The 72089-nt window shown below is 48.0% G+C and overlaps 1 protein-coding gene and 1 pseudogene across 1 annotated transcript; both read left to right on the top strand.

Annotated features, from left to right (window-relative positions):
• The first annotated feature begins 27238 nt into the window (after positions 1-27238).
• LOC144143265 (uncharacterized) lies at positions 27239-47514 on the top strand. The gene is made up of 2 exons (XM_077675040.1): positions 27239-27877; positions 47452-47514. Exons 1-2 carry the CDS (start codon positions 27239-27241, stop codon positions 47512-47514), a joined length of 702 nt encoding a protein of 233 aa, XP_077531166.1.
• Positions 47515-53849: 6335 nt separating this feature from the next.
• Positions 53850-55642, top strand: LOC144141958 (uncharacterized; annotated as a pseudogene).
• The last annotated feature ends 16447 nt before the right edge of the window (positions 55643-72089 follow it).

Genomic DNA, 72089 nt, shown 5'->3' with positions numbered 1-72089 from the left:
GGGTTATTTTAGAATAGACAGAAAAACGCTCATACCCACTTTGCCTCCGAGGGCTTCCCTTTCTCCTCACCCTCGTCAATGAGAGTTCTCGGGGAGAGTAAAAGAGGGGGAGAGTAATAATAACATGTCGTGTTATTCTTACTCTACGACATGTTATTCTTACTCTCCCCGTGTTTTACTCACCCCGAGAGCTCTCATTGACGAGGGTGAGGAGAAAGGGAAGCCCTCGGAGGCAAAGTGTGTATGAGGGTTTCTCTGTCTATTCTAAAATAACCTATGAAGAAGAAGGGTTCTCCTTTCGAAACTGCTGGAACAATAAAACCCTTGTTCAGTGTTTTCCAAGTGTCTGCACCCAAGTTTTGATATATATATATATATATATAAATATATATATATATATATATATATATATATATATATATATATATATATAGATATATATATATATATATATATATATTGCCGCGAAGCGCGTGTTCCATTCTTTATTTTTATGCCGCATGGCTATCTCATTCAGATAGAGTGTTTCGCCCTAACGCCGCTAGCCCAGAATAATATTCTGTGATCTACAATGTTCTGGATATGAATCTACGGTTCCAGAAACACTCGCGCCGAAAGATAAAAGCCTGCAAAGCAGACGCCGCGGCATTCGATTCTGCTACGCTCGCCGACGCAAGTCACTTTGTTGACCGCTGCTTCGCCGGCTGTGCATTCTTCTTAGTTGTTAGGGGAGCACAAGTTCGCTCCAATAAACTTGTTTCTCCTTCAAGACAACTGCGTCTTCCTTGGCTTCGTGACATCTGGTGACGGTGCGGGGTACTCACCCTTTATGCTCTCTACGAAATCTGGAAGCCGCCAAGCCAGCCCAACCAGAGAAAGCCGCCGACTGCAAGGATTGCTACCCGAGTTCGGTCTCATGCCAGAAGGGCCAAAGAGAAGGAACGCTGCAATCAACACCATGGTGCAAGAAACAACGTCCCGAATCGTCCTGCAGCAGCCCCGGGAACCGCCATCGTTCCGGGGAGCCCCTGCTGAACACCCCGAAGAATGGTTGGAGAAGCTGGAGCGCGTCCGCATTTTCAAAAGGTGGGACGACGAAGAAACTTTCCGGCATGTCTTCTTTTACTTAGAAGATGCTGCTCGAACTTGGTTCGAGAACCATGAGAGTTCTTTGACCGACTGGACTCAATTCAAAAGGGAGTTCTTTAAGACCTTCACTACCGTTGTGAGAAAACAGCGAGCTGCGCTTTTACTTGAAACTCGAACGCAGCACCCCAACGAAGGTGTCGTGATCTTCGTTGAGGAGATGAAGCGACTTTTTCGCCGTACGGACCCCGAAATGACCGAAGAAAAGAAGCTAAGGTTTCTAATGCAAGAAGTGAAGCAATAGCTTTTTGTTTGTCTAGTTCGTAGCCCTCCGAAGACGGTTGCTGAATTCGCGTCTGAGGCGGCCGCAATGGAGAAGACGCTAAAAATTCGAACGAGGCAGTACGACCGCCCTGTCAACGCGCGTTTCTCGGAGACCATTGGTGCCGCAACTGGAAGCTCAGATACATTGCGCGAGACAATTCGAGCAGTGGTCAAGGAGGCGCTTCAGAAGCTTTTTCCAAAAACGCCGCAACCTTAAGTGGCTTCTCTGACTGACTTCATCCGTGAATGGTTCAACAGGCGCTGGGAACTTCTATGCCTTCAGAAGCACCCCGTCAGCCACAAGCGATGACCTACTCCGCAGCTCTTCGTCAACCCCGCCCTGCTCCAACCCTTCGTCAATAGGCCCAGCCATACCGCCGTCCACATCCGCCCGCCCGACGCCCTGTAGACCAATACCAGACGCCAAGGAAGACCGACGTGTGGCGACCGCCCGATAATCGCCCCCTGTGCTATCACTGCGGAGAGGCCGACCATATCTACCGTCGCTGCCCTTACAAGAAGCTAGGTCTGTCAGGATTTTCCGTCGATGCACCACGCCCCCGACCCCGCCAGCGCCCTACTGAGATCGATGAATACCTGTCCAACACGAACCGATGACCTGCCCGCTTCAAGCGTTCGCGATAACCCTACCATAACACCGCTGACGTCTCACGTGGACGGTCCCCCAGCCCACGCGGGGGAAACTAAAAGCAGCAACTTCTGGAGGTGAAGTTGCAGAACAGCGAAAAAACGAAAACCCTTCAACGACGCAAGGCCGCACAGAACACCGTACATGCAGCCCAACGACTCGATCTAACCCGGACCTGACTTCCGAACACGACGATGACACGACGCGACGCGTACCGGAAACGACAGAGCCTGCCGCTGAGAAGATCACGAAAATGACGACGCATGGTGCCGACCATCAACACGCACAAGCCAAGATACAACACCGCGACGCACCAGAAACTCGAGAAAAGCGGCGTCCGACGTCCAGTTGTCCATCGCCGGCTTTGACGTAGTCGCCCTCATCGACACAGGAGCCGACTACTCGGTAATGAGCGGCTCATTCGCGTTGAAGCTGAAGAAAGTCACAACATGGGACGGTCCACACATACGCACAGCAGGAGACCATCTCGTAAGACCAAGTGCAACGTGCACATCACGAGTCGCCGTAGGCGGCATAACGTACCCTGCTGAGTTCGTTATTTTGCCTAACTGCTCCCGCGACGTAATTCTCGGAATGGACTTTTTGACGGACAACGGCGCAATAATTGATCTGCAGACCAAGCCGATAACTTTTTCCTCCGATCACTTCACGACGCCGCAGCCTAACCCCGATCCCCGTGCTGCTGTCAGGATCGCTGACAGCAGCTAGCACCCGCTGACAGCACCCTACCACCCCGCGCAAGCTTGATGGTCGCCGTCTACTGTGAGAATGCTACTTATGACATCGACGCTATCGTAGAGAGTGATCGAAGGTTGTTTCTCGACCGCAGTATCTCCGTCGCAAGAGCCATTGCGCACTTTGGGCAACGCCAATCTCACGTTTTGGTCACTAATTTCACCGAAGAGTACCAGTATTTAAACAAGGGAGCTGCAATTACGTTCCTCGAAGAAACGCAAGAAGCAAGTGAAGTGATCGCGGTCACCGACTTTGAACGCACACCCGATGACACCTTCAAGCTTCCGCAGCTCTTCGACGTGAATCCGGTGCTACCGCAAGAACAACGGAACAAATTATTGGTTTTGCTGCGTCGCTACAGCGAGTGTTTTACGTCGAGTTCAAAATTACGTCAGGCACCCCTAGCGAAGCACCGTATTATAACTGAAGATCGAGCCCGACCTACCCGACAGTCACCATACCGCGTATCTTCCCACGAACAGGAAGCCATCCGGACTCATGTCGACGACATGCTCAGCGACGACATTATACAGCCATCGAAAAGCCCCTGGGCTGCGCCGGTCGTACTCGTAAAGAAAAAAGACGGCACATTAAGGTTCTGCATTGACTACCGGCTACTCAACAAAATCACCAAAACGGATGTGTACCCCATGCCACGAATCGGCGACACCCTCGACCACCTCTGCCATGCGAAGTACTTCTTATCGATGGATCTGACAACCGGCTACTGGCAAATTCCAGTGGAGGAGAGAGACCGAGAGAAGACGGCATTTATAATCCCGGATGCTCTATACGTGTTCAAGGTGATGCCTGAAGTGGCGCACCTGTCTCGTATACCTCGACGACGTTGTGGTATTCGCCCGTAATCTTGAAGAACACCTCGTAAGATTGGAGTCTGTACTCGAGGCTATTCGCATGTCGGGGTTAACGCTGAAGATTGAAGAGTGGCAATTCGCTTACGAGGAACTCAGGTTTTTGGGACACGTCGTCAACACCGCAGGCGTCCTGCCAGACCCGGCGAAAACATCAGCCATAGCGAACTTCCTTAGAGAGAAAATCAAAAAGGCCGTGCGAAGATTTTTCAGACTGTGCGCATACTACCGGCGCTTCCTCCTTAACTTCGCACACATTGCAGAGCCAGCAACGGCGCCAGCAACGTTTCGGAGAGTCATGAACACCGTGCTAGCTGGCCTGAAGTGGCACACATGCTTTGCATATCTAGACTACGTTGTGTTATTCGCCCGCACTTTCGACGAACAGCTTGCAAGGTTGGGGTCTGTTCTCGCGGGCATTCGTACGTAAAGCTTAACGATTAAGCCTGAAAACTACCGCTTCGGGTACGAGGAACTTAAGTTTTTGGAACATGCCTTCAACGCCACGGGAGTCCTACCTGACCCGGCGAACACATCACCCATTCTAAACTTCCCAAGACAGAAAGACAAGAAGGGTATGCGTAGATTTCTCGTACTTTGCGTGTACTACCGGCGGTTCGTCGGAAACATCGAACGCATTGCAGAGACACTCACACCCTTGACCAAAGTTAGCACGCCTTTCAGTACATAGGGGTTAACGCTAAAGCCTGAAAAGTGTCGTTTCGCATATGAGGAGCTGAAGTTCTTGGCCACGTCGTCAACGCCGCGGGAGCCCTACCTGACCCGGCAAAAAAACTTGGGCCATTGCGGACTTCTCAAGGCCGAGAGACAAGAAGGGCGTGCGAAAATTTCTCGGACTGTGCGCATACTACCGGCGCTTCGGCGCAAACTTAGCCCACATTGCAGAGCCACTCACACGGTTGACGAAAGATAGCACACCTTTTAGCTAGAAAAACGACCAAGAAAAGGCCTTCTGCGAGCTGCAAAAACGCCTGCAAAGCCCTCCCGTGCTCGCTTATTTCGATGAAAACGCCGAAACAAAAATGTACACCGACGCCAGCAATATAGGCTTCGGTGCCGTCCTCGTCCAAAAGCAAACCGGTTGCGACAAAGTAATCGCCTTTGCCATCCGTGGTCTGTCGAAGGAGGAGACAATTTATTCTGCCTCTGAAAAAGAGTGCATCACAATTATATGAACCATTTCATAATTTCGCCCATACGTATATGGTAGACCATTAAGGTTGTCACAGACCACCATGCGCTGTGTTGGCTCGACAATTTGAAGGACCCCTCTGGCCGTCTTGGGTGGTGGAGCTTGCGTCTGCAAGAGTTCGACGTTGCAATCGTCGACAAATCCTGCAGTTAACATTCCGACGCCGACTGTTTCTCCCGCGCCCCCGTAGACCCGCCACCACTAGAATGCGATAAAGACAGCGCGTTCTTCGGATTCGTTACAGAGAGCGACCTAGCTGACCACCAGCATGCCGACCCCGGCTTTCGCGTCATGATCGACTACCTCGAAGGACGAAATGTCGCCGTGCCTGGGGCGTTCAAGCGGAACTTGCCAGCATTCTGCCTCAAAAACTCCGTCCTCATGAAGAATTTCAGGCCCGGAACGAGAACGCATTGCCTACTTGTCATCCCTGCAGAACTCCGTGACGAAATTTTGGAAGCGTGCCACGACGACCCGTCTTCCGGACATCTCGGCACAGCTCCCACTATTGCAAAAATCAAGGCGAAGTACTTCTGGCCCCGCCTTACATCCGACGTCACCCACTACGTTCGGAGTTGCCGTGACTGCCAGCGACGAAAAACGCCGCCGACAAGACCCGCCGGATTTCTGCAACCGATCGCCATTCCGTCGAGGCCCTATCAACAGATTGGAAAGGACCTTCTAGGCCTGGTCCCTATGTCACAATCACAGAAAAAGTGGATTGTCGTGGCGACAGGCTACATGACGCGCTACGCAGAGACCGCCGCTCTTCCAAAGGGCACTGCACAGGAAGTCGCCACGTTCTTCATAAGCCACGTTTTGCTGCGACATGGAGCCCCGGAAGTCCTAATCACGGACTGCAGAACGGCCTTTACGGCGGAGCTGATGCAAGGAATATTATGCTACAGCAACACGGATCACAGAAGAACGACGGCGTACCACCCCTAACGAACGGACTAACAGAACGTCTGCACAAGACAATCGCAGATATGCTGTCAATGTACGTTGATGTTGAACATAAGACTTGGGACGAAGTGCTCCTGTATGTCACGTTTGTGTACAACACGGCTATCAAGGAGACACCGCAGCTGACGCCGTTCGAGCTTGTCTACGAAAGACGACCAACTACGATGCTCGACGCCATGCTTCCGCACATAGAAGACGACGACCTCAACACCGATGTCCAAGGATACCTTAAGCGTGCGGAGGATGCCCACCAGCTGGCTCGAGTTCGTACAACGCGCCAGCAGCTCGTGGATGCTGGGCGCTACAACCTCCGACGCCGAGACGCCGAGTACCTCCCAGGGCACCGTGTTTAGGTTTCGACTCCCATCCGACGACGCGGACTAAGTGAAAAGCTTCTGCGACGATATTTCGGACCCTACCAAAGTGTACGACGTGTCGGCCAACTTACCTACGAGGTGATCCCCGATGGTGATTCCGGAACATCACGACGACGCACGCGGCCCGAATTCATCCACGTGGTTCGCTTGAAACCTTACTATGCACGATGAAGAAGAAGAAGAAAGTACTTTATTTTATCGAAAAACATCACAAAAACATGTTGATAAGGCACCTGGATACATAGCCTATACGGCTAGTATTGGATCCATTACAGAAATATTCTCAAAAATACAATCCTGGGCAAAAATGGTTGATTGTCGCACTCAAGTAAAATAATTGGCAACAAGTTACATTGTACATTTGTGTTTCCTACATTCAAGTTAACGATTCTGGTTTATTGTACTTGAATTCGGAAGTAATGTTTTAGGGACGGCAACATATTTGGTATTGTTTTGATGGAGTTTGGTATGCTATTCCATATTTTTGCTCCCATGAAGGACAAGAGGCGCTGACCATATACATTATGCACTATTGGTAGGTGAAGATTTTTGTGATCAGCATGCCTTGTATCTCGCTTGGGTGTAATTAGCGTTGACGAGTGGTACGGATTGTTTGTGACAAGTATTTTGTGGATAATAACAGCAGTATTATAGTCCCTGACTCTATCAAATGGTAATATGTTAAACTCAGCGAAGAGCGTAGCTGATGGCTGATTCCTAGGCGCTCCGGCCAATATTCTACTGGCTCTTTTTTGAATTACACACAGTGATTTGCAGTACGACGCGTACGTGAACCCCATGACTCTATGCAATACGTCATATGGCTGTGAAACACGGCAAAGTAAATGAGGCGTAAAACGTGCGGAGAAAAATGTTTGCGTGCCTTAACCATTGTGAAACAGCCAAATGCTAATTTCTTTGTTAGTTGTTCTATATGTGGGGCCCAGTGCAAAGACGAGTCTAGAGTTATACCTAAGTATTAATGGGTTGTAACCTGTTCTATTGTTGCTTCTCCGAGGTTTAAGCTGCATAGGCCGGTCTGTACTTTTCGGTTCGATGCGAATACTATAAACTTGGTTTTTTTTAGTGTTTAATTCGAGCTTATTAGCTTTAAACCAGCTTTAAACCAGCTTTAAACCAGCTGACGGACTTTTTGTTGTTGTTGTTGTTTGTTAACTCTCCTTTATTTTAGCATCGGGTCGATGCACTCTTAGAGTGGGGGTAATGCCGCGAACCATGTATGCGCTTGCTTATTTATTGTTTGTTTTTACTGTCGCGCCACGCCCAGCTGTGATATCTGCATTCCAAGCAAAGCGCGTCTTCCATTCTTCATTTTTATGCCACACGGGCTATCACATTCAGATAAGCTGACTGTTTTGCCCTACCATCGCTAGCCCAGAATAATCGTCTTGATCTACAATGTTCTGGATGTGAATCGACGGTTCCAGAAACACTCGCGGCGAAAGATAAAAAGCCTGTAGAACAGACGCCTCGGCATTCGATTCTGTGACGCTCGCCGACGCAAGTCACTTTGTTGACCGCTGCTTCGAAGCCTCTGTATTCATTTGAGTGGTTAGGGGAGCACAAGTTCCCTTCAATAAACTTGATTGATTGTAGGGTTTAACGCGCCGACGCAACGCAGGCGATGATGCGCGCCGTAGTGGAGGGCTCCGGATTAATTTTGACCACCTGGGGATCTTTAACGTGCGCCGAAATCTCGTACACACGGGCGTTTTTGCTTTTCGCCTCCATCAGAAAAGCGGCCACCACGGCCGGGAATCGAACCCACGACCTCGTGCTCAGCAGCGCAACGCCTTAGCCACTGAGCCACCGCGGCGGGTTCTCTCCAGTAAACTTGTTTCTCCGTCAAAACAACTGCGTCGTCCTTGGTTTCGTGATAATATATATATATAAATATAAATACAAGTATATATATATATATATATATATATATATATATATAGCGAATCATAAAATGGGAAATGAGGGGCTCCGTGAAATAAGACAGAAAATAAGGGTTGGCAGTCAAGAAAACCCCGGAAAGCAAAGGGGAGGTTGTGGTGGGTCATAGAAAGAGATGAAGAATTTTTTAAGTCGAAAAGAAAGTGGTGAAAAAATGCCCGCCGGGTGGGGTCCCAACCCACGACCTCCACAATACCGGGCTGGAGGGATAACCACTACGCTACCGGCGGGGCTGTTTCCCCAGCACATTCTCGGGCATTTATGTTAAGGTATTTTTGTTTCCTGCACTTGGGGGTGGTAGCCAGCGCCACTCGGACTACTAGGGGTGAAGGAGACCTTCTTTTTAACCTCCGGGCCGTGACTCGAGTGTCTATGACATGTCGAGAGTGGTCGACCAGCGTTGAACCCTCTTAAGCTCCCTTTGGCACCAAGACTGCCAGAACAGAGGCCCTCGCTATGTATGTAGCGAATCAGAAAATGGGAAATGAGGGGCTCCGTGAAATAAGACCGAAAATAAGCGTTGGCAGTCAAGAAAACCTCGGAAAGCAAAGGGGAGGTTATGGTGGGTCAAAGAAAGAGATGGAGAATTTTTTTAGTCGAAAAGAAAGTGGTGGAAAAATACCCGCCGGGTGGGATCCGTACCCACGACCTCCAGAATACATGTATATATATATATATATATATATATATATATATATATATATATATAGTGTTACGCACATCATAAATACGCGCCGAGGCTCTTGGTGTCGTAGCGATTCTCCCGGACTATGCGGCGGATTGTTTCAGCAAACTCCAGTGGTGCCGTCACAACAACGCTTGCCACAGTAGTTAAACTAGCCAAGCGACGGAACTTTGGTGTAATAGGGAACTTCTTCATGCGTCCAAGGTTCGACAATGCTGGACAACGTCTGACGTCGAATCCAACTTTTCACGTCCCATTAAAAAGTTGTGGACATCTTGAGTGATCCCCTTTAATAAGTTTCCCACTTGATCATCCTGAGACATGCGGGTCGACGGGCCTGCAGAGCTTTAACAACTCTTCGATGTAGGTGGAGCACGTCTCTTCTGGGACTTGGGAGCGATGTAGCGGCGTCTGTTCAGCCCTCTTCTTCTTTCCGATGGAGTTGCGAAAGCGTGATGAAATGCCTTCGACCAAACGGTCCCAGGTGTTGAGCTTGCTTTCATTGTTCTCAAAGCCGGTCAAAGAGGTCACTCTCATCTAGAGATAACTCGACCTTCGAGAGTTGTACAGCGGTATCCCACTGGCTGTACCGGCTCACCAGTCGATAATGCGTCAGCCATTCGTCAACGTCTTAATCGACGCTCCCAGTGAACCTTTGGGGCTCTCGCAGGAGATGCCAGCCAGGCGTGGGGGCGGCACAGTGTTCCCACATTGACACATCGTCGGAGACAGCGGTGGCAGACCTGCGATACGTCGGCTACGGCGGGAATCCTGGAGGTCCGGCGTGGTGTACCCAGCTCCGTCACCAAACGTTTACGACATGGGTTTATTTACAGTGAGGTTGGAAGATTTAGCGCGAGCGTAGATGGTAAAGCGGTCTGTGATGGTGGTGCCAAGACGAAGCGCAATGTCGTTCTCTTCTTTTTCCATTACACTTGATCATTAGGTTGACCGTTTAAATGTTGTAAACGCACCGGCGAATATACGGCGCCTATGGTGTTCGTATCATACTGACGCTATACTGACGGCTCGCGCTTTCACGAAAGTTATGTGCTGCATGATGTGCAACCCAATATCCTCTCGCCCTCGATTTCTCAGTCCCGTGATCCGAGCTTTACGCCTCACAATGAAAGTCCACAGCGCCTCAACAATTCAGACGCACCACGCTACAGTCACGATGTCCAGCAGTTCTCTCAGCGCCCTCGACGTCCAACATTTGACCAGAGTCCTCAGCGTTCGGCTTATAATTGCCGTATTAATGGCGTCTACGAAAGAACTTTCCCTCCGTGTGAGCGTGACCTTTCCGTCTGCTACAATTGGGGTTTTCAGGGCCACAATTCTCGCTACTGCCGTCATCGCCGCCAAGCGCCACGATACCAGCAACCTCCTATATGGAACCGCCCGAACGCTCGAAATGCCCCCTACGACATTTGCCTGCCACCAGCTTTGTTCTGCGAGACACCACCGCGCCGCGATTCACCGGCTTCTGACCGCAGCTTAACCCTATCCGCTTCAGGACAGCGGCGTTCGTCATCACCCCGGCGTCGGTCACCACGCCCGCACAACTAGCCAGCGCGGCCAATAGGGGTGAGGCCGGGGCACAACTGTCACGTGAAATGCCTCTTACCGGACAGCCTAACAGGGAAGGATTAGTCGATGGCACCCGAACAATGGCTTCGATCGATATGGGTGCAACACTGTCGGTAATGCGTTCTGCATTTAAATCCCGCCTCGGCCGCAAATAAAAGCTTCACTGCGACAAAATGGTAACATTTCGAGATGGTGGTGGTGGGTCCCTGTGCCCACTTATAATCTGCTCAGTGAATGTTTTGTTGGGCGGCCGCACATTCAGGGCGAAGTTTGCAGTATTTCCGCGGTAGATTCACGATTTTATGTTAGGTATGGACTTCTTCAAGCAGTGTGGTGCCACAGTGGACTGTAGTAACGAGGAGATATATGTGGACGGTACCGCCCTATCTGCCCTTATTGAGGATTCTTATCGCGATACCACCCGCACACTCTGCGTGTTGAGCGACACCATCATGACGGCGCGGGCAGCCGCATTCGTGTCAGTCCTTTGCACGGGAACTGATCTGGACAAAATTGAAGCTTTGCTGGAGCCGGGTACCCTAAACTGTGCAAAGAAAGATGTATTGGTGCCTTTATTAGATGTTACGGTAATCAGGCGACAAACCTCTGTGTGGACTATCAAGTCTTTGGCCGAACCCACGGCAATTCCACGTGGACTGAAACTTGCCAAAGTCACCGAATATGCTTCAACTTCAGTAGCAGTTTGGTCCGCAACCATAAATCCGTCCCCTGATCCTTGCCTGCCGCACCCTGCCAAAGCTCGAAGTATGATCGACGAATACCTTCATCCAGAAAAGCGCCGTGCGTTGGTTGTCGTGCTTGCACGATACTCACTCGTATTCTACTTCGGGCGAACTCATCGATGCTCGTAAATACCGCCCACATGAACCCACCATTCAATCCATACTGGGGAAGCCCAGCCTATACGGCAAAAACCCTACGCGTTTCACCATCCGAGCGCAGGAATATCAATGAACAAGTGCGAGACATGTTGCACAATGGCGTGATTCAAGAGTCTTCAAGTCCCTGGCCAGCGCCGGTGATATTGGCCAGAAAGAAAGACTGGTCATGGCGCTTCTGCGTTGACTATCGGTGCCTCAACGAAATTGCTAAAACAGACGTCTACCCTCTTCCGCGCATAGATGATGCCATAGATTGTCTTCATTCGGCTTCGTACTTCTCTTCAGTTGATCTGCGATCAGGCTACTGGCAATTCCCGTGAACCCCAATGATAAAGAACAAACAGTGTTTAACCCACCTGATAGACTATTTGAATTTATTTTATCCCGTTTGGACCCTGTAACGCTCCTTCTATGTTTAAGCGTTGCATGAATACAGTACTTCGGGGCCTCAAGTGGGGAGTGTGCATGTGCTACACTGACGATATCGTCATTTTTGGTCGGCCATTTCGTGAACACAACACCCGCTTTGCCACTGTTTTGGAGTGCTTAGAAAAGGCTGGTGTCATCTTGAACTCAAAAAGGTGCTTTTCGGAGAGCGCAAACTGTTGTCTTACGCCTCTTTATCGACACACAAGGCGTCAGACCGGATCCACAGAAGATACGAGCCGTTAGTTGGTTTCAAAAACCCACCTCTGCAAAGGAATTGCGCACCTTCTTGGGACTTTGCTCCTATTTTCGTCGTTTTATCCCTGGCTTTGCTGACATAGCCCAACCTCTGACATGTCTTCTGCGGCCAAACGTTCCATTCTGAATGGAGCACCGACTGTGCCGTCCCTTTTTGTCACTTGAAACATCTTCTAACGTCTGGCCCCATTCTCCGCCATTTCGAATCCCAGGCGCCTACTTAAGTGCACACCACTACCAGTATGGTTGGAGTGGGGGCCGTGCTTGTTCAGCGTTATTCAACGGTGAACATGTTATTGCTTACGTCAGCCGCACTCTCAGCAAGTCGCAGCGGAATTATGCTATCACGGAGCAAGAGTATCCGGCGGTAAGTTTTGCCACACAGCGATTTCGCTCCTTTATTTATGAGCAATATTTTACCATCGTCACAGACCACATTCACTCTGCTGGCTCATCAACCTTCGTGATCCTTGTGGGCGGTTGGGACGCTGGGCTCTCCGTCTGCATGAGTATGATTTCCCCGTATCATACAAAAGCAGCCGCAAGCATGCCGACACTGACTGCCTCTCCCGGCTGCCACTGGAATGATTGGCCTCTGACGAACACAACTTTGAGCAGTATCTCGCCCCCATATCGACATCTTTCCCTGAGCCGGCTATTTTCAAAAGGGAGCAGTGCAAAGACAAACGTTTGGACTCGTTTTTCGCTTTAGCCGATAAATGGAAGCCCACTAGCTGTTTCTGCGTCCGAAATGAAATATTTCACAAGAACTATTCGGGTGTTGGATCTCGTCTCCTCCTTGTTGTGCCACAATGCCTCCGTAGCGCTGTCCTAAGTTTTGTGCACGACGACGTCACATCTGGCCACATGGGGCTCGCGCGCACTCTTCACCGCGCTCAATAATGGTTCTACTGGCCGAACATGCTCAAGACTTTTGAGTGCTATGTAGCAACTTGTACAGAATGCCAAGCGTAGAAAAATGAAACAACTGCTCCAGCAGGGCGACGAAAACCTGCTGACCCGCCACGTCGTCCTTTCCACAAGTTGGGATTGACTTGTTAGGACTTTTCTACCGCTTATTGCATGGAAATCGCCGGATCACTGTATGCATGGACTACCTCTCTCGCTATGCTGAGACGGCTGCTCTACCGTCTGCCACTGTGGGGGTCGCCCTCTTTCTGCTTCGTTACATTTTGCTACGCCATGGACCACCCCAAGTCATAATCAGTGCTCGTGAAGGTCAGTTTACTGCAAACATCGTTGAATAGTTGCTTCGCTTTTATTTTGTCCAATTTCGCCATGCTACGCCGTACCACCCTCAAACAAATGGACTGACGAACGTACGAACAGTACGTTAACAAGCATGATATCTATGTATGTCAGCTCGGACCACAAGAGCTGGGACGATCTTCTCCCATTTATCACATACGCGTACAATACTGGGAAGCACGAAACAACCGGCTACAGCCCCTTCTTCGTCCTTTATGCCCTCCAACCCGGTAGCTGTCTCGACACTATTGTCCCTTTCTTCAAGCATGACGACCCTTCTATACAAAGAATCACGTCGGCTTGCCCGCCTACGAGTCCTGGCCTCCCAGTTGCGCTCCAAGCAGCGTTTCGACAGTCGTCAGCGTGATGTAACATATGCACCGTGTGATTTAGTGCGGCTTTAAATACCGCTGCGTAAGCGTGGCTTGTGTGAGAAGGTTCTGGCCCTTTACGTGGGTCTATTTGTTGTACTACAACGTCTCAGCGATGTCACATACGTTGTCTCGCGACTGACTTCGACTGGCCGACAGAGCAAAAGAACGCAAGTAGCCCATGCTGCCCGGCCAGACGTGGTGAAGACCGCTTTACAAGCTGACTCGCCCTGGGGGCTTCGTCTGCGACGGGGGAAAGGTTATGCACACAATAAGTGACCTGTATTCGCCAACGCGTTTGTGGCATTTAAACGGTTAACCATCGGAGCAAGCTGAACGGAAGAAGCGGTGTACGAGATTGCGCTTCTGCTTGGAACTATCATTCACGGACCGCTCTACCATTTATGCTCGTCTTACACCTTCCAACCTTATTTAATATAAATTCATTTCGTAACAATATATATATATATATATATATATATATATATATATATATATATATATATATATATATATATATATATAGTGAAAGAAGTCGACTGACACGTTTCCCGTTTTTGTTGCCAACAGTTTAGGAGTTAAAAACTCCTTCTTCAGGGCCGTATTTTAATTTCTCACATTGCGCCTTAATACAAAAACTTCTGTGAGGTTTTCCCTCATCCCTGCAGGAGAGGTCGCGGGTGAGGGGTGTTTCAAACAGTTTGAGCAAGTGAGGCATTCCGATTGGCTAGAAAGGTGGAAGGTGAGGAAAGGGGAAATAACACGGAAGAAAAGGCAGCACGAAAACACGATAACAAGAAGCACACAAGCAAACACAAGATCAAAAACAAGAGTGAGTCATGCGCGCTCCGCAAATGGTGTAACAGTAGTCAGCGGGAAGGGAAAATGGGCAAAAAAAGAAAGAATAAAAAATCACGCCATAACCACGGAATGAGTGATGATAAGTGGGGCGAAGCTCGAGAGGGGGAGATCATCGGTAACCGTAACTCTCCCGTGAAAGTTCGCCCATTACATCATTAAGAAAGACGTAAGACTGTGTGCGTACATTGTACAAATCAACTTTTATTTTGTTCTTGTTCGTCTGTTGTTGTTGTAGGGTTCATGAGGCTGCAAGGAAGCGCTCGTATCGGCAGGCAAACCCCGATGCAGTGAGAGCTCGCGAGGCGGCTGCAAAACGCATCAAGCGAGCTCAGCCCGACGCGCGGTTTAAGCGCGAATTTCTAGACGAGATTCTTCGGCCTCTCTTTCGCGCACGGCGGGATCCTGTCGGCGAGCGCGCGCTGCCGCCGCCCTGCACGCCCTCCGCTCCACAGTCTTGTCAACAACGACCTCCTCCACCCGGGGACTTGTTGCGAAAGAGGAAGCGCGTCAACAGCGATTGCCTTTTATAGTGTCAGTCACGTGCGAGTGACGTCATCATGACGTCACTCACACCAGCGCCACCTGCGAGTGAGTCATCGAACTAGGCGGTCACGTACCACGAGACACAAGGGATGGACAGACCCACGGCTTTAGGAGCTTCGCCCCTAAAAAAGGGGGGGGGGGATGAAGGGAGACGGACATAAGACGGCGGCACAGGCATAGATCTTCGATTCGGTCAAACTGCAAGGCCGCATGCATGCACGGCCCGCCCAGTCGACACATGGTCCCCGCGCCGTACTCGGAAGTTCCTGTCCCTTTTTCGGTTTTGTTCTACTACTGGTAAACCTACAGCAGCTCTCGTCTTGGCTCCACTTCGACGAAACCGAGTGGTGCAGCAAAGCTTTGCTACGCGGCAAGCGAGCCGCGGAACATAAGTAACACTGGGATTTGGTTTCGTTTGCGGCGCATTCTTCGGCCGTTTGTCTATCAGTGGTGTGGCGGTTATAATTCAGGCCGCTGTGCGTCGGCGGGCCCGCGGGGCGCGCTCACAGCTGTTCAAGGTCACTGATGAGACGGTGGTGGTTGCCGAACGGGCGGGGAAGGGGGGGGGGCGTTCTAACTGTTTGTTTTGCTTGACTTGGTCTCTAAAGCGGTGTTATCTTTTTTCCTTCTTGCTTTCTTTTTAAGTTGTATGCACGGTCCCGGTTCCGCGCTCACCTCCTCCATTGCCCGCAAGGTCCCGATATTCCCGTCTAAGGCGCAGCTTTTTCTCGCAATAATGAGAGGCGGCCCGGGTCCTCATTGATGCCATGGTGAATGCCTGGAATTTATGTATAAAGTAGGACTCCCTCTGCTCGCGTTCGAGGGAAGAGAGAAAGCCGGACTGCAGGAGAATGATTCTGATATGCTCAATGGAATGGTCCGGCAGGCGCATCTGTTTGGAAAATGGTACATCCGGCTGTGAGGTGACGTGGGATTTGTGGTTGTTGAATCTGAGTCGGAATGCATTCTCGGTCTGGCCAATATAGTCCTCGCCACACATTTCGCAGTGCAGTCTGTTCACGAAGTTACTGGAATCAGAGTCGAGGCTTTCTTTTATTCGGAAGGAAAATTTGGAAAAGTTAGATTTTGACGTGTCGGTTGGGGTGATGAGGGGACAGATTTTGCAGCGCGTTTTCCCGCGTGGCCGGCAGCCTGCGTGTTGTTTTGTGATCCCAATTTTAGCCTTAACAAGCATATCTCTTAAGTTCTTGTCTTTACGATACACTACACGGGGTGGTTCGGGGAAGATAGCTAAAGACAAGAACTTAAAGACAAGAACTGGTGCGATAACCACTGGTGCGATAACCACTGGACCGGTATTTTGGCTGTCGTGGGTTCGGATCCCACCTGGCGGGCATTTTTTCTCCACTATCTTTCTTTCTTTCCAAATTCTTTATCTGTTTCAATGACCTACCACATCCTCCCATTTGCTTTCCGAGGTTTTCTTGACTGCCCACTCACATATATATATATATATATATATATGAGTTGGCTCTCTGTATATATGAGTTGCTCTCTACCATTTTCAAAAGTTCAACTGCTCCTGGGATTTCGTGTACAAAGATGACGGAACAACTTGAGCCCTCTCTCCTCTCTCTGGCACAGGTAGCTCTGATAGGTGATAGCCACTTTAAGTACATTCACGACCACTTCCCTTCTGGAGAACATTCACCATACATCAGCTTTCAAAGCGGCGCCACAACTCATGACTTCAGAAAACTCATTGACGCCACCCCACGCAACATCACTCACTTCATTCTTCACTTTGGCACTAACGACTTAAAGAACAACACCGCTGAAAGCACCATCGAGGCCATGAAATCTCTTGTTCACGACGTTCAGACGAACAGGCCCAAAGCACAGATAACCCTCACAACAGTACTTCCCAGGATCTAAAACAAACACAAACCAGACATACCACAGACACACAGACTCCTAGCTCACTCACAAAGGTCAGCTAAGCTTAAAGACGTCCTCATGTACTTTGTACACAACAAAGAAGACGTTGACATCATCCACCACGCAAAAACTCACCGCGACCCCCTAGGACACATAACCAAGGACGGAAGACACCCTAACCTTCGAGGCGTCCGACTGATTTCAGAAAACATCAAGCGCAGGCTGAGGAACTCATTTATGGTGACGCTCACAACTTCACGCATCAGCCTACCACCTCCGGCCAGCACAGAACAACAGAACCAACCCAACACCCCCAATAGTAGTAAAATGTCATCCACCTAAGAACAGTACATGTGACGCCAGCACACAAACCCTGGACGTGGCCGCAACACCAGCTTTACAGCACCCAGGCGAACAACAACCGGACCTACCAAAGACATCATGCTCATGGTTTACGCAGACCCCAACACTCAGTATAACGCAAACAGGCACCCAAACAGGCATCGATGTAGACCTCACCCCAAGCAGCCCCCCTAAACAACTGACTCCAAGGAAAAAGTGCCACCCCGGAGGTCTGCTCGAAAGAAACACAAACGACTACCACCGAGTTGCCCGGATGCTCCAACCCCTAAATCCAGCTCTTACCTCAAAGCTCGAAAACCAGCCCGCAAACAAACCAACTACACATTTCATCTGAAAACGTACTCGTCGTATCTCCAAAGCAAAAAGATCCCAAAAGGCCTCCGCCTAAAAGGTAGTTGTGCCCTCGGTGAGTTCCCTCCTAAACTAGCTGCCAGGTGGCAAGGTATGCTCAACAATGCTTCGCTTTCCCTCCTAGAAATTCTTAGACACCATTGTACTAGCCATCTCGGCCTCTTCAACGACCAGATTGAAGCTCTTTCCCTGACTGTGCAGGAGAAAATAGATCTCAATATTTTTATAAATCGTAAGGAAAATGATCTTAGTGATAGGCAAGCGGTTAAGTTTCAACGTGACCAGCTTCCCTCGAAAATTACAGCTTGCACTGTACAAAATCAGCCTCTCAATAGCCCGGACTACGGAGTATTAGGTCATGCAATGTTGCCCCTCGATACAGAGATTGGTTTAGCAGCACCTCATCCCCCAGCCAATAATCCTATAGAAAAAACGAGCTCACTTGCTACCGGCCCCAGCAACGTCATTGATATTTCCAAAACACTAACGGCCGACGAAAAAGGCACCCTAAAACGAGGTCTAACTTTCTGTCCCACAAATAACCGCGTGAATTATTACGAGTTACACAAAGATCTCACTGAAATTTCTCGGAGAATGAGACTAAGCGAGTTTTTTTCGGCAAAGCAGGACCAACCTGACAATAACGAATGCACCCTCCACCCTCCTAGCACTTGGACTCCAGATGTAGAGTAATCTCCAGAATTAGATCTGTACTTAAAATCAGTATCAAGAGAAATATTGGCAACAACCAAGCGATCAAAGCGGAACAACCTAACTCCGTCGGGAAAAGTTACCCTGAATAGCCTATCAGCCAGAACCGACATAGTCATAAAGACAGCCGACAAAGGTGTTAGCGTAGTTGTTTTACCTATGGGAAAATACAAAGATGAAGCTTATAGGCAGCTCAATAACACTTGCCACTACAAGCCCTTAGATAGCGATCCGAGCCAGGAATACAGCCTAAAAACCTTTCAGAGCCTCACATATCTGCGATCTAGAGAATTAATAACGACCACTGACTTAAATTCGATGAAATCGAAAAATAAGCATGCAGGCGATTTTTACCTCCTACCAAAAGTACACAAAGTCCCCGTAGAATTATTGCTCACTGCCGACATTCCAGGCAGACCGACAGTTTCGAATAACAGTACCCCACAGAAGCATTATCTCTGTTTCTGAATCATTACCTGTCTGACATTCCGACTCTTCTTCCTTCACTCGTTCAGGACACCCCCTTCCTCCGCATAATAGAAGAGATTGATAAGTGTGAGCGCCTACCCAGTGGAACCCTTCTTGTTAGTCTTGACGTTGCTGCATGATATACAAACATCCCTTTCGTCGAAGGAATTGAAGCTATTTCAAAAGCTCTATCAGGGAACCCGCACCAACATGAGCCAGAGGTGTACATAACTTTGTTAAAACTAGTATTAACTATCAGTTATTTTGAATTCGACTCTTCTTACCTTTTGCAAGTTTTTGGAACCAGCAAGGGTACTCCATTCGCGCAAACCTATGCCAGCATTTTCATGGGGCAACTTGAAGCCTCTTGAAACCTCAGGTTTACCTCCGCTACATAGACGACATCTTCATGATTTGGGAACACGGTCTCCCGACTCTAGAAACATTTATATCTCATCTCAATTCTTCGCATCCGACTATTAAATTCTCCAGCAAGAATTCTGAAAAAGAAGTGAACTTCCTAGATACTACCGTCATTTTAGACAACGGTAAACTTAAAACCATGCTTTTTAGGAAACCAACTGACAGGCAGCAGTACCTAGACTATAAAAGCCATCACCCGAGACACTGCAAGCAAGGGGTCTTTGTAGGACAAGCCACCAGTCTTAAAAGAGTATGCAGTGATGACAGTGACTACGTAGAGCACCTAGATGAACTCAAGTCCACCCTTATTACCAGGAACCACCCCAAAAGCTCGCTCGATTAGGCGTAACAACGTGCATCTAATATCAAAGCGATGACGCGCTCAACAAACAGCGACAAACCAAAGCGCCAGGCCGCCTGCCATAATAACTAAATTTTTAAACGCCCTCCCAAATGTAAACAATATACTGCGCAAGTACTACCCCATTTTAGCCAGTAACGACCGACTTAGAAAGACTTTCCCGGAAGCCCCAAGGGTTACCTACCGGAGAAACAGGAATCTAAAAGATATTTTAGTGCATGCTAAAACAGGGCCTTCCCACCAACCAGTCATAGCCAGCTGCTCCCGCCAGATGCAAGACTTGCAGGCACCTGCAGACCGACGGCATTGTAAAAAGCACAGCCAGTAATTCTGTCCACATGATTAATTCAAGTTTTACGCGCACTTCATCCAACATTGTGTATATGTTGGAATGCTCAATGTGCCACAAACAGTATATAGGCGAAACGAGTCAAACTATGAGCCTACGTCTTAATGGTGACCGGGCAGATACTCTTAGAAAATCCTCCATAGCTGTAGCGCAGCATTTCAACCAACCACGCCACAATTTTGATGACCTTAAGTTGTGTATACTTCAGTCAAAGTTCAGGTCTCCTAGGGACAGGAAATACCGAGAATCCTATTTTATTCACACATTGAACTCCATGGAACCTACTGGAATTAACGCGTCTAGGGGCAACTTGGAATCCTTGCGATATTCACCGGGAATACAGAAATAGGCACTGCCGTGCATATACCTTATCCCTCTGGTCTTTACCTGGTCACCTAATTTTTTTTTATTCCTTAGCTTCTAGCTTAATACTCGCATCCCTCCAACCTTTGTTTTTGGAATTCCATTTTATTAATTTTATTTCTCTTTTTTTTTACTCCGCATGATCTTGTGCTCCATACGTCCCTCTAATTTATCTTTTCGTTTTTAAGTTTCAGGACAGGCCTGTTCCAGGAATGTTCCCGTGGGTTACATGTGCCATTTCAGTTGCCGGGTCATCGCTTTTTCTTTTGTGTTTGGATTCGCGTGGTTTCCCTCCCTGTTTTTTTCTCTTTTTTCTTTTTTCCTTGACCTAGTTATTTCCCCCCTTCTCTACCTTTTCTTTCCACCTGAGGCTTCCAGATAGTGCCTGATAAGGACCCCAATCTCACCGCCTTGTCTCCTTCCGGCGGTTCTGAGAACCTTTCCGTATGCCCCGCCGCGGGTAAGCAAACACCCTCTCATCCCTTCTCTCCACAAATTCCCCGAATATTAATCCCCCCCCTTACTTCCCTGTGACCTACTCCGCGTCTCAAACTACAGAACCGTCTTTGCCCTGTTGCGGATTTATAATTTACCGCCAACATGTACAGTAATGATGATGAGAGAGACGCCGACAACGAAGTGGCACGTTGACGCGCCTGGTGATGCGTGCGGGCACGTTCGCTCGTGATTGGGTTCGGAACGCTGCGTTTGGACTGTGCACGGCCTTGCGTCGCTCTCTTCATGGCGCGAATAAACGCTGAAGAACGGCTTTCCCTTTTCGTATCATGCCCCTCAATATCTCCCCCGACATACTCACAAACCAATCCGCTTTCTCAATTTCACTTCCTTCTTTCCTTCTCCCCTCTCACCTGGGGACCTACCCCTATACAAAGCGTGCCAGCCGGGCGAGAGATCGCTTTGACGAAAGCAAGTATCTTTGCTGAAACGTTGGCAACAATCGTGTTTTTACCGTTCAAAGTTTTCTTTTCTTATATATATATATATATATATATTCTAAGGGTATGTATTGCTCAACGCAAGGTAGCTGACGAAAGGCCTTTAATGACCGTTATCTAAGATGGAGCGAGTTCTTCACAGACGCGCGCCTGTAGTCTTCGTCGTCAGTCGTTTTCGTTTTGTTGTCACTGTCGATGCTGCGTTCGGGGCTGCGGAGACTGGCGCACTATCGTTTTTCGTTCACTTCACTAGCGCCTGTACCATTCATCTCCTTTACAATTTCCCCGGGACGAATATGAGCCAATTTGGCGACGTAGGGGCACGAGACCATGGCGGGATCGAATTATCGCTTCAGGCGTGCTAGGTAAACAGTCTCTCGGCCCCGGCAGCGATTGTTAGAGGAAGGATTCGGAGGCTCGACCACATAATTGACAGGCGACGTCCGTTCGAGTACACGATACGGTCTGTGGTACTCTGAATGGAGCTTGCTCGACAGCCCAGGAGTCATGGCCGGAATTCAGAGCCAAACGAGATCATTCGCACAAAATTCTGGGGTAGGCATCGACGCATCATGGCGGAACTTTTGGCGTTCTTGCTCGTCTGACGTGAACGAGCGAGCCAGTTGGCTACACTCCTCCACACTTCGTGTGACGTCCGAGATTGACGAGGCTTCAGACACGTCGGGACTGTAGGGGAGCATCGTGTCAAGCAGGCACAATGGCTCGCGTTCATACACAACGAAGGAGGCCACCACAACCCGTGGTGGCTTGCTTGGCAGTGTTGTAGGCGTAGGTTACGAATGGAAGGATCATATCCCAGTTGGAATGGTCGGATGATACATATATTGCGAGCATGTCCCCCAAGGTGCGGTTTAAACGTTCGGTTAAGCCGTTTGTCTGCGGCTGATATGCAGTAGAGGTGCGGTGGACGATTCGGCAGGCCATTAAAGGCGGTTCAATGACGTCAGAAATAAAGACACGCCCCCTGTCACTGAGAAGTTCCCGAGGTGCGCCGTGACGTAGGATGATGCGGTAGGTTAGAAATGTTGCAACGGCGTCGGCAGTACAGGCACATAGCGCAGCGGTTCGGCGTACCGTTTCAGATGGTCGACGGCTACGATGACCCACCTATTGCCAGCCGCAGTACAGAAGAGGGGTCCGTAGAGAACGATTCCTACCTGATCAAAAGGTTGAATCGGGCACTTCAAAGGCTGCATCGGGCCAGATGCACGAGGGGGTGGTGGCTTGCATTGTTGACAGTCCGTGCAAGAGCGAACATAACGACGAACGAAGCCGTACATATCATGCCAGTAATATCGCAGTCTAAGGCGTTCGTAGCTCTTTAGCACGCCGGCGAGAGCGCACCGAGGCTCACTGTGAAAATAGTCGAACAGTTCAGAGCGCAGATGGTTAGGAATGACGAGCAGCCATTTGCGCCCATTAGGGTGGTAGTTCCGCCTGTACAGCAAGCCATAACGAATACATACCGAAGTGGGACGCTTGGCGCCGAATTGCTCGAGGCACCGACGCGTTCGACGGGTTCGAAAGGTAGTTGCAAAGGGACATGACCAACGGATCTTTTCGCTCTTCAGATGGCATGAAACGCACGTCTACGAGCAATACAAAGCACTCAGAGGGGAGATTAGTCGTCTCGTAAGGCAACATCGGACAGCGGGAGAGGGCATCAGCGTCGTGGTGCTTGCGGCCACAGCAATACACCACGTGGATGTCAAAGTCCTGAAGGCGGAGTGCCCAATGTGCCAGTCGGCCAGAAGGATCTCTCAGGGACGACAACCAACAAAGCGCATGATGGTCGGTGACAACGTCGGAATGTCGGTCATACAGAAAAGGATGAAACTTCGAGAAGGCCCACACAATTGCCAAGCATTCCCGCTCAGTTACAGAGAAATTCGACTCTGCAAGTGTGAGCGTGCGGCTCGCGCAGGCGACCACGTATTCTTAGAACGCGGCCTACCTTTGAGCCAGATCAGCACCCTGACCAACTCCACTCGCATCGGTGTGGATTTCAGTTGGGACCGACGGGTCCAAATGGCGGAGAATTTGCGGGGACGTGAGGAGGCGACGTGTAAAAGCCTTGTCGCAAGCCGATGACCATGCCAAAAGGCCCCTTTTGTTGCCAAGAAGTTGTGTCAATGGCGCGATGATGGAGGGGAAGTTACGCACAAAGCGGTGGAAATAAAAGCATAGCCCGATGAAGCTACGAAGCTTTTTGATCGTGGTCGGCTTCGAGAATTCAGCCACGGCACGAAGCTTGTCCAGGTCGGGAAGAACGCCATCTCTGCAAACGACGTGGCCAAGGATCGTCAGCAGGCGAGCAGCGAATCGGAACTTGTTTAGGTTTAGTTTGAGGCCTGCGTCCTTTATATCAGCTAAAACTTGCTTGACCCGCCGTAGATGAATGGAAAAGCCGGGTGAGAACACTACGACGTCGCCCAAGTAACACAGGCATATCTTCCATTTGAGGCCGCGAAGAATATTGTCCATCACCCGTTCGAATGTGGCAGGCGCGTTGCACAAGCCGAACGGCATGACGTTAAATTCATAAAAACAGTCAGCATCTGCCACCGGGACTTACCAGTATCCGGATTGTAGCACAAGGGACGAAAAATATTCTGCTCCTTGAAGGCAATCTAGGGCGTCGTCGTTGCGTGGTAGCGGGTAAACATCCTTGCGAGGTTTTTGGTTAGGCGATGGTAGTCGACACAAAAACGAATGGAGACGACCTTTTTCCGCACGAGTGCTACCGGCGACGCCCACGGGCTCTTCGATTGTCGAATGATACCGCGCTGGAGCATGTCAACCACTTGTTCATCAATTATGCTCCTTTCGCAACTGACAACGCGGTAAGGTTGCTGGCGTAAAGGTACGTGGGAGCCGGTGTCGATAGGGTGACTGACCGTCGTGGTCCGACCAAGCCACGTCTGCGCACAGTCAAAGGATGAATGAAATTGACACAACACTTTTATCAGTTGGCCTCGGGGGCGCGGCGTAAGGTCGGCGTCGATGGCACGATCGAAAACGTCCGGGGATACCCGAGATGCAGTGGCAGGAGGTGGACAGAGTGCGGTCACCTCAACGTGCGGCAGGTCGTCTAAAGGGGCTATGAAAACGGCGGACTCCACGGACTCGGCGCGTCCAAGACACTCGCTGCGGAGCAAACAGCGAGGACTTCCTCCAGGATTAGAAACAAACAGGGCGGTTTGGCCATCGCGGATACTGAGCAAGGCGAAAGGAAGCAACAGACATCGGCGTTGGCAGAATAAATGTGGCGGGTTAAAAGTGCATCGACGTCGGAAGGAAGATGGAAGATTAAGGGCACAGGGATGGTGGAGCGTGAAGGAATAGTGGTGTCGTCGGCGACAGAAACTTTCACGGAAAGTGGTGTTGGATAAATTTCAGATGGTATATCAAGCGGCCAAAACAACTCAACTTCGGCTCGGGCGCCGTCAATGATGGCGTTGTGCCGGGAGAGGAAATCCCATTCCAGGATGACGCCATTGGAGCATGAAGGAAGGGCAATGAACTGAACAATGTACAGAACGTTTTCGATGAACACCTGGGCAGTACACGTACCTACTGGTTCGATCGAAAGTGCTGAAGCATCACGTAAGGGTGATCCAAAATGCGGCGTCATAACCTTTTTCAGGCGGCAGCAAAGCTCTAGGCGGATAACTAAAATGGCGCATCCAGTATTGACAAGCGCATGAGTGGCGACTCCGTCTATTACGATGTCGATGACGTTTGTGGGTGAGAAGGTAGGTCTTGAACAGTTCGACGATGACGCAGCTCTTGCCTCTGGAACTGCGGCGCCTAGTTTTCCGCTTCAGGAGGCAAGTATCGGCGAAAGTGAACGGTGTCGTGGGGATGGGTGACGGTTGGTGGTGTCACGCGAGTTGGCGGGCGGAGTCGTCTCGGCAAAACTGGTCGGAGCACAAGGCATCTGCTGCGGCGAGACATACGCCACGTTCCAAGAAGGCTGGCGTGCAGGGATCCCCCCGCGGCGGCAGTAACGCGCCACGTGTCCGGGAGTTAAGCAAACAAAGTGGATTTGGCGATTGTCGGGCGTGCGCGAAGGTGTGGTCGAAAATGACGGGTCAATCGGTATGCGTGGCGGCCTCTGCAACAGAGGCTGCAGCGGCAGGTAGCTGAGATACGTGGTCTTCCTGTGAGCACAGTGAGCTGTTGCGGCATGACCGGGACGATTGGTTGACTTGTGACGGCTTCGGCAAAGGGGCTGGAGATGGCGCCGGCGTAGGTTAGAGGTTCGGCAACAGGTAGCGTTTGCACCGAGGTCACGTACGTGGGCGGAACAGCCGGTGGTGTTGGTTGCGCGATCCCGGCACCGATGAGTGAAGCGGTCACAGGTTCCTGTTGGCGGAAGCATGGTATGGTATTGGCCACCTTCTGCTGGATAGCACTTCTAAGCTAATGGGCAAGGTTGGTGTCAGACGTCGGTGTGAAGGGAACTAGGGAATGCTGACGGGCAACTTCTTTCCAGATGAACTGCTGAATGCGCGGAGAGAGAGTGTTGTCGCTACCCGCCGTTAAACTCGACGCATCCGGACCAACGCATCGCCGTGTGAGACCTCGCTGTCTCTTGAGCTCGTCATAGCTTTGACGCAGTTTGATGACGTCGGTGACCGTTTGGGGATTCTTCGCCAGCAGCATTTGAAAGGCGTCATCGGAAATGTCTTTGAGGATGTGCTTAATTGTGTCCTCGTGACTCATCGTGGCGCTCACCCTCCTGCACAAATCCACAACTTCCTCGATGTAACTGAGGAAGCTCTCACCGGGCTGCTGCGCTCGTTCTCGCAAGCGCTGCTCTGCATGAAGCTTCCGCACTGAAGGGTGACCGAAGTGTTCCGAAAACCTCGATTTGAATTCCGACCACGTGGGGTATCGCTTTGCGTGGTTGCCATACCAAAGCTCGGCCGTACCGGTCAGGCAAAATTCCACGTTGTTCCGCTTCACGTTGTCATCCCAGTTGTTGTGGGCGCTTCCTCTGTCGTACGTGGCGTGCCAGTCTTCCACGTCCTGCTCGTCTGTTCCCCTGAAGAATGGGGGCTTCCGCTCACGAATGGAACGGAACAGATGATGGTCGTCGAAGTAGGTGCTGGCGGGGGCTCAGTCTCCCGAGAACGAGTCATGGCGCTGGGGAGCGTCCGGGAGCGGCGTTCTAGTGTATAGAGATGTCAGGATCACAGCAACCTCCACCAATTCTAAGAAGATGTATTGCTCAGCGCAAGGTAGCTGACGAATGGCCTGTAATGACCGTTATCCAAGATGGGGCGGGTTCACAGACGCGCGCCTGTCGTCTTCGTCATCGGTGATTTTGTTTTTTGTTGTGTCTATCGATGCTGCTTTTGCGGCTGTGGAGTCTGGCGCACTGTCATTTTCGTTCAATAGCGCCTGTACCATTTATCTCCTTACATTGTATAAGGTCTAGTTTTCTAGGATATAAATACGATTATCAATTGTTGATTCTAAACGTTGAATATTTTATGTGAAAACAACAGTCTAGGAACCGGTGAAGATAATGCTCACGGTGATTATATCGGCCAAGCGATGCGTCTGAGGCTCGCAAAAAATAAGTGCCAGTCCACTGTTGAAAGTTGAAAGTTTATTGTGTAATGAGAAATTGGTGCAACCACTGGCCAACCCGCCCGTATGGCTGGTTCACGAATCATCGCCAGCAGCGGCCGCGAGACAGAAGAAGCAGGATCAACAACAACAACAACAACAACAGCCTGGACTGCCCGTTTCTGTGACTGCGCTTCGCTACCAATAAACCTCCTTTCAATTGGTGGAGTGTGCGGGTCCATCGTAAAACCTGGAGCTTCGCAACCGGCGGCTGCCCACCACAATGTCCCACGAACCAGTCCATCAGCCTACTCCGGCGGGCCAGGTGCCACCGATTGTCTGCCCTGGAACCATACGCCCGCGAGACCCCGCTTCGTTCAGCGGGCTAGACGATCGTGACGTGGAAGACTGGCTTTCTACCTTTGAGCGCATCAGCACGCACAACAAGTGGGACGATGCCATGAAATTAAACAACGTGGGCTTCTCTTTTACGCATCTCGCCGAACTTTGGTTCAATAACCATCGTCGAGAGATGAGTACCTGGGCCGAGTTCAAGGAAAGGTTTATGAAAGCTTTCGGGCGACCCGAAGTGCGCAAACTTCAAGCAGAACAGCGTTTACGAGTCCGGGCTCAGAAAACTGGAGAAGACTTCACGAGCTACATAGAAGATGTAGTAGACCTTTGCAAGCGCGTGGACCCCAGCATGTTGGAAACTGAGAAGGTAAAACATATCCTTAAAGGTATCGACGACGACGCATTTCAGATGCTGCTTTCCAAGGATCCCCGGACCGTTAGCGACGTCATCAGACTCTGCCAAAGTTATGACGAGCTGCGCAGGCAAAGGGCCTTCACTCGGCGTCCACTCGCCCAAAATGAGCCGCTTGCGAGTTTAGCCGTTGACCTCGACGATCCATCTGTGTTGGTCCGTATAAAAGAGATTGTCTGCGAAGAGGTTGCTCGACAACTTTGCCATGCCGCTTCAAATACTACTCCGGAGCTGGTCCCTGTTCCTCAGTCTACTCTTCGGCATGTAGTTCAAGAACAGGTGGCGGAAGTGCTGCCTTCTTTTAGCCAGCAGACTCCCGTGGCTGCTCCGATTACTTTCGCCGACGTCGCGGGACGGCTTGCGCAGACGAGAACGCCGTTCCGACTCCCGGCTCCACCAAGACCTCTTCCTCAGGCGCGGGTTCCACCTCAATCCATGAATCCCTGGCGTACTCCGGACAACCGGCCGATTTGCTTTTCGTGTCACTACCCAGGACATGTCGCACGTTACTGTCGCCGCCGCGTACTGCCTGCCAACGGTCCTCCACCGGAATGCCGCTATCCATATTACGGACCCACATACGGTTCCCCCCCGACGCTGCCCCAAACCGCTTCGGACTCGTACGCGCCCTCGGTTTCCGACCGCCAGCCTTTCGCCGACCGTCGTTCTCAGTCCCCGCGCCGCCGCTCGCTTTCGCCGATGCGTCGTCGTTCCACTCCTGCCACAGAGGAAAGCTGACAGCCGCAGTTCCGGAGGCAAGAACTGCGTTGCCGTCAAAAAGTCCAAGCCCTCCACTGTCTCCCGCAAATGTTATTGACGTGTCAGTCGAAGGTGTCGCGACTGCTGCGCTGGTCGATACCGGAGCAGCAATTTCCGTGATTCGAGCCGATCTCTGCCGCAAAATTCGTAAAGTTATGACGCCTCTCTCTGGATTATCCTTACGAACCGCCGACTCCCAACCCGTTCATGCCTTGGCTGCATGTACGGCTCGCGTTTGCGTCCAGGGCGTAGTGTACGTCATTGAATTCATCGTGCTTCCCAACTGCTCTCATGACGTCATTCTGGGATGGGACTTTTTGTCTCGGCACAAGCCCTTATTGACTGTGCGCGTGCCGAAGTTGAATTTTCTGTCCTACCAGACGACGCCTATGACGATAATTCTGCGTCATCTGCCGCTAAACTGGTCGCAGCCGCAGACACGACCATTCCTCCCCAGTCCGCCGTTGTAGTGCCGCTATGTTGTACTTCTTTTGGGGATGCAACTGCCATTTTCATGCCATCCGAGGTCTTCCTCGCCGCAGGTGCATACCGCTGCCTTTCGCTGTGCTGAAAATTCATTCTGGCGAAACTGGCATGATTGTTACCAACCCGTCCGCAAGCCCGTGCTCCTTGCTACGGGCAGAATGCCTTGGCACTGTCGAGCTCGTGGATTCCTGTCGGGTCGTTGACGTCCCAGACAATACGCCTGATCATGACATTTCCGCTCTTACCCCTTCGACGACGACACAGCTTTCCAACGACGTGTTTAATGCTTCAATCGATCACGCTCTCGAGTCAGCGCAGAAATGTCAACTTCTGGAACTCCTGTGCCGTTTCCGTTCGTCGTTCGACTACGCACAACCCTCGCTTGGCCGTACCTCTATCGTCACCCATTCCATCGACACTGGATCGCATGCGCCGCTGCGGCAGCGACCGTATAGGGTGTCTCCTAGCGAGCGTCAAGTGATCGATGAGCAAGTACGTGACATGCTCCAATGGGACATCAATCGCCCATCGAACAGCCCATGGGCCTCCCCCGTTGTTCTCGTAAAGAAGAAGGACGGCTCGATTAGATTTTGTGTGGATTATCGGCGCCTAAACGGCATTACGCGCAAGGACGTCTATCCTCTACCACGCATTCATGATGCCCTCGATTGCTTACAAGGAGCTGAATTATTTTCGTCCCTGGACTTACGCTCTGGATACTGGCAGGTGCCTGTAGCGGATGCTGATCGCCCGAAAACGGCCTTTGTAACCCCGGATGGCCTCTTTGAATTCAAGGTCATGCCGTTCGGGCTCTGTAATGCCCCTGCCACCTTCGAGCGAATGATGGACGGTGTGCTACGAGGTTTGAAGTGGAAGACGTGCCTGTGCTATCTAGACGATATCGTTGTGTTTTCCCCTGACTTTGGAACGCACCTTGCACGTCTCCAGCAAGTGCTTACCTGTATCACCAACGCCCAGCTACAACTCAACCTTAAAAAGTGCCACTTTGCCGCGCGTCAGCTCACCATTTTGGGTCACGTCGTGTCTAAGGATGGAATACTCCCGGACAAGAGCAAGTTGCGTGCTGTGGCCGAATTCCCGAAGCCGACAACTATGAAGGCTTTACGGAGTTTCATCGGCCTCTGCTCTTACTTCCGCCGCTTCGTACGGAACTTCGCGTCGACCATATCCCCGCTTACACGGCTTCTCGCTGACGGCGTTGGTGATCTATCGGCCTGGTCGCCAGCGTGCGATGACGCATTTACGACCTTGCGGCGCCTCCTCACTTCACCGCCTATCCTTCGGCACTTCGATCCGGGCGCTCCCACGGAGATCCACACTGACGCCAGTGGAGTTGGCCTCGGCGCAGTGCTGGCACAACGGAAACCTGGGTTTAGCGAGTACGTTGTCGCATATGCGAGTCGCACGTTGACAAAGGCAGAATTCAACTACTCCGTGACGGAAAAGAAATGTCTGGCCATTGTATGGGCGCTGGGAAAGTTTCGACCCTATTTGTACGGCCGACCTTTCGACGACGTCACGGACCACCATGCGCTCTGCTGGCTGTCCTCCTTAAAAGATCCATGCGGGTGCCTCGGGCGATGGGCTCTTCGGCTTCAAGAGTTCGACATACGCGTCATTTATCGGTCAGGCCGTATACATCAAGACGCTGACGCTCTGTCCCGATCGCCGCTTCCTCCTGAGGTTGCCTGTGTTTTGACTGAGGACAGCATTCTTTCTGCTCTCTCCTTGGAAGATTTATGCACTGAGCAACGCAAGGATCCATGGATCTCTTCCATTATTTCCGTCCTCTCTGGACCGTTCCCACACCGAGGATCCCGTGCCCTTCACAGACAAGCTTCCCACTTCGCACTGCGCGAAGGCCTTCTTTACCGCCGTAACTACCTCGATGAAGGACGCAAATGGCTTCTTGTAATCCCGCGCCATCGCCGTGCCGACATTTGTGCTTCCCTTCACGCCGACCCAACCTGCGGTCACGCGGGCGTCTTGAAGACGTACCATCGGGTCCGTTTGCGCTATTACTGGCGTGGCATGTACAACTTCGTTAGGAAGTACGTCCAGTCATGTGCCACGTGCCAGCGCCGCAAGTCTCCTCCCGCTACTTCAGTCGGTCCCTTACAACCGTTACCATGTCCAGCAAAACCCTTCGACCGTGTTGGCATTGACCTCTATGGACCTCTGCCCTGTACGCCCGCTGGTAACCGGTGGATTATTGTCGGTATCGACCACCTGACGCGCTATGCCGAGACTGCTGCATTGCCAACGGCTACAGCAGGAGACGTCGCTTCTTTTCTTCTCAGTCACTTCATTTTGCGACATGGAGCGCCTCGCGAGCTCCTTAGTGATCGCGGACGCGTGTTCTTTTCCCAAGTTGTTGAAGCACTGCTCAAGGCATGCCGCGTCGTGCATCGAACAACTACTGCCTATCACCCGCAAACAAACGGCTTGACAGAACGCTTCAATCGCACACTAGGGGATATGCTCGCCAAGTACGTCGCCGACGATCTCCAGAACTGGGACCTCGTACTACCCTATGTCACCTACGCATATAAAACCGCCACCCAAGCTACAACGAGTTTCTCCCCCTATTTTCTGCTCTACGGACGTGAGCCCTCGTGCACTCTGGACACCATCCTACCCTACCGACCCGATCCTTCAGAGGGTACGCCCCTTTGTGATGCCACGAAACGCGCGGAAGACTTCCGACAACTGGCGCGACGTTTCACTGCCGAAGAACACTGGAGACAAAAATATCGTCATGATGACGTTGCTGCAGACCCCACCTATTTACCTGGCTCCCTGGTGTGGCTTTGGGTGCCCTCTACTACACCGGGACTATCCAGCAAGCTACTGTCGAAATATCAGGGGCCTTACCGCGTCATTGAACGGGTTTCCCCAGTCAATTACGTTGTACAGCCTACGACCCCTTCTGCGGACCTCCGAAGGCGTGGCCGTGAAACCGTGCACGTGCAGCGTTTGAAGCCTTACCACGAACCGATTGTTTCTTTGGCGCCATGACGCAACAGCCAGGATGGCCCTCTATTCTCCGGGGGGATAATTGTAATGAGAAATTGGTACTACTGGCCAACCCGCCCGTATGGCTGGTTCACGAATCATCGCCAGCAGCGGCCGCGAGACAGAAAAAGCAGAAGACTAGTCCGCCCGACATAGCCTGGACTGCCCGTTTCTGTGACTGCGCTTCGCTACCAATAAACCCCCTTTCAATTGCTTCAACATGTACAGGAGGGACTATACAGTTGTCGAGGGGGACGGCCAAAAAGGCTACAGGAAAAAAAGCCTGACAAGGTGACGTCTCCCTCCCCCTCCCAAGTTCCACGACTCTGCGGGAAATGGCACGTCCTTTGTGACAATAAAAAATAACAGAATAATGCAGACAATTAACACATAGAAAATCAGCTATCAGTTTTCAGAAATACACAATAATTAAAACGAAAATTCGACTAGAAAAAAAACATACATCAGCTCTATATTTCGGGAAACAATGAGTAGAATTGAAGAATTCAGAGCAAGAAACAACAAAAAACAGTTCTCAGTTTTCATAAACAAACAATAATTACTGTACAAGATTTCATAGAACGAAAAAATTACCTCTAAGTTTTCTGAAAGAAACAAAAAGCTAAATTACACGTTTTTTACTGTTTTCCAAAAGGTACATGTATAATTTCTTTTTAAATCCTTGTTCAGATTTAGCATCTTGGGCCATGGTTAAAATTTCGGGGTGACTGTTTAAAACGTTGGTAATCTGGTAGCTCCATTTTGGTGCCCGTAGTTTGTGCGAGTTGCTGGCTTTGTGTATATTACCTGCCTAAACTCGTATTCATGTCTTCGTGACGTGTATTTTCTGTAAATTTCATTAGGGTCAGTCCTTATGTGGTGATAAATAGTTAAAGAGTTTTTTATTTAGAATGTTCATAATTGTCAATACCTGATGTTTCTTGAATAATCAAGAACTGTGATTGATGGAGGGTGTGGTTTCATATATGCGTAAGACCTTTTTTGGAGCCGGTATAGGTTTTCTATATTTCTTTTATATGCGGAGCATCTTATAGTCTGGGCATGTACCGCGTCGGCGTCCACACTCACACTGCGCATGCGCAACTCTCTCGTTCCCTCTCTCCCACTGCTGCGCGATACTCCCGCCACTTCTCTCGTACCAGCTGCGTGCCCTTCGCTTTCGCTTCTCCCGCGTTCTCGCTTCTGCTTTCGCGGCGCATGCTCGGCCCTTGCGCATCTCTCCTCCTCTCGTCTCCTCTCTTTCAACCTTTCATGTAAATCGGTTAGCGCGCCCGGCGCGTTCAGTTCAGCGCTTGCTGCGGTTGACTCCACTTCACTCCGTTCTTCCGATGAAGTGTGATGGAAGCAACAGTCCCGTCAGTTAGTTGGTTGGCGCAAGCAAGCGTCGGCACCATGCCACAAACTGGGAAACTCAACGGAACCCTCAGATGCTCCGCATCTACTCAGCGTTCCCTTCGGGAGGATGGGACTAATTATTTTTCTGTTGAACCCCACACTAGAACGCAGTAGTTAAGGCGACAATGTACTAGACTGTAGGTGGATGACGGGCGCGAAAGTTGATGACGGTGGATGACGGGTGCCTCGGTTGTTGGGTTATTGCTTGGCCAAAAACTCACGCTCAAAACGCCCTGTCGTGCCGGGGAAGAATTTGGGGGGAACAATGGTTTTATTACTTCCAGACAAATTACATTGCAGCAACTGTTCCTTGTGTAATTCAAGCACGGTCATGCCTGTAGTGGAATGCGGCCTTAGCGAACACATCCACCCACTCAAGATCACTTCCTCACGCTTGCTCCGCCATGCCAGCTGCTCCAGTTAAAGAGCTGGCTCCTATATTGTCCTTTCCCATAACTCTATCTTTACATAACTATTTCCCAAACCACCTAGGGGAATAAGCACCAAGACGCCACCGTCACCTACCTTGGTAAAATTCCCTGAAATTTAGCAACGAAAATGAATGAGTAGGGTGTATCACTCTTTCAGTGTATCACTCTTTAAGTGTCCCTTGTCCGTTTTGTTCCTTTGTACTGTGTACTCCCACAGCAATTTATGTGTTTTCTAAGCCTGTGGGAATAGTCTTCAGACACAGATTGAGATCCCTTTCAGCTTATTTACTGACAAAAGCACACATTTCCTGTCTTTGAAAGTGACAAAATTGCAATAATAGCTGGTGGTTTCTCTAAACCAAATGTTCTGACTGGGTGAGCGTTTTCACAGTCACATAGCTAACCTCGAGAACAAAGGCTCAGAGATTAGGTTAGAGATTACATTTGTCCATAGGAGTTATTTTTGCTTTCTTCAGTATCTTCAAAACCACAAAACGGAATCGCACCTCTCCTTTCGATTCTCGTGGCCGTCAACCTTAAAAATCAATACCTGCACTTTTTCCTAATGTGTATCACATTTTTTGGTTAAATGATGATACTCGGGAGCTCTTGGAGCTTCCAGAATGCTTTTATTTGTGCCATTTGTTTCTTACCTCATACATAGCCCACTTCAATTGTGCCTGCATTGGTCAATACCTGAAAGTGCATTTCTGATTTCTTTGAAGCAATTTCTTTAAAAAACTATCTTGAAGCAATGCTTCAGTACTGCACGGATTTAGTTGAACGTCGCCGTATAATATAGCAGTAATAAATTTAAGCACGACAAAATAACAAAAAACGACAATGTCAACGGTACCTGGGTCCCCAGCATTTGAAATGGGAAGAAATATCCATGTAAAGATCAGGGGGTGACACTGGCAATGCAAAACTGTCTAAACAAAATTGAAATTGGTTAAACTAGGCTGCGTCAAAAAAATCAATTTTGTGACCAGCAGCGACATGACAGCGCCGGCTATACGCCCCATATCTTGAATAAACTAAAACTGCTTTTGTAGTGTAATGCAGCAGTTACTATGGCTCCCTGGTGAGCCATCTGGTATCGGACAACGTCTAAAATCAGCGGCCCTGTACATTCCAGAGGTCGAAGCTCCAGAATTGGCCGCAGGCACCGAGGAGACAGATGATTCTCCGGTGAAGACGAGCGTCGGAAAACACTATCATTGTCGTGGTCACTTCGGCAAGGCCACAAAAGGCACCCAGGAATTCAGTCAAAAAAGTAGTTTTGTAACCGGCAGTGTTTTGTAGTTTTGTAAGCGGCAGTCTTTGTAGTTTGTAAGCGGCAGTCTTTGACACAGGGTTATCACCAAGTTCATCTTTCTGCATGAGCCAGTTATCACATGGCTACGCACCGCTTTACTCCACTTACCTTTAAGCGTCAGATTTCTGTATGGCCACAAATAACCCAACAAAACTTAAATACCACACGCACCTGAATGTCACCTACGTAAGGTTTTTCTATTAGAACCCTTTTTCCAGTACAGTGACATTCCTGAAGAAATCGACAAGGATTTATGTGAGTGAAAATTCTAAGCAGCCTCCACAATCTACGTTGGGCTAGCTACACACATTCCTTCTTTCATTGCACGATGTACCCGGTCGGTGATATCGCGTAAAAATTGCCTCGCCTGCGATTAAACTCCTCTGGGCTACCTTTGCAGTTAATGCCTAGCAAATATTCTTTTATATTGCTACCCGCCGGCAGTACCCCAACCATTGAAGATTCGAATAATGTAGTTACAAATATTTACACTTTGGCCATTGCCGTTCGAGTAATGCCTACATACAAACCACTGCCTCCTCGTCGTCGCCGGTCGCTAGATGCCATTTCCTATTCTACTTGATGTGCTTCACTTGTGCTTCTCGCAACACTGCCACCTTGTCAAAGGGAACCGACCCGATCAACGTATAATAAAGGTTCGGGCGCGATTAGGATGAAATGAGATGTGTATAGCCACTCAAACCCCTTCCGCCTCTAATGACGATGATGGTCTTAGTAAATAGTGGTTTCGAAACAGCGACGCCCGCAAGGACACGACGACAACATTACGGTGCTAGCAGCCATGTCGGCAGAACGCTCTTTGGTATGACAAGTTCGGGTCGGCTCAGCTGGATATATCGACAGCACCGGCAGTGGGGGAGATGGATTCGGGGAAATGTAACTCCGGTCGCAGCTGGGCTGGGGCGCCCTGACAGGTTTCGCGTACGCTGGAAATATTTGTCTAGTCCCACGCGACGCGAAAATAGGGAGCAGGTTGGGGCTGTCAGCATTATAGCCTGTTCACACACGTCCGCACTACATGCGTTACAGGGCAGTATTTTGTTTTTAAATTTCAAACGTTGGATGGGGTCAGAGTGAACGATCCTTGTGTCTGTTTAGCATGTCAGCTGAATAAGTGCCGTGCATGGCGAAATCGCGCATGGTTCCTCAGAAGCACCTCCGCCCTGCTGGAAACCAACATTTTGTAGGGCGTACAGTGAAACCTCGTTAAACCGTACTTGACAGGGGCGCGAAGAAACTGCGTACTAACGCGGCATCACGGTTTATCCGAATCCCTTAAGTTAAAGGGAAACCAAGTCGATCATTCGGCCTAACTACGTATAAAATGAAACTACAGCTTATGCGGGTTTGGTTTAATGAGATTCCTTAGTACTTACTGTTTTACTTTTTTTGTGCCAAATCGCCCAAAACCTTGGAAACTGAAAATGTTTTCATTTTCCTTTTTACGCGCCTCATTTTCACCTCGCTTATCATGTTAGGCTTTGTTATCTACAAACCTCGTTAAAATCAAGAAACTGTATTTTTTTCTCTTGATCTCGAGACCGGCCCGGTGACTTGGTGGCTAAGGCGTGCTTCTGCGTTTAGAAAGTCGAGTGCGATTACCGGCCGCGGTGTTCGTTTTTCTGATGATGGTGATAAGCAAAACCACCCGTAGGTTCGAGACTTCGCCGCACATTAGATATCCCCACTTCGTCAAAATTAGTGCGGAGCCCTCCACTACGGCGCGCCTGATCACCTGCGTAGCGTCTGCACGTTAAACATCATAATCAATCAATCTCTCGCTCTCATCTTTCTTCCTCTTTCTAATATTAGGACGTGTTCGCCGCGTCGTATCTAGGTGCAAGAGGACTTTTGCACAAGATATTTTAGAGGAGTCATAACATAAACATTACTATGAGAACACGGACTGTGACATAAGCCTCGTGTCAATACGTGCAGAGTAATCTAGTCATTGCTGTTATAATCCATTCATAAACTTGAAAACTCTTTGACTTAAATTACAACTCAAAAAATATTCTTGTCGACATTTTGGGGACCGAAATTTACTTAGCTCCCACACCTTTACTCATATCAAGTATTCTGGAATTATTGTTTGTTGATTTTTTTTGTTCCACCAATAGCTTAATTCATAGCAATAGTCATTCTTTATGTGCGTAATATTGTGTTTAACGGGATACATACTTTCCTGAGCCTGCTGCAATTTCTTCTACAACTGGCGTGGGTCCGTTTTGTTTTAATCTTTTTTGGATTAATGTTACGTGTGTGCAAATTGTATAGTGATCACCTGTTTTCTTTGCCTCTTTTCAAACCATCATTGTACCTACATTTAAATATTTGGCATGCCAGGGAGTTCCCAGCTTTGCTCGAGCACTTTCCCTAAATGGTATTATCTATTATTTTCGGGCAATAAACTAGAACAAAATAAAACAGGAAACCGGAATAGGTTCGTAGTGCACGTTTTCGCAAAAAAATCTGCATTATTGGGGAGGAATTTTTGTTCTCTTTGGTGTATCTTTATTGTTTTACCTCACCGCGTCATTGTCAAATGTTATATTCGATGAAGATAAATATTTCTACCGGTACGTTCATCAGTGCACTTCTTACTACAGTTACCTTTTTCATTGCAGAAAACACTAGAAGAACTGCATTTTTTAGAAAACCTTTCCGGTGTATATGAAAGGTGCCGACGATGGGTCTCCAAGTAAATGTATCGTACGTACAAACACAGCACGTGTTACCTTGTACCGTTATGGCTTGAAATAAATATCGTTCTGCTTAAACCGGGAAAGTGGCCTCAAAGGATTTTGTAATGTCTTACATAGATTACTGGGCGTCATCGAAGTGAGGAATAGCACCGGAAAGTGTTGATTCAGCACAAAGAATAAATATTCGAGAAATATGGGGCCTAGGTCTCGTTTAAAATTTTTTAAGTTATTTGTTTATGCCTGCGTTACAGTAATACTACCGAAAACTGGCCTCTATGATTACAGCGTACTTGCAGTGCTGAAGCCTAAACACGCCGGTATTTTTTATTTGCAAATATCTTGCTTTCAACACTGAAGTTTTTATTAGTCCGGCTTCTAAAGAAAATGACAACAAACCGGGAATTCTTGCATAATAAATGTTTTCTTGGCAGATATTGGCATGTAAATCAACCCCAGTGTATACAAAAATGTTCACTTAATGAACAGTACGGTTACTTATAATTGTTAATAAGCCTTCGTTTGTCAATCTGGCCAACCGCATTTTCTTATAACTACAAGACCATACAAAAAGAAAGACGTACCAGGAAGGACACTACCATAAACCCCAGAGGCCAAACTGACTGTTGAACTCGAAGCGACTGGCGGTAAATCTGGCCCCCACTTCTGGTTTCCGTTTTATGTGCGCGCAGTTTAAATGGTCGGGATGCGGTACTCGTGGTGTGAGGACTTTTATGGTATTACGGTGCTTTTACTCATTTTCCTATTGTTTATTTTAGATATGGTTGTTAGATTTACAAGCACCCGCTTGTCAGAGAGACAAATTACTGCCTGAAAATGCTACATTGCATTTCAAAGTACAACATTTCCTTTCACAGCATTTCAGTGTACAACACAGTACACTACATTTCACAACAGACATGGCAATTCTTGGCGTTCAATACCTTGAACTGCCGCGTAAAAGAGACACCTGATATCGTAACACACATTTATGAAACGACACGATACAACACAGCAAATTTAAAGGACGCCATCACTTGCGAGTTATAACCGTTTTAACCTCGACCGACATATACCAAAAGAGAAAGAATGCAATGCAGAATATGTACAGCTAGAGCTGACGTTCCCAGGCATGAAACGTACTACAAATTAAGTTAAAACTACTTCAGAACAAATTCGTCAGAAGAGAGAAAGTGTATATTAAACTGAAAATATTTAAAAAGCGAATTTTGCCTTTCGGCAGAGGGCACAGTTCTCGCCGGAGGAGAAAAGAGCATTGGAGAAGAAAAAAAAGGCCGTGAAAGGGCAGTAGAAAATAATTGCGATAACAGGCTATTAAAAGGCTATGTACAAACTATATACATACACACGCAGGTTATATACAGACTATTTACATACACACGCACTCACACATACACATCCACACACACAAAAGGGATAACAGGGGATGGATAGTGGGTGGGGTCTGGCTTCGACAGTTCCCGTGCGGCTGTTGAGGCCCGACTCTTCGAGGTACGAGAGGAGCAGCCTGAAGGCCGGTCGGTGTAGCAGGAAGGGTCCCCGACGACGGAGGATGTCCTCTGCAGTGCTTCAGGGTAGCCCCAGCTACCGGTACCCGGACACTAGGTTGTTCCGGGCACCACCCTACGCAAGGCAGGAGCAGAGGACGCGATCCAATGTCTCGGGGTTGGGCAGTGGGCACAGGTGCGTGTGGCCTTGCCACACTGCCTGTGGAGGCGTGCTGCTGTGCTGTAGCCGCCGGTGCGGAGCCGGAGGAGGAACCGCTCTGTTTCGGATATCCCACTGGGAGAAAGGAGCCGCGGGGCCTTGGGTTCATGACCGCAATGTTTGCATAATCATTTTATTTTCTATGGGAGTTTAACCAGTGAACATATTTAAATAAAAGCAACGAAAAGGCTTCAAAATAGTGTTCACGCCTAACATATGGCTGCGATCACCTGTAAAGTCACTCAAAAAGTACTGATCGGTAGTGCTAATGTTTGAATAGAAATAACGTTTGTGTGGACAGTCACGCAGAACATTTACTTACAACTTGTCAAAATCTACTTGCAATTGCCTTTTGACATGGCTGCAATTTCCGATAAAGCTAGATTTCTGTCACCCCTGTTACTGAAAAAGGAAATAGGTAAACGTTATTCCTCCTCCTAGGTGAACTTCTCAAGAAGCTATCTTCCAAGTTAGGCCCAAGGACCAGGCGGGTAGATTTCTATTCACCACCTTGAGCAGTTTTTACCATTGCGTGATAGGGCAAACGGCCCGCAAATTAGATTGGTCTCCTGCCGTCCCGCGATGATCTTCGGTAGATGGCTATTAGATCTTACAGCCACTCTATTGTCACCATGATTTTTTTACGGAATTCTTTTTGTACTAACCTTGTGCATAACTGAAATGACAAAAACGTAGATACAGTACGTTCGATATGTTTCAAGCATACAAAATCAAGTGTGTACAGTGCAGCTAAAAATTGTTATGTATGCTTGCTATATTCCGTATCTGTGATGAGCCAAGGATTTCAGCACAGTGGTGATCGCTACCGGGTATTACCATTCTGTGCTAAGAGCTTCTCGATTACCCCGTAGACCCTGATATACGTTTGGTGCACTCCAGTAAAACTTCGTGTCTTGCGCCAAAGTCACACCCCCCTGAACGAAGTTCATCTTCATCATCACCAGCCTATCTACGCCCACTGCAGGGCAAAGGTCTCTCCTATTATTCTCTAATCTCAACCTTGTCCTGTGGTAACTGCGTCCAATTTATTCCAGCAAACTTCTTGATCTCATCTACCCAAATAATATTCTGCCGCCTCCTGCCACACTTGCCTTCTTTATGGATCCATTCGGTTACCCTTAATGAATGAAGATACAACACGTCAAAGATGGTCCAGCGCCCGGACCACTCAAATTCCGTGACTCGTGCCATCGCCGGCTGTGGCGCCCGTGAAACATCTTCCCTAAGTTCTCTTTGGCGGAGAGGTCGCCAGGATCTGAGGTCATCACCACACGTTGTAGGGAACCTCCAACACTGCACCTAGGAATGATCTGTTTCGTAAATCTGCACCTTTCTTACCGGGCCAAGTGCGCGCAACCCCTTTCAATCTTTCGGACTTTTAGTTATGAATGCTGCCCACAAGCTACCTGTAGTACGTCGTGTACCTCAAGGACAGACGTTACTCGGCCCGAATCATGTTGTAATAGCTCCCGCGGGTGGCCTTCTGTATCATCGCTGCTCCAATTTCGCCATGCATTGACGCTTTCAGCCCTAATGTGTTCTTGCTATATAAAAAGCTTTTCTGTGTGGTTTTTTAATTATGTTGAACCTTAGCCTTCCAAACAAAATATTGAGCTTCTGATTCAAGTATTCAGTGATTTACAAGCATAACATATAATTATATTATCAGGCGATTCAAATTTAAATTTGGAGAAGAATATGTTCGATTGTTTTTCTATAATTTGGAAAACAATAATCCCATATACATGACAAAGGAATGGTAGTGCAAGTATTTTTGGATATGCAGCCATGTCATCAAACTAAGACTTCGGTCCTTGGGGCTGCACTGATGTTACTTTGGCCTTCACTGCAATGCCTTCCTCTTTGAAGCGTTCAGTTTTCAGAAAAAACGAACAATGATGATATTGTAACGTGCGGGGAACGACGGTTTATTGCAAAGTAAACAAGGGGTAGCTCAGTATGTCCGACTAAAGCCGCGAACACTACCAACCTCGTCTTCCTCTACCTTGCCAGCATCTTCCCTTAAATTCTTTGGTCAATTCTTTGGGTCACTTGACCTTGCAGACCATGAGTAGACAGCGTAACATTTCCTCCGGTGGAGACGTTGCCCTCCGGGCCACTCTAGGAATGCCGCGTGAGTAGTAGGGTTTGAGTCGGGCGAGTGAGCTGTTTGAGACTTGCTGCTTCGTCTGCCATTTCTAAGGAGCCGTGAGGTGACGTAGTTCACATCGCTGGTACGATCGAGAACCACAAATGGCCCTGTGTAGTGTTCCAGAAGGTTCTCACACAGACCGCGTTGGCGGTGGGGGGTCCAAAGCCACACAGAATCTCCTGTTCTGAACGACATGTGTCAGTGGCAGCAGTCGTAGCGCAACTTCGACTGGTCTTGCGATGTCAGTGTACGTAACCGAGCGATTCGACGGGCTTCTTCAGCGAGGCAGACAGTCTTGGCTACGCTGCGGTCATCGTTCAGAGAAAACAAAAAAAAACGAAAGTCGGATGGCGGACGTGCGTAAAGGAGGTAGAAAGGGCTGTATCCTGTGTTCTCGTGGCGGGCGGTATTATATGCGTACGTAATGAACGGCAAGATGGCTTCCCAGTTTTTGTGTTTGGAATCAATGTACACAGCTATCATGTTCGTAAGTGTCCGATTGGTGCGCTCAGGGAGGCCGTTCGTTTGCGGATGGTAAGGAATTGAGTGACGAAGCTGCGAGAAAGAATGCTGGAACAGTTCTTCGACAACATCAGTGGTGAATCGCGGCCCACGCTCGATGATGATGACGCGAGGTGGGCCGTGGCGGAGCAGAATACGGTGCAAAAGAAAGTTTGAGACCTCGGTGGCAGTAGCTGATGGGAGCGCAGCTGCTTCTGTGTAACAGGAAAGGCAGTCCACGCAAATAATTATCCAACGATTACCTTGCGCTGACCCTTGGAATGGAACGGCAGGTCGATACCATCTTTCTCGAATGGAGAGAGCGGTGAGTTTACCGGGTGGAGTTGGCCAAGTGGCCTTGACGTTCTGTCCCCTGGCGCATTTTTGGCCAGTAAACGCGCTGACGCGTGCGGTAAAGCGTCTGAGCAAGTCCCATTTGGCCCGCTCTGGCATCGTCATGCATAGCGTGGAGAACCGAAGTAAGCTTTGGGGAACCACAAGAAGCAATAGGGAACCGGTTCACGAGTAATGCGTTTTGTAGAGTAACCCGTCATGCACACCGAAGAAGCGGCGCGTTGGATTTTGACGTGCTGAATCGAACAGTGATGCTAGGTCTGGATCTTGCAGGTGTGCTTTCCGGAATGTACTGAGGTCGACAAACTCCGTGGTCACAGCTACAAGTTAGTCGTCGAGGTTATCAGAATCGCCGTCTGTTGTTTCTGTTGGGAGGCGGGAAAGACAGTCTGCGTCGGAACGTTTGCGGCCGCTCTCGTACGTGAACGGAAAGTTGAATTCCTGAAGAAGCAAAGCCCACCATGCAAGACAGCCTTAAGGGTCACGGAAGTTCACAAGCCAACACAGTGAGGGATGGTCCATAACTACGGTAAAGCTGTTGCCGCACAGCTAAGAACGAAAGCGTTGCATCGCGAATATTACTCCCAGGCACTCTTGCTCCGTGACTGTGTAATTATTCTCGGCTTTGCTCAGCGAACGACTGGCAATAATTATCGATAAAGGCATCACTGAAAAACGTGTTCCCCAGAAAACTAGCCCTTTCGGTTTTGTTTTAAAATGGCTAGCATTCGTTTGGTTCATGTCCTCAAGATGGAGCGCCAGGGCCGAAAGGCTTCTGTCCACTCTTCTTCTTTCGGAGCAGAGGCAGCTCTCCTGCTCGCTGCTTGTTCACCCCGCTACCACTACGTAATGGAGGTGACAGAAGTCGGTTCTGGGAAGCCTTCGCCAATCTTTTTTCACATCTTGTGCTGGTGCGAATCCAACATCATGAATTTCAAGGCGACTTCAGACTTCCAATAATTCACGGCGGTGAATGGAGAGTGTGGGAAATTTCTTCATTGATTCTTACAGGCTTCAACAGATTGCGGGTTAGTAATGCATCTTTGTGCGAAATTTAGGCGCGCGTTAAAGATACCCAGGTGGTCAAAATTATTCAGCAGCCCTCCACTACAGAGCACCTCATCGCCTGCGTTGAGTCGGCGTGTTAAACCCTACAATCAATCAATAGGCATGCGTCTTCGCCGCAAGGTTTATTCCCACAACGCTGTTTTTGGTTTAAATAAATAGCGATGAAAAAAACGACCAAAATGCAAACAAAAGTACAGTGAAATTGAAACCAAGCAAAAAGAAATCCCAAGCAGGCCGACGACTCGAAGCAACACGAAGTGAAAAAGATAATCTTGCTGAACATAAATGCCCGAGTATACTAAACAAGATAGAACAACTCAAGCATATCTTACCTGATTATGATCCTGACCTTGCGGCTATCACTGAGACATGGCTTTCCTAAGAGGTATCCAGTCAGGAAATTGCTCCCACAAACTACTCAGTTATCAGGATAGATAGGCAAACTCGAGGTGGAGGGGTAGGTCTATTAATTAAAAACTGTATTCCTTTCGCATGTTTGCCTTATGTAGAAAGTGCAGAGGCTGCTCATTGTAAGATGGATTGCTACGGCTCCAGTATAATCACTGGATGCGTCTATCGTAGCCCATCCTCCGGTGAAGACGGTATATCTTTCGTCGAAGAATTTCTTTCGCAGCATGCACGTAGACATCGCGTGATTATTATGGGTGACTGCAACCTCGCTGATTTTAACTGGGCTACTACGCACCACACGTCTCCGTCATCGAAAGCACTAGTTAATTTAGTGCTTGATTTTAATCTTCATCAGGTAGTACACGATGCAACCCGCATACAAGGAACAACTGGAAATATTCTTGACATCATACTTCTGAGTGACCATTTTCCAAGCGAGCAAATTGAGATAAGCATTGCTGACGGGATATCTGACCACAAGATGCCTGTTGGCGGTTGTCCCTTGATTGTAAATTGACAGTTCACCCTACCGTAGTAACCATTATCAATTATCAGAAAGCCAACAACGACAGTATTCAGACGTATCTCGCGTATGATTTCCAACCTTTTTTTGACACTGCCTCTGATATGTCCGCAAATCTAAATTTGTTATGGTTCCAGTTTAAGGTCATTGTACTTCACCGCATAAATAGCTTTATACCTGTGAAACACAAAAAAAAACTCATGGATAAATCGAGAAGTTATCCAAGCGAAACGTCAAGTAAAAAGGTTACGGCGGGCGGCGAGGATCAACCCCGCTAACTCACCAGGTAACTAGAAGTTATTAAATGCAGTCAGGGAACTGAAAAAAAGACACAGCAAGCCAAACAGCATTATTACAACATAATCCTTCCAAGCTTTATCACAAATAGCCCGCAGAAATTCTGGAGGTATTTTCGTAAAAGTCCTGAACCGTCGTCTACACTAACAGCAGAAGGGAAGGTAGCCAAGTAGAATGCGCATAACGATTTTTTCCGCTCGGTATTCATTTGAGATAATGGCATTTCACCTTATTTAAAACAGCACAATACTGACAGAATTGACGAAATTAACATCACAGACGCTGGAATTATGCAACTATTGCTTAACTTGGACCCGAAAAAAGCCACCGGCCCGGATGACATACCGAAAGAATTGCTAAAAAGATATGCATAATGGTGTAGCAAGTACCTCGGCCTAATTTTTCGCAAGTCGCTTTCAACATCTACCCTGGCGGATGAGTGGAAAAAAGCAAAAGTAGTACCAATTCACAAATCAGGAGACAGAAACGACGTTTCAAATTTCAGGCCTATTTCACTAACAAGCACGTCATGCAAATTACTTGAGCGCATAATCCTGAGGCATCTAACTGTTTTCTTGGAAAAAGTGAACTTTTCATCGCCTCATCAGCATGGCTTCCGCAGCGGTCTATCAACTATTACACAGCTAACAGAAGTACTTAACGACCTCGCACTATCCATTAACAACCAAGCGCAAACGGTCATCATTCTACTGGATTTTTCCAAGGCGTTTGATTGTGTTGGCCATACCAAATTAATTTGGAAATTTGAAAGTGTGATTGTCAAAGTCGCAATATCGGCATGGGTAAAAGACTTCCTCACGAACAGATCACAGTTTGTTGTTTTCGAAAACACACAATCTCAGACCGTACCTGTAACACCCGGTGTTCCGCAGGGGTCAGTCCTGAGACCACTTTTGTTCCTAATTTTCATTAACATCACTTCCAATATCGAGTGCAACATCAAATTATTTGCAGATGACTGCATTATATACGAAGAAATTAATAGGTATACCGACCACCTGATGCCTAACATATCTCTTAGTAAAATAACGGAATGGTGTTGTGACTGGCAAATGACCATAAACATTAAAAAATCCGTTGCCATGATCATTTCAACAAAAACCAGCCTTCTACGTTTACATACTTCATTAATGGCATACCATTAAGTAAGGTTTCGCTACACAAGTATTTAGGAATTACGCTTTTTTCCTTTCTTAGATGGGATACACATATAATGGAGTGGCAGTATTGTAAATAAATAAATAAATAAATATATTTCCGCATACTGCCATCCCATGACAACGTAAAGACATGACATACAATACTTTAGAGCGTTCAGCAAGGTTCCAAAACTGTTTTAGTTAACACATGATTTCCGGGAATCGTAATGCATCTGTCAAATTCGGCAGCCCTGAAGGCCTACAATTTGTTTTTAATGTTGTATTTTCCCTGTTGTCGCTTCCTAGCAGCTGGCTATTCCATTTGTTCGAAAGATTGCTTAATACAGAGGCTGACGCCTAGCTCTTAATCTTCGCACTCCGCACAGGACGGGCTTCACAACTAATGGGGCGACGCCAGCAATGTTTCTTCCGTAGCAGCAACAAAAACAATACTTTAACTCCCACCTTGAGCTAGTGTATATGCTTTTAAGCCTATTATTATGACAAAAAATTACGCACACGCAACTTCTGGTGCGGGCAAGCCTCAGACGTCGATCGAACGCTAAGAAAGAGCAGGGAGAGCGAGCCTGACTGAAGCAGACGACAAATGCGAGAATCCCTAAGCCTACATCACGGATGCCCGCTTCGCTGCGCCACCTGTGTTCGCGCTCACCGACAATACACGCGAGAATTACCGAATTGGAGATGGTATCGAATGTTTGTGAAGGTTCAGGACGAGGATAGCCTTGGTTGTCCGCACAGGAGCAAAAGGCGGGTCAATAATTTGATGCTGGAGTTGGAGCTCAAAATCCTGAGTTGACAATTTAAAGCGAAAGCCGAACATGAAGGGCGGCAAGAGATGTGTCTGTTTCGCAAAACTAGTTCTTCAGGAAATGATAACATGTTCTAAGAGTTTACCAAAAGACGATGTCAGTGATATTGGGCAAAAGTGTTCTACGTATGGTCGTTTGCCGGGTTTAGGCATTAGAGTCGTTTCGGCAGTATGCCACCGTTCCGGGATAGACCCATACTCCTAGCACTCGCCGAAGAGTCGCGTGACATAACCCCCCTGATAAATCGTCTAGGTTACGTAACATTTTTAGTTATAAGATCTGGTTCAGGGGCCGATGTGGTGTTTAGCAGCTGCATGGCCGCCCTTACCTCGGGCTTAGGTATACGGTCATCCAATTTGTCGTTGGAGATGCCTATGTGTAAGGGGTGTTAGATGGGCTCTGTTAAACTAACAAACTGAAAGAGAAAAATTAGAGACAATCAGCTGGTTCGATGCGAAAGACCCCCGATAGCATTCTTCAATATGTTCTCTGTCGTTGTGCTGTCGTTTGCAGCCTTCGACAGGTGTAGCATCTCAACCACCGAACGCAGCCAACTCCGAGCAGAGGAAGCGGTGATTGCACGTGCGCTTACCGAAATCGGCGCGAAAACTCTCCAACACACTCTAAGCAGGCGTGGAGGAACTTTGCAAGTGGTCAATTGCACGCTACCGCACTTCGAAGGACAAATCAGAGACAACCAAGGAGACCAGCCAGAATTGTATGGGCGCTAGATCGAACCGGCATCCCCGGCAAACAAGATTACCATCCTTATGGTCCCCGCTTAACCAGCCGTCATAAAGCCAACCCCGAGTGCATGCACCCTGTAGTATCATACTATGAAATTACTCAGCAGTATAGGCACTCCCGAGAGCGCATTTCCCCACACGAAAATAGCCGCAGGTTAACCAGGAAAGATTATTGCGCGCCCGACTGGTTTAACACCTTCCCACACCCCCCAGAATTAACCTCTTTTACCGGACACAATTCCCCCCACTTCGCAGCCTCAGTGGAGAGCATGGGAACCTCATACACATAGTAGGCAGCTGCGACAAGCCTACCATATCCCCTACCTAAACCTCTCCATAAAGATTTGGGAGGGAGCCTTGGCAAACTCTGGCGTCGAAGATCGGATGCACGTGATGAAAACGCCTGTTACTCGGCCCGAGCTCAAGGCATCCTTGAATGAGGACGCGTCTCTGAAAATTTTCCTAGATTATATTAAAGTTTTTTCTCTCTCTACGAGGGACGATTACTGCTGCTTGGGACTTCACTAAGCTATTACCTTTCCTAGAACTTGTCGCACAAGTGCTATTAGTAAGTTACTGTCGCAGATGTTTTGCTATCGAATGCCGTCCTGTACACGCCCTCCAATGACTCATTATAGCCATTCTTTCCTTCTAACCGGTCTACTAGGGGGTAAAAGATGAGCCAAAGAAAAAGCTGTAAAGGTTTCACGCTTGACATGCGGAGGTTTACATCAACGCCGGACAGTTTCCGACTTCTAGCTCTCCTAATGATTCCGTGTTCAAGCGAATGCGCCCTTGAAATATGGGTACGTGAAAAGCGTAGCAGACAAACCAATTTATTTCCAACGCGAAATATTATTCCTCATTGCCCGGAAATACATGTCCGTATGCGCTGCGTTCGTGGACAGATGACGGTAACCAAAAAAGATGGCGGGCGCGCAGGCTCTCCTTCCAGCCAAAGAGACTGCCCTCTGGCACGTAAACTGCCTGCTCGCCTTCCTGCCTCCCTGCCTGCCTGTCTGCTAGGCGGAAGATTACAGTGAGGATGCGTGATTTAGGGACGAAGGGCGGCCCGTAACAAGTCGCCGATCCTGTGAAAGCTATTTAGCGGGCCAGGTACCACCCTTGGCCTACAGTTTTTTAACCCTTTTAGTCACGTATTATATTTACTGCAGAAAAATTCGACACTTGGAGGTTTAGCAGTGACAAGTGTATAGAGGTAGGAAAAAATGTTCATTCTCTCCATAATACTTTTTTACGCAAATGGCGTCGTGTCCTCATACGGAGACACCATTAATCAATCGTGCGTTTCCCCCCAAAATAATAAATATCCTGAGGCAGTTTACAAACGAGGTGAAATAATAATTTCTGCAAATGGAAGAGGTGTTTTTAGCATTTATAAAAGATTTACGCCACAGTAAAAGAAAACTTAAGATGGCAACACAACGGAGCTCCCACTAAACTTGCCCGAAGCGCCTACCCACCGGGCGCCTCACCCATGCTCTCCCGGCTCCGAGATTAGCAAACCACTTCTGCGGATTAGAGTAATCATTAAACGATTACTGCTTTACCTATCCCCTGCAAATGGTCGCGAATACTGCGGCGCCTGCAGAGCATACACATTTTTGTGCACTGCAGCATTATACCCTAAAACAGATGGGCGGTGTCTGCATTGTCGGGAAGTTCCCGACACTTTGCAAATGGTGTGGGCATGCCAGAGCAACCCTGCCTTATCCCCCAAGCCTTCCCCTAGCAGAGAGGAATGGGAGGCAGCCATGCTTGATTTGTTCGGGGCTGGAGACTTAAAGGGATCTAGCTGAACGGGCGACAGCGGCCGCCTAGACAAATGGGGCAGCGACATAGGTACTGCACCTGTGTGGAGGGCCACAGGCCCTAACTCTCTTTCATTCTTCTCATAAAATAAAGTTTTACTCCTGCTATCCTCCTCCAGTCGTGGGAAGAGGGGGGAGAGACGCAAACGGCCGCACCACGCAGACACTCGAGGGTACCCCAAAAAAACGACTGTGACAGAACGGGTTGTCTACTTAGCAACTCGGGGCAATAGGCAGCGTGCAGGGAGGCTGCCCATTACCAGAAGACTAAGACGAGGACACAACGAGGTGGTCATCGGAGGCACTTGGGCGCTGTTCAACTGGCCAGGAGGCTACACGCCTACATTGCACAAGACTGCGGCAAGGATGCATTATGTGGAGACGAGAGGCAGCCGGTCACTGGTCGGCAAGGAGAGTAGATTGCAAAGCGGCGCAGCGGCTGCTAGGTAGCGTCTTGTTTTAGAGCGGAGCACTTAAGCGCCCGCTCATGTGGTTTCGCGTAGCCCCTTAGCTTCGGCCTCGTAGGAAACGAGAGAGCAAGAAATTGCCTCAAATCCATGCTGTGTAGGCGGTTTGAAAGCAAAGCTGTGAACAAATTCTACAACAATTCCACATGCGACGTCACTTTGTTTCACAGACGTGGCTCTATAATGAGCGAAATCGGAAATTCTGGCAGCCGTTACCTGGGATACGCATGGGCACGGTCCCAAACGCTGCAGCGTTAGCCACGGCTGGGGTCGAGCGGCGGACACCTCCACTGTAGACCGGCCGTGCGTCGCAAGAAATAAAACGGAGAGGAGCGTGTTTGTAAGGGTGAGACAGCTGAACCTAGCCATCCTGATGTTCTAGATGAGGGCTACACCACCGCGCCACACAACCGCAGACACCAAAACAATCCGGCATGCGAGCTTAGGGATTCCCGTTTACACAGATTTAAATTAAATAATTTTGTGAGATTGAAAATTGCGAGAAATCTGTCGGAGCTTTTATAATCGCTATTTATCATTACCAGTTGTTCCGTTCGTTTTTTGTAATACCTCTGAAAACACAACCGAACTGGTAATCACCAATTTAGACAACGCAGGCCCATTTGTGACACGCGGTGCGCAGAAGGGGGTTTTTCTCTAGTTGCCAGATGTCTGTAAGTGGTCTCTACATTTTGTTTACCCACCCTGCAAACCAATTCTTAACGCATCTTTCCCGTTTGACCACCTAATTCCGTTTGGCCCGCGTTACCCAGGAGGTGCTGTCGAACACGTTAATCAAGCCGTGCTAAGTAATCGCGCAATGGACGCGAAGCTGCGTCAAAACAGGCCCAACATCCCCGCTAAAGCAGAGGACAAAGCGGACGGAAGGGTCCCGTCATCGTGACCTCCGGGGCGAGCACGGAAAACGCTGGGCAATAGTGCCCTATCGCCGCGCCATTTACTCTGTGCCCCGTGAGTTAAAACGCCCTCCGCCTTTTTAGCCCCGTTGGGAGTTTCTTGTCCTGAACGCCGCGAAAGAACTGTTGGTTGGTAGAGGTTGAAAGATTTGCTTTATAGCTCTTCGTAATATACAACGAGCCGGAGAGCGGAGGATAAAACTATGACGAAAGTGTGAGGGGGAGGGCGGAACACCGACACCGCGCGAGATGTTGTCCCCGGCAGTGACGCCGTACGAGATAACGACGGAATATAGCGCAAGACATCGGGCATTTGCTGATGACCCGATCGCTTGCTGAGACAGAGCAGCTATGCGCCGTCGCCGAGAAGACTATATTCGGCGCTGCTCTGAAATTTCGCATTAGCGAGTATGGTAATCGTCAGCCAATACTTTTATTTGCTAAACAACTGCGCAGTATAAAACTGCAGCGTAATAAGTAATGAATAAAACTAAATAAAGTACAAAAGTGAAAGAAACTAAAAAAAATAAACTACGGCCGTAAAGATAAATGCTTTATCATTCATAGAAATATGCAGCTCTGAGTGTCCAAGCGAACCTTTTATTCCGCTTCAGTTAGTGTTGTAATCGTCGACCTGCCATAGAAAACATTTCGCACTGAATCTTGCAGTTAACGGAACTCTCCAACACTTTCAGCAAACATTGGCTATAGTTCACGCCGTGAAAGTAGTTCGACAGCACAGCTTTAAACGACACACAGAACAATTACCCTTGCCACGTCACTTAAATCCACACACGTGCCTCTACACCGAGTGAAACCAAAGATTCTACCAGCCGTTAGCCGGAATGCGCGGGAAGGCGGCATTCCGAACGCAGAAGCGTCGGCCACTGCCCGGCTGAGCGGCGGGCGAAAGGAAATGGGGAGTAGCGCCTTTCGAAGGGTGAGACAGAGGAACCTAGACATCCTGAAGAGCTAGCTCGGGGCTGCACCACCGCGCAACGAAAGCGCAGACACTGAACAATTCCGCATGAAAGCTTAGTGATTCCCATTTAAATCAATTCAAATTAGTTAAGTAACTTTGATAATTGCGAGAAAGCTGAGAGAATTTTTATAATCGCTATTTATCGGAACCAGTTCCTCCTTACGCCCTTTGTAATTCCTCTTCAAACACATCCGAGTTGGTGTTCACCAATTTAAAAATGGGAGTCCCATTCGTGACAAACAGTTTACAAGAGGTGGCGTTTCTCCAGTGGCCAGATGTCCTCAAGTTGTATCTACCTTTTGTTTTCCAGTCCTGCAAACCAATCCTTCACATATATTTACCGTACAACCACTTAATTCCATCGGGTCCGGCTTACCTAGGAGGTGCTGTCGAAAAAGTTAATCAATCCGTACGAAGGAAGCGTGCAATGCACACGAAGCTGCGCCACCGCAGGTGAAAACAACCGTCGCTAAAGAAGAGGGAAAAGCCGTCCCGCCGACGCGCCTGCTGATGCGAGGAGCCACGCGCGCGCGGGGAACTCTGGGGAACCAGTCGCCGCGCCGTCTACACTCTGCTTCGTGATTGAAAACCACCCGCCGCCTCCCCAACCGCGTAACCGCGTTGAGAATAGACCCTATGCAAAATGCGCCCCGCCATCTCCCGTCGACTCCGGTAACTAGGTCCGCCATTTTGGTACGGTCGTTTGAAACCGAAACCAAGTAGCAAAGCCGCGCCAAACGTATAGAAGGCGGGCATTGACCTCTCTTGGTGGTGGACTACAATGCCGGAGCATTGCTGCGTGCCGCAGTGCACGCAACGTGGAAATACCGGTCCAAATGGAGAAAACGTAAGTGAAGCTCCACGCTCTGGAATGAACTTTCTTGCGCGAACTATGCCGGTGCGAGCAACCTTTGTGACACGCTAGGCGCGGTGCGCTGGGAGTAAAAACTTGTCGTTGCAAGCGGGATTTCGTAGTCGCTGTCCGTATGAAAAATACAGCTACGTGGGAGTTCCGTGGTCCAGCCTTTGTATTCTAAATGAAGCCCGAGCGTGCGCCACCTATTTATATGACTGACAGCGGCGCTCGAGCGGGGAAACAGTACCACACGTTGTCAAAATTGAAAAGTTCCTCTGTGGCGGGCGCGCGTTGTTGGTTTTACGTTGCATTTAGCCGTGTGTAGTTGTGGTAGTGGCGTGCACTGTTTTATGATGATCTAACGTTGGAAAATTTCAGCTTCTGCACTTGGTTTCCGATTTGCCGTGCTGACAGGTTTGTTGTTACGGCGAGTTAACTTGTTGCCCATAGTCATTTCAGCCACGATGTATTTACTGTCCGATATTTTGCGTATAAAATACACACTCACTCCTCCAGTTTCTCACATGCTGCATGCATGCCTGCGACATAATGATAGTGGCCGTCGCTGTAGGTAACTGAGGCAATTTTCAAATTTTCTTAAAAAAAAAAATGGGCAGAGTTGCATCAGTCTGCCCCGCATCCTCTTGGGTGCTTTTCATTTTTTGAATCTAGAGTGAAAATTCGAGTAAATTAAACTACTTCGCTGATTTATAGCGCGTGCAGTATAGCAAACTGTAGATTTAAATAGACCAGAAGGAAGCATTCCCGCACCCTTGCGTACCGCGGTCTAGTAAACACGACATTGCCCAGCCTCTGCGTGCTCGCGAGATGACCACGGCGTAATCGGTGTCGATATACGTGGTCTATTTTCAATACCCCATGTCTCAATTTCAGAAATAGAGGCCTGGATTGTTGTACACCAGCACGCAATAGTATTAAAATATCTTACCCTAAATACCAATTTTTCTTTCCAAACGAAGCTTACCTTGAAAATTATCACGGTTTGCATCAAAAGGCAATTTCATTGCCTGTGAAAATGACACCTCACCTCTCATTTATTTTGAAAATTGCAGGTCTCATTTCATCGATTCCCAAAGGACACATCCCTGTACAAAAAGTGGATTGTTGCGATTCGGCGTGACGAGGGGGTGGAGTTCAACGTGACAAAGACAACTAAAGTGTGCTCAAGGCATTTCAAGCCTTCCGACTACACTCCAGGTGTGGCAAGCGGTCACCGCCTGCTTCGTGACACAGCATGCCCGTCTCTCTTCACTTTTGGGAGCAAGCCAAAGAGTCGAAAGCCGCCAAGGAATCGTACGCCACTGCCCTGCAGTTCAAGAATGGGTTCTTCAGGGCTCACATCTGCTCTAGACCCCATCCTTGATGGCACCAGTGATGAGCCTATGCAACAAGAAGTAACTGCAGCCATTGCTAATTCTCCAAATGATGGTCAAGCACAGCAAGACTGCTCTTTGGAGCAAGAACAGCTCAGGGATCCTGTGAGCGAACTGCTTGCTGAAATACGGAGACTTAAGCATGAGCGTACCTTGCTTAATGAACAACTGTCAGCAGCAGAGGGTCAGGTACATGAATTACGAAGAGAGGAAAACAGCACCATGCACCTTCTGGAAATTGTAAAGGCAAAAACAGCGCCGTTCTGCATTGAGCGATTTAAGGATTCCAACGAAGACTTTGCTGCCTACACAGGCCTCCCGGACTACGAACACTTCCTGGCACTGAAGGCATTTCTTGACCCTGGAGAAAATGGCTGCAATTTGCGACGTAGCGGCTGTCCAAGTTCATCGTCGTCATCTGTGGGACGCAAGAGAAAGCTGTCAACGGATAATGAACTGTTTTTGGTTCTTGTTCGGCTACGCTTAGGCCTTTTTGAGCACGATCTTGCTCACAGGTTCGGCATTGCGCAGTCAACGGTCTCGCGTATATTTCATTTCATTTATTTGTTCCTTAAGGGCCCGAAGGCATTACATAAGGCATTACATGTACATCATGGCTGAACTTTCTCTACCTTAAGCTGTCTATACTGCCACTCTGGGCACCACGAGAAGTCGTTGATGCAACCATGCCTCAGGCATTTAAATAAAAATACCCCCTGACACGGGTTATACTAGACGCTACGGAAATCAAATGTGAAGTACCGTCTTCGCTTGTACTCCGGTCAAGTTCCTACTCTAGCTACAAGTCCTCAAATACTTTCAAGGGCCTTATCGGCATTTCGCCAAATGGAGTTGTGAGCTTCGTTTCCGAACTTTTTACAGGGTCTATATCAGACAGAGAGTGTGTGATTCGAAGTGGATTTTTAGACCTCAGTTTTGGCCGAAATGATGCTGTTATGGCAGACAAGGGTTTTTTGATTGAAGATTTGCCTAATGAGAAGGGGGTGAAACTGAATCTCCCACCATTCCTCAGAGGCTGACAATTTTCTGAAGACCAAGTCGTAGAAACAAAAGAGATTGCATCTCTAAGAATACACGTCGAAAGGAGAATAAGGAGAATCAAGTCCTTCCATATTTTCGACAGGCCAATTCCTCTAAGTCTAGCACCTCTCATCAACCAGATCTGGACCATGGTTGCTGTACTGACTAATTTTCAAAGCCGACTTACAAACAGTAAGGAAAGCAGCTGCCAGGCGGATGGCGTTAGCAGTGCTTGATGTACTGTTTCATTTTTAGTCCATGTGTTGACACAAATGTGGCAGTCACAAGATAGGAAAGCTGTGCAGAACAGTTTTTCAATGACCCTAACTACATTGCTTATGACTGCACGTCAAGACTGTGTGGTGCTTCTCTGCCAATCTTTAGTTGTCAAATAAGTTAGCCAGTGTAACAGAGCTCCCATATAAGCTACGGGTTTTTAAGACGGCCTAATTTCACCTGATAACGTGGAATAGAATGAAAACCAAATCGGAAAGTGTACTGTGCTTGTAGCCTTTTTGTCTCCAGCACATGAGAAAAATTACTTTGAACCACCTTTCGTGCAATGAAGCTTGAGTGCAGAGATTAAGACAATCATGCCTAGTGGGCCTGTAAAGAGTGGGTCGTTCAGTTTTTCTTACCTAATGGAGGGGCAATATTAAAACAAATAGCTGAAGTTGGTAATAAGCACAAAGGTGTTGTGCTATCTGTATTCAATGCCACTCTGCAGAATGCGCTTATATATATTATCCCATACACTTTTAGCCGTTTGTCAAGAACGTGCAGTGCACAGTTTTTCAGTTGCAGCAAAACAAATGTATTGTTTATTTTGAAAGTTTCTGTTTCTTGGAACATGTTTCACAAGCAGAAAAGTAAGGTCTATATTGACTTGTGCACTGCGATGAAAAAGCTCTAAAAGCCCCTTATATGCGTGCTGAAGTTGTGGTTGCCTTTCTCACGTAACTATACAATGACTAGGTCTTATTCAATTTTGCGCAACAGTGTTCGCATATAAAATGAGCAACAGGCATTTTTACAGGGTGATGCGCACAATGGCAAACGAAGCGCTTACAAACGCTTGCTTTCTGTCACCAACATAAAGTAACCATCAAAAAATGATCATGTTCCGCTAGTTATCTGTACTTGTCTTAAGACATCTCAATAAAAACACTTCTCCAAAGGCACGTGAACAGGCATTCAAGAAATGTGTGCATTCAATACACTCAAACAAAAAAGGGCAAGATTAAACTGATGAAATCGGCACCCAGCTGTCATACTGCATAGCTGAGTACATAAGCACGCAGACTTGCGAATCTAAATCATGTTGCCACAAGCAGATAAAATCACCGGTTATATCTGCAAAGCACACACTTCAAATCTCTTCAAATTTTCACACGTACACTAATGTCTGACTAGCTTTACATATGCCAGAATCTCAACGTAAAGAGCATACGTGTTTCAGTAGGCATGATCGTGCTGTAAAATTGTGGTTAAACAACTAACAAAAGCACCAACCTACGAGATACAATGGAAGAACACAAAATTTCTTGTACACAAAGCAAACTGAATATTTCAATTCAAGATAAGCCCTTCCTGGCGAGATAAAAAACGAGACAAAGGTTAACACAGGCAAAAAATGTGTATTTGTGGCACAAAAGACCTTGTACGACAAAAACCCTCATGCAACAAAGAAAAGATCTGTTGCATAAACTTGCTCAGCAGCAGCCTTGTTGCGAGTCGGGCAACACAGGCAAAATTCTAAAGTTTGCTTTCTTACAAACGCATGTGCATTGGTATGAAGCTGCTCTAGACAATCCCTCAGCTGTGAAGCAGTTGCAAGTTGCACAATCTGAGTACCGCTGAAACTACGTTGACGTGTGACCATATTTAAGCAGCAAGCTTCCTTTCCTCTCATCTTCAGATCAGAAATGTGCTTAAACAGATTAAGTATGATGCCGAACGTTATTGAAGCAAATGAACCAAACCTGCAAGTTGAAAAGATTATTTTGTTGCCGTAGCAGAGCAACACTCAAAGTTGTGTGGGTGCATGCAGCTGGCACGCTGTGCATCTACACCAGCTTAGTTAACACAAATGTAATTGCACAAGCTGGAAGTAACTAGCGCAAAATTTATTTACATTACAACCATGTTTTTCTAGAGCATTTTTTACTTGAATATCCTGTTTAAATAACACACTTCAAAGAGTGGATTAGAAAGTAAAACTTAGCACTCAGCAATGTAGAAGAGACCAAAAACAATGATAATACAGTAGGAAAACTTGGTAAGCTGCCAAAACAAAATTTTTGCTACGCATGTTGCTCACACCCTGTGCATGGCGCACAGCTTACATGTCCCTACTTGTGAAGTATGGAAGAGCAACAGCAAAAAAAATGTGTCCAGTCTTTCCTTAACCCTGGCCCATTCATGTTTGTCAAAGCGAATTCGCTCCACTGCCACCCACTTCTCTGTGAAAACAACAAAGTCTGTACAGTGGCACCCAGTGAGAGCCATCTGTCCCAGAACCTGGAAGTAGTACACGTTATCTCTCTTGAGGTGAGGAATGCCATCTTGCAGTGTTAAACAAAATGTTTCCTCAGCTGCAGTGCTGGGGTCACTGTCCTTCAACTTATAGGGGCACTTAATTTCCACCACACCATAGGTGCCCTCCTCGGTGTCAAAGACTAGTCTATCAGGGCTAGCACCCAACCATGGGCAGCTTGGGTTCACAAGTCCACAGTACCTCAAGGAAACGTGGTGTGACATACTGTGCATTACAGCCAGGTAACAATCCGCTGCACACGACTCGTTCTTAATGCCATGCTGCACAGGCCGAACACGCGAGAGGTCCTTGCGATCTAACAGGTTCCTTAAACCTTTTTTCCGTCCAGTGTGGCCTCTGCAAAATGGCACCGAAGGTTGATGACGTCAGACGGTGCTTTCGAGCAGAATCCCACGCCTGACTCTTGGACTGCTGTCTTGTGTTTGCCTCCTCCAGCTCCCTAGCTTCATCTGCAGTGAGACAGAGGTCCTATAAAAAAGGAAAAACAAAATCACTAAAACATACTAGTTCAACCTGCCACTCTTTTATATTATGCACAGACTGTAAAAAAGAACCACGTTCCCTGCTTAACCCATTTCACCTTATGAAAGCGGATCACCAGCAAAGCGTTTCAGCACAAGATGCCGCAGAATTTATGAAAAAAGAACACTTTTATTTCTTTAGAGCCTTGTGTGCAGACATTCTTAAAAAAGCTGCACACTTGCGCACTCTTTCATTTCGACTTTATGGATCTTGCAGATGCTGCCAACTACTGACTCACCCACTCAAGAAGCATACGCAAGCAATGAGACGCATAAGCTTGAGATCCAAATCAATGTTTTGAATAGGGTGCACTGTTGTGATGACCAAGTAGTAATCGCATACAGTATTTGCTTTCCAATGTCCCGCATTATAGAATTCCGCGCGTTCCAAGGGGACATAAATCATTCGGAGGTTTTGTTTGGGGATATGAAAAATACATAAAACCCTAGCAGATAAGCCCTGCCCAATAAAAGCGATGGATAGGGATTACCTTAACATTTAGGAAGCCATATAACTAGCACACACTTGACCGATAGTAATTTTACAATAGTGACGACCACACTAAGAGTAGCTTGAAATCATGGCCCTATAGTTGAAGTGAGTGAATACACGATGCCACTGCATCCTCGTTGCAGACCGGTCCACATATTTCTTTCCCAACAACCTGCTGAACCACAGCTAACACGTGCAGTTGCCATGAAGACACAACCGCATTGTGACGTACCGTGGAAGAAGTCTGTTCCAAGTATGATGTTGCTTTGCAAAAGCACGACACCACACTGCACCTCAGGTTGGGGATGAAGGAAGACATTGAACAAGCACAGCAGGATGGAAAGTTGGGCGAGTTGGTGTTGCGACATGGTGACTAAACAGCGCAGAAGACGAAACACAGAGTAGAGCAAAAAACAGGACAGCGCTCGTCCTGTTTTTTGCTCTTCTCTGTGTTTCGTCTTCTGCGCTGTTTAGTCACCATGAACAAGCACAGTCCAAGGAAGCATGAAAACATAACTGCCCAGCTGTGAAGAGTTTCCTTTTCACATAGCATAGAAGTGTCTTCTCTGCTTTCTCAATGCAGCCAATCATGAAGAGGCGGCGGAGTTCGCTGTGAATGTCATACATTAAAGTATCCACCTCATGTCGAGTTACAAAAACTCAAACCTCGGCTACTGAATGCAACCACAGAGTACTTTGGCTGTTGCGTGCATAATTTTCCTTGGAACGGAACAGCTCCAAAGCTTCCATGGCCATACTACAAAATAGATTCTCAAGGTTCAGAATCTGCAGCTGGGCAAGGCTATGAGAAGCACAATGGTCAAGGGTAACGAGAATTTAAACAATCACGAAACCTGGCACACCCTAATATCTTCCGCACTTCTGAGCTATTTCTTAGAATCAAACCCCGACATTAGCCGATAGTTTTGAGAATGTGTTCTACCTGGTACGGATACCTCGTGGGTCTTGAATTATAAGAACTTTTTGCCGGGTTCATTTTGTAGCAATATTGAGAGCGTAAGAACCAACGTGCTTCTATGGAGGAGATGCCACCGAAAGCGGGTGCAGGTTCTGCCCCTCGACTGCATACAAACACAAACGAACGGTAGCCTTTGGGTGCTCTCTGATCTTTGGAGGCACCCTTCATGGTAGCCTGTGTCCCCAAAGAAAACTTGCTAAGAGTATTATGACCAAAAAAACATTGTACTCGCATCAGACCCAAGAAGACGCACCACTAGTGAAGAAAAAATAGTGTGTGTGTGTGTGTGCGTGTGTGCGTGCGTGCGTGAGTGTGTGTGTGTGCGCGCGCGCGCGTGTGTGTGTGTGTGTGTGTGTGTGTGTGTGTGTGTGTGTGCGTGTGTGTGTGTGTGTGTGAGAGAGAGAGAGAGAGAGAGAGAGAGAGAGGGGGAGTGTTGTCTTCTGTATTCTCCACTGTTGCAAGAGTGGCTGCTTGGGCGGGTTGCTATCCCATCAAGGTTGTGGAAAGCACTAACTATTAACAGGGACAAGAGATAAAACAAAAACTACGAAACAAAGTGCTTTGTGTCACTGTCTTCTTCGTTTCTTCTACCCCTGTTGATAGTCCGTGCTACTAACACGACTCCAGTGTCCCTCCTCAATGCAGTTGTAGAGCAGAATGCAACTCGCAATTTTTTTCTGCTGGCGAAAGCCTAAATCATGCAGTTCAAGAAAACATATAGATCTGTAATAACATACCACCACAATTTGCTGCTGGTCAGCAGCCAACCCATCCGGACACGTGTGCGCCACAGCATTGCCAAAAAGTTCCAGGTCAGTCACAGCACATGTAACTCCGCAACCAGGAATTATTGTCTCAGACAGCAATGTTTCGAAGCCATGTGGCTTGAATGCTTGCTGGTAGCTCATAGGTGACCCTTCAGGTGCCATACCAGTCCTTGTTTCTGTCGATGTGGGGGGTGAGGCCAGAAAAACTGAGGCAAAAAACCCATTCCCAAGGTTAGCAGGTTTTCTCCCAAGTGCCTCCACGATACTTTGTTGCTGCTCGCATTGCTCCTGCACTCGACGTGCACCGAACAGACGCATTGGCAAGGGAAGGGACGGGCCATTTTCTCGCGGGCTTCTCCGGTCCATGTCTTGGACACTCGCTTGCTTGATGTCCTGCTGTCTCGGACGTCCCCACTGTTGTGGCAGCTCAGTGCACGCAAGCTCCGGTGGTGCCTCTTTAAAACCTTTGGCTTACAAGAGGACGAGCAGGTGCACAGCCGCCTAAATGTGGCTGCATGCTCCACTGCAACCCGCCGTGCACTCGCACGCTGCCTCCACAATCACCCCGCTGTCCGTCTCAAACATGAGGCACACAACATAGGGCCGGCCACTTTTCTTCTGGGAGCGAAAGCAGCTGCTCAGCACATGAATGAGGCCCAACCTGCAAGAACAGAGTAACAGTAACTAGCACTCGGGGAAGAACAGGACTAGTCCGCCACAGTTTATGGTAAAGGGACAGAGCAGAAAACAGTCGCAGCAAGAGACAGACTCAAAAGGACCAGATTTTAAGTGCGAATGCACTTCTTAAGCGACCCTGAGCCTGCGTCCACCGGCGATGTCCGCATAGCATACCCACGTGGGGGATTGGCCAGGAATCTCCTCGTCTTCCTTGGCAACGGGGAGAGATGGGCGCGCGCTGCCTGGCCGCTGACATGGCACATACCCACGTGGGGGATTGGCCAGGAATCGGTCGTGTACCCACGTGGGGGATTGGCCAGGAATCGGGCGTGAGAAGGGCTAATGCACCCGCTTAAAGGAGTACTGACACGAAATTTCAAAGCTGAGATCCGCTCTAGCAATCAAGTACAACGACAACACAAATAGGTGTCTGTGAATAAATGCATCTTTCTTTTTTTGTAGTTGTGTGTGTGTGTGGGATCTCTCTTTCGCGAACATTACCGAACCGCGCAAATTCAACTCGTGCATTCGCACTTTCACATTCTTCCCCTCGGGGAAATGCGGGGAATTTTGTGTGTCTTGCTCAACACTGTTGCAAGGGCAATCATCTACACCTCAAACAGCAAAATTGTCTTTCAAGTTCGTGCGTGCAAGTATCGCTGCATACTTTGTTAATGTATTTTCCAGAAAAGGAAGTTTAATTCCCATTTTAGTTACACAAAGTTATAAAAATCTTGGCGACACAATCACCAACAATTTAACTTGGTCCTGCCACATTGAAAAGATTTGCTCATCTGCCCGTAGAAAATTAGGGTTACTAAGGCACACCCTCAAAAGCTCTCCCGCTAAAACTAAACTCCTCGCATTTAACACAATAGTCCGGCCTTGTTTAGAGTAGGTGTCTGAAGACTGGGATCCGAGCACTATAAAAGATATTAATCATCTTGATAGAGTCCACAGATTAGCTTGTCGGTTTATTTACAATCGCTTCCGCCAGTCTGAACAATCGCTTCCGCCAGTCTGACTCCCCGACAAAACTAATAATTAATAACAAAATTCCAACTTTAGAATCCCGAAGGAAACTAGAGAGACTTAAATTTCTTTTTCAACTATCCAGGAAAAACAGCATCATGGACCTTTCGCACGTCCTCACTCCGTTATCTTCACGTCCTACTAGAAGATACCATTCTTACAAATTCCCGCCTATCTTTGCACGCACTAGCAACTTCAAGTATTTCTTTTTCCCTCGTACAATAACAGACTGGAACGAACTGCCGCACCATATTTTTGAGTCTGGAAATGTACTAAAATCTCTGGAAAATTACTTTGAAGTGTGATTCATGTTTCTTGTGAATATTTTGTATACCTGTCTGTTTTTTCTTTTTTCCGTTTTTTTCTTTTTTCTCTACACCTGTACGCTGTGTGTAATTGGTCATATTATTATCGTTGTACTACCTCCCACTCCTGCTTGGCCCATTTGATGGCCTGCAGTATTTCATAAATAAATAAATAAATAAACGAGTACCCGCATAATCCTGTTCGTCATAACTTAGCCAAGCAATAATACGATTATCTGGAACTCACTTCCAAAAGCTTTCGAGATAAACAGGTAAACATTCGGGCTATGCCGATGACCCATCGAATCTAAAAAAATATTTTAGTTCAGTGAGTTGGAGCTAACGGTCGAGCTAACGAGGTTTTAGTGTATTATCTGTTCGGGTACACTGAAAACATGCTCTTTAGAAACAAACACAACCACCCCACTGCCAAAAAAGGAGAAGCCAGAAACACAAACAGATTTTTGCGGCTGAAAATGCGCAATAAATAATGAAAACACTCAAAAAAAGAAAATTCAAGGCGTAGGTGCACTTCTGTAGTTGACTTCGCCGCAAAGCGCGATTGCTTTGCGGTAAATGCGCGGACGGACGATCGTCACGGAAAACGGCCGCAACCTTTCCCTAAACATCTTCACCAAAATTCATCCAGTAAATTCGATGTACAGCATTTGAAAATAACTAATCCACCCATTAGCGGTACGGTCTGGTGATTGTCGCTTTCCTCTCTCAGGATTACTGCAACAGGGTCCCCGCTACGCATTTGCATGGTAAACAATGTTGAGCAGAGTGCTATACAAATGGTCATACCGGCTAACTAGCGTCAAAGAAAAAACAAACAAGGATTTACTTACTAAGAATCGCAGGTGTTTGTACGCACCGATGAAGGCGAGCAATAGGCCTCGGTGGCTAGGCTGTATGCCCTGCTCCGCTTCCGCTCGGATGGGTCTTTGGCGAGGCACCACGAGTGGTACAAGCCCTCAGACACAGTCGGCAGCGCAGACAAGTCTTTCGTCCACAATCCGAGGTCGGGACCCGGAAAACGCCGTCTAGTTTGGGCCATACCGCGTTACCGTCACCTACCCTTCCACAGTAAACAATACGAGCCTTCCCGATCGTCGCCCGTACCAATATGGCGGACGGTCTTGTTTACATCAGTGTTGCTAGATCACCAAGCAATTTCGCATAGGGTCTATTGCTCGTCGCGCACGCCCCGATGGAATCGTTGGCCGGTAGAGGTACAAAGCTTTGCTTTAAAACAGTTTCACTCTATTCGTCGCATGTGGAAGTACTGCAAAAGTTAGAGCTATTTCCAGCACTGAGCGGCCCGGCGTGATTTTCTCGTCGCTGCAGATACGCCTTCTTTTTCTGCTTTTCTATTGTGGCTTCATTTTCAAAGTGGCTATAAGTGGCTTTTTGGGTTCAAGTTAAATAAAGCCGACAGATAGCTCCTTAACCGCTTTATGACATCATTCTAGTGGTCGAAGAACGCCACGACCGGCAAGAGAGAAAAATATTTTAAGCAATTTTGTTAGTTATCTGATTGGCACAAAGCAGCATTTTTTGGCTCAGGGACATTGCGACTGCCAATCTCAGTACTGGATGTGCTGGTTCCCTGCGTTCTTCAAGCATTAAGGGTTAGAAAAAATTTAAAAAAAAGGTTTCCAGAGTTCTTTTAACTTGGCCAAGACAAAACAGTTTTACAAAAGAACCAACCTTATGACTGTATTTATACAGACGTGGTAAGAAAACGAGAAGCACGCGCACAAAAATTAACGAAAAAAAATACGTCTGTTTTCTTGCCTCTGAACCACTTTGAATCCGTTTAAACCGGTTTAAACTGGAACAAACTGGTGCTCCGGAATAGAAACTGGTACCGATCCCGAAAGGCTTGAACCCAAGCCCTAACCGAATCCGAAAAAAGTTTGGTTGGACAGCCTGGTTTTTTAAACATTGACAATTTTGTCACGGAGAGTGCGTGGTAAGCGGGCGCGCAATTCTAGCTCAAGACAAAACAAGGGCGCTCTTCGCCCAGTGAACAGGGAAGCAGCGAGGGCGTTATTGTATCATTTTTCAATGTCGCATGCCCTTACCTTTTCCCTATCCCCCTGTCTGCTACCCTACGTGACAACCGAGCTACTAGACACTTTCATACCGTAACAACACAGTGCGCTGGCAGGACCGTGGCTTAGCTTGAAGGTCAGATTGACAGCACTACGAAAGAGACATTTTCCGGCTTCTTTTCCTGTAGTGGCCGAGCTTTCTCTCTAAAAAAGGGGCGTGTCTAGTCGGCGTCGGCGATTTCAATACCACTGCGTTTGGTTTGTATGCACTTATACATGGGTTTTGCTGATGTCAATATACCTGTCATGCTAGAGAACTGTGTACCCGGTGAAAGGCTGTGAGCCTATCTGGTGCGGTTATCCAGAGCAGCGCTAAGAATGGTAGGACCAATGTAGCACAGATGGTGGGGTACCGTCGATGGTAAGCTACGTATATAAGAGCGCTGCCCTTTCCAGAAGCATCCTGTAGGGTCGGAAAGTTGGCCCATAGAACAAACACAGCCCTGGAAGGGTAAAAATTGCTTGTTTTCTGGCCCATTACAAGCGGAAATCCTGCGCAACAAACGCAGATTGTCTAGATCAACAACGGCAAATTTTGATATGTTTTCGGCATTTTCGGTTCTTTCCAAAAGAGCTAGAAGAACGAGTTCACCCCAATATACCCTATTTTTAGAACAGTCATCTGATGTACTTGCCTACGCGACACTATCTAGCTCAGAAAAAACGGCAATGTCCGCGGCCCACGCACCCGTTAATTTTTCATGAAATTGCAAACAAAATTTTAAGTGCATTTCAGGCACTTCTCTGAAGCATAACAATGGCGGTAAGGCATTTTTATGCTACTTTCTGCATAAATACAACTCACAAATAAAAAAAAATGTTTACATTAATAAGAACCTGTTCGATTCATACTACGTAGTTCTTATTTCTTATTAAAGCAAAGCAATATTTTTAGAGGGTTCGCAACCTTTCACGGTATATTTATGTCAAGCACCGCTTTCGTGAACGCAAATAAAACATACCTAAATGTAATAAACTTGAGGCATTCCACTTATTTACAAAAAAAATTATCAAATTAGACTACAATATTTAGGAGTTGCTATTTTCTCTATATGACATGCGTGACGTTGTTTAATTGCCTTCGAATTTAACATTTTCTGGAAGGGAATTTTTTGTTCAGACCTCAAGCCTTTGAACCGCTCGGTGTAGGGTTAGCGCTAAATTTTCCACCTTGCTTCACTTTGTTGTCCTGAAACAAAAAATCTTCAATAACCTCGGCGGGAAAACACCAGAAAATGCGCGCCTTAACACCCTTATTCGCCAAGTGATCAGAACCGCACTTTGGCCCGTACGGCCACTGTGACCCGGAAATTCCTTCTGAACGCTTCTGTCCACAAAAGCAAATAAAGGAACTACATTAGACACTACTTGAATCTCATTGAAAAAACTGCAGCTTAGTTTCGGGCACCTCACCACATACATCATAAAAAATGAAAGAGGGCAGGAAAAAGTTATCGGGGAACTAAAGTTTGTGATAGTTCTTTGGAGGCGAAACTCTGGTGATATATATCAACACTTTTTATTTCGAAGCAGCATATGCCAGCACCCCCCCCCCCCACGCCCCCTCCCTCCCCTCCACTAGTTTTCATTACGGTGAAGTAGATTTGTCCCACGCCTCTCAGGCCCTCTTCCACGCCACCATCGACCCCTATTTCACCGCCGTCCCCTCTTTCCAGACACGACAGCGCATTCAAAGGTGCCCATTCAAAATTCAAACGCAATTTTCTGATTTGCGATTTCGGCATCAGTTGCGCAGTGTACGATAAACTCTGGTTCAACTACGACAACCGCAAAATCGGAAACGTTAAAGATTCGGATGGAAACTGTGCCGCGGTTCGGGTGCTGGCCGCAAACTACCCGCAGAGGGCTTCACTGCTAAGGAGTTCATGGTCTGCGCAACGTGCTATACTCGTATACAACTCAAGAAAAATGCGGCTTTTCCTCATCAAATGACCCCCATCCAGCCAATGGTGTCAGCGTATCAACGTGACGTCATTGTAGACCGCCTCCACGCCGCGTTCACGGAAGAAATCACAGAGCATGTTCTTCCGCGCTAACGGAATTCTACCAAAATGGTTGCACAACCCCCGCTATTCACGTCAATCCATCGGCGTCATCGAGCTCTGCGAATGATTTTTTGTGCCGTTCAGTCGTCTTCCTTGTTTGCGTGTTGTGTGCAGTGTGCTTAACATGCTCGGTAACGACAATCGCTATGGTGTTTTTTCTTCTGCTTTGTGAGCTACCGGCGTTGCCGGGAAATAGCCGCCGCTGCAGGTACTGGATTCTGTGTACGCTGTGATACAAAGTGGTAGTCGTCATCCTGTGCGGTCATTTCCCCTTGAGCATGAAGTGCTTCTCTTTCTATCGTTGAGTCCCTCCTGTGTCTGTGCTACCCACGTTATCGCACCAGTGAATTTGACAGAGGGCGATAACTCCTTGTTTATTTCTCGTAGATTACGCCAGTCATAAATATTATTTGTTCATAGCGTACGACGTTAATGCCATGGAAAGTTACGCACGGGGTCACTGTATTATCTCTATGCACCGGGCAACACGCAAACAGCGCGACAACGCGTGCTGCGTTTAGTTGCTGACACTTCGGACACACGGCTCGAACGCAGCATGCGGCAGAGCCATGTGTCCGAAGTCCATGCCGGGCGCAAGCGTATCCTGCCAAATTGTGATGAAGTTGCCAAATACAAGAAGCTCAATTTTCGCGTTTTTTGAGCGTGAATGCGTGCTTGTAATTGAAAACACGAGGAGGGCTGCGAGGGTAGCCTGGATTTCGCAGACAGCGCGACATCGCGTGCTTCATTTCGTTAGAGCGTATGTCGTGCCGTTTGTCGCAAGTCCATGCCGGGCGCAAGCGTATCCTCCCAAATTGTGATCAAGTCGCCAAATACAAGAAGCTGAATTTTCGCGTTTTTGAGCGCGCATTCGTACGAGCTGTAGCTTAGCTGCGTGATGTGATTTAATATGCCACCTTTTCTATTTTGATTCTCGGTACCCTGAGATTCTCATTGTTAAGCTATGGCTTATCTGCGTGATGTTATTTAATATGCCACCTTTTCTATTTTGATTGTCGGCTACGCTGAGATTCCATTGTTAAAGGTGTTATTTGCGACTGGTATGTTTTCGTAGCCTGTTTTTTATTGGAGCTCTTGAAGTTGTTGTTTTGGACAAAAACCTGTGTGAATGAAATACAAATAGGGATCTGCGTTGAGTTTGCATTGTCTATGATAACAAGATTCAAAGTGAGTATTACCGCCGTAATTTCAATTTCGTTGTCCCGCTTACGCTTCGTGATTGAGCTGTGCTTCGCGATAGTGAAATTTTATGAGCTAGATTTCACCGGTATGACCCGCTGCAACAATGCGTGTGAAGACATGAAACGCTGCACTGAAATCAAATAAACCACCTTACAGCTTTTCCTACACATGCACATAAATATTCTACACCAAATCAAATTCTTGGGTCACAGATATGCCTTATTGAAGGTATATAAGCACTGCTCACATTGTGTTTATGTCACTTAAGTAAGAAGCTGCATTTCTATGCAATAATAGGATTGTAAATTACAATGACAGCACACCAATTATGCCAAATGCATAACACGAGCAATGAAGTATGTTTTAAGGGTTACTTAGTGATCTTTAGCATAAAAATGTTATCTTCACTGGTTGATGTATGACATGTCGGTTGAGTGGATGCATGGAAACACACATAGTCAATTCAATTCGAGTTTATTTTTCCAGAAACTGGTGTTGTTACCAGGGTATAAGCTGCCTTAGCAGCTTGACAAAGCCCTGTAAACCACATATACAGGAAGATCACTGTTTAGTCTACGACACAGCAGACAACACGGAGTAATGCAAATGAGATTACAAACCAAAAATTGCAATGGCCTCTTTAGATTCTCACAGCTACATGTCAAAGCAATACCCCCTGAGCAAGTTACGCACCCCACGCAGGCTGCTCAGTTAACTCCAGAAATAAGTCTTAATAAAGCAGACAAACAGCATATCTGGTCCTCTCTGATGTCTGATGGAGTTTCCTGCTTCTGCAGCTATGAAAACACAGGTGTTTAAGCTAAAGGCCGCACTCCACACTAACTGAACGAGGCACAGGCGGCACTTGCGAATAGGTCGCAGCCTAACACATCTTGAAACGACTCGATAGCAGATAGATCACTGACCGAGTCCATGTCGTCTTCACCCAGATGTATCATAATAGGTTGAACATGCGCACTTGCTCTGAAGTTTGTTTCCTCTGAATATTTTTTCAATGCTTATCGCATACTGAACAGCGTTTGCGGAGTGCTGAGTTGTTACCTTGGCAACGTCTTCCCTCAGGAGCACCTGTACATCTGCTAGCTGAAATGTGGCGTTTCTTGCTGTGACGCCTCGCATCATCTGCGCCCATATGCGCTAAATGGGACTGAGCTCACAATGGTAGGGCTCCCGAACACACCCTGTCCTTTCAGCTGCACCGTCAATACGATACCTGATGTATCGTGTCTTAGAGGCCACAAGGCTGAGGAGCTCCTTTTAACGCGTTTTTCTTTTTGAAGCACGTCTTTCGGACGTCACCCAGTCCTGAACAATATTTTTGCGCGAAGTCGTCGTAGGCACTGCTTCTTCCAGCCACGAGCGGTACGCCATCGTGCATGAAAAAACACTACGGTGTGGCAGTTGCGGTAAAACGGCCCCAAACCACCTTTCAAAGCGGGTGTTGTCCGTCTTCTCGTGGTAGTCGTTTGTCTTCGTACCCCGAAAGATGTCCAGGCACCCACCGACGAAGCCGTCCTCGCTGTCAATGTGCGTTACAATCAGGCGCTATCCTTTCCCTGACGGCTGCTTCAAACATGTCGTCAGACCACGCATGAAGGCGTCGTGGTGGGAAGCAACCGTCGTGTCCGTCAAACAGTCGATATCGTGTGTCCCGCATTTACTCAGGTTGCATCAAAGTAGAATATTTTTCGATCTTCAATCCTGTACCTGGCGATTTTGTAGAGGTACTTCTGCTGCCACGCGACAATGTCGTCCCGCTCGATGAGGAGCGAGTTCCGGCCCCTCTTCTCATACCTGAACCCGATGTCATTAAGCAGCCGGCGCACAGTCCATTGCTTGAGAGGAGTAACATCGCCGCTAGCGTTGACATCCGCAGCAATTGCCTTCACTGTCGGGATCCCATTTCGGTGAAAAACGCGATGCACTTACGACCACAATGCGCACTTCGTGAAGTCGTCGTGCACATCTGTGCGTTTACTCTTTCCACCGCTTCGCGGGCGCTTTCGGAAGGGCGGCGCAAGATTGCCTTCGTTCTTTTTCATTTCTTTCTTCACGTTCATCACCAAACTTACACTGATTCCAAGAAGATCGCTCATTGTCGCGACCGTTTCTTCAACGCTGCGCTCTGGGTGTACATGCTGCAAGTGAACGTCCGTGTATCGGATCATCTCCCGCCCGCAGCTGCAGATTACATGGCCGCTTTTGTTTTTTTTTACCATCGGCGAGGCCTGGATGGGAACGCACCACAATCCTCAGTCCAGAACGCTAACGCAGTCTCAGATGTGACTTCTTCGGGCTCCAAACCGGAAAAGGGAACAGCCAATGCATAAAACCAGAAGCAAGCGGTTGACGGAAAACACGGAAGATCAGAAATTTACAATCAGCAATAAAATTGAAACACATTACTACGGCTGATAATTAAGTTCTTTCACGCGTTGCTATATATTGGCAAGTAAAGAATGTTTAGCTAAGGTTTTTATCTCGGCTCAAAATAAAGGCATCCTGAAGAACTACTTTCCGACGCAGACTCACTCAAAAAAGTTTTGGCTCCGAGCGCTGCCTACAGGTGCAAGGCGGTCGGCCGCGAAGTCACGTTGATAGAGCGACGTCATTCTCTGGAAGGGGGTACTGTGAGGGGGGGATTGGGCGACGCCCTTTTTTTCTTATCTTGTATCCGACTATAGGAGTCATTTTTAAAGAGTGCCGTGCGCAAGTACGCGACCACCTTCGGCTACGTATACCGGCCGCGCCCGTCTCATCTCCTTCCCCTAATCGCGATGTAAGAGCGCCTGATCGCGTCCAGTTTGCCGTTTATGTGCATAAGGCGTCTATCTCACAGACGCGGTCCATACGGCATCCGAGGCCAGATAGTGAACGTTACCATCGACGTGTAAGGAACCCTGCAGTCCCTCCTTCGCCACATCTGGGACGACAGATCTTGGGAGGTTCACATCAACCGCCGGCTGATCCACAAGCAGACTTACAAGTCGGGAGTGGTAAAGTACGGAGTGCATGGATTAGGAGTGGAAAGAGGAGGAAGAGGACGGGTGCACGCAGCTATAGGTTTCATGCCCTTACTGACAGAGGTGGATCCATGTTCTTTTCTAAGGAGGGGGTCAGCTTCTATCAGTGATCGTTGATGGCGATGGGGTTGATGATGAGGAGAAGGATAGTAGCCTTGTGTACTCAGCGAAATTTCTGAAAACTAGAAAAAGAAAACAAATCTTCAACTTGACTGCTTCTAAGACCTCAGAGGTAATCTTCTTGTGGGTATTATTTTACATATTAGACATCCGGACCCCCCCCCCCCTCTGGAGACGCCAACGCTTACCAATCACATGTCCTTCGTACCGCGAGAGCTTCCAACCAGGACGTCAAACGGCCCAATGAGGCCTGTACGGTGTCTTCAGTGGCCTAGCGGATTTGGTTGGGGCGTTACACAAACGTAAGATACCTAAGACGCGGAGGGAAGCAGACAGCTCCATGTTGGTCCTCTAGAATAAAGCTAGTTTTTTTTCAAGTTGCATGCCACTAACTTGCTTGCAAGTATGATGAATATCAAATTACAAACACGTGTTTTGTTTCATCCACTGCTAGAACTGTGTCCAGCTTCGCAGGTCGTCCTTCTTCACAGAGTAAAAATGACACTTTTTTGTCTTCCTTGAATCTGCCCTGTTTGCGTTATTATTTTTTCGTTTTGCGAGGAAAACTTCAAAAAACGTCCTTACTACTGTTTCGCTGCACCTTTTCTACTTATGTGCCATCACATTCAGGTACCATGGGCCCCATTTTATTTTGCAACTTGCGCGTTTCCAATTCATGGGTTTGTTACTGTTAAAGCGCGCACGTTAGCCCCCCAGAGCTAACATCTATACAAACATGGCTTTTCTTCTGACTTCGAATTTCAACCATCGCAGCACAACATTGCTGTCATTGTGAATGCGTGTGGAGTTCATTTATATTACTTTTGAAAACGCAACTGTAGTATTTGTGTTGAACAAGTGGCAACACACTAAACGCAATTCATGGCTTTTTTTCGGATTTCAATTTTGTGGCATTTTTATTTGGTATTACAATGTTTGTAATTTTTTAGAATAGCAGTTATCTATGTTATATTGTGGCGAAAGCCCCATTTGTTCAAGGAAATGCAGTTACATTCTCATTGCATAGCCAT

The sequence above is a fragment of the Haemaphysalis longicornis genome, unplaced genomic scaffold, assembly GCF_048455015.1.
Source record: "Haemaphysalis longicornis isolate Haplotype H1 unplaced genomic scaffold, Haemaphysalis longicornis Haplotype H1 scaffold_6, whole genome shotgun sequence".
In the NCBI taxonomy this organism is placed as follows: Eukaryota; Metazoa; Arthropoda; class Arachnida; order Ixodida; family Ixodidae; genus Haemaphysalis; species Haemaphysalis longicornis.
The sequence above is the reverse complement of the archived record's forward strand: the minus strand, read 5'-3'. Positions and strand labels throughout refer to the sequence as shown.

Excerpts from the sequence above, each read along its gene's own strand:
- LOC144143265 (XM_077675040.1), top strand. The coding sequence starts at position 27,239 with ATGTCCCACGAACCAGTCCATCAGCCTACTCCGGCGGGCCAGGTGCCA. Across the intron at positions 27,878-47,451 it reads TCGACGATCCATCTGTGTTG|CCTTCGACAGGTGTAGCATC; the intron begins GTCCGTATAAAA and ends TGTCGTTTGCAG.